The sequence below is a fragment of the Lynx canadensis genome, chromosome F1 (genome assembly GCF_007474595.2).
Source record: "Lynx canadensis isolate LIC74 chromosome F1, mLynCan4.pri.v2, whole genome shotgun sequence".
In the NCBI taxonomy this organism is placed as follows: domain Eukaryota; kingdom Metazoa; phylum Chordata; class Mammalia; order Carnivora; family Felidae; genus Lynx; species Lynx canadensis.
Window position 1 is genome coordinate 12607100 of NC_044319.2, and position 72089 is coordinate 12679188.

A 72089-nucleotide genomic window follows, 5' to 3' on the forward strand; every position below is an offset into this window, starting at 1 on the left:
GCCACCAGGCGTCCCCCAATGGCTCTCTATTCTTGAGGAAAGAGTGAACATGTGACCTTTTTAACTTGGCTTAGTCTGAAAATCAAAGCCATTGCCTTTTGCCCGGGGAGCTCATAGGATACTTTGGGAACAACTTCAATAACAAAATAAAACACATGTTTACGAAGCCAAACACTGTAATAGTCACTTCACGTATATCATTACACTTAATCCTCACAAGAATATTGCAGTGTAGACTTTATTGTTGAGTAAACTGATACTCAGACATTAAATAACTTGCCCAAGGTTACAGTCAGTAAATGACATTGCCAGGCTTGGATCTAAGTCTGTTTAGTTCTAAAAGCTCATTTACTTTCCATAGTAGGTCACATTTTTCTTCTTCATTTAGCTTCAGTGGTCACCCCCTTAGTAATTACTGCGTTGTTACCATTTCCCCCGACCACCCAGGTGTCCATCCGGTGAAGTAGCCAGGGGGGGTGGGGCCGTACAAGCCCTGACGGCCTTCCCACCCAGCTCCCCAAATCCCCATTCCCCCCCAGCTGTCCGGTGAGCTGTACTTGACTTCCCTTCCCTTCTCGGTTGTCTGGAGCAATCCAGAAGGCGAGCGTTCACGGAGGGCACAGACAGAAGGTCCATTAGTCCAGCAGAGACGACTCAGGCAATCCTAATTGGAGACAGTCTTGCATTCAAATAGGGCACGTGGGAGGAGAGTCCCAGCTGAGTAAGGGCTGTGGGTGCGGTGGTGGCATCTGTGTGTGGGTCTTTGTGTCTGCGTGGGAGTGAGGCTGCAAGCACACGTGTTGTCTGCTGCCCGAGGCATCTGTGGCTGCCGTGGTTCTGGCTACCACTGGGCGTTTTCGTTGTCTGCCTGGCCACGTGCTCCTGGGCGCACATGTGGCCTCCGCGGGGTGCGCCGCTTGTGTCTGCGGAGGGGTGTCTGGGCACGTATGTGGGAGTGCTAAAGGAAGAGCTAACTTCTCAGCAGAGCTTCCAGATTTCCATCCAGGGCCTGAGCATCCAAATGAAAACGATGGCAGAAGCATAAATGACATTTGCTACTGATACCTGAACCAGGAGGCCAGAGAGGGGCATTGACGATGCATTATGGCCCCTTTCTTCTTCTCTTTCCAGCCTTCAAAGAATCTGCTCCCCGTCCGTTCCCCATCCGCACCTCATCCCTTCTCTGTCCTGGTGAATTATTGGCCACTCTGCCTGGGCGTCATCAAACTGAACGATCGTTCCGGGTTTCTCCTCAAACAGGCGGGGAAGGCTGTGAGGTCTGGAGGAGGCTGGCGGGAGAAACGTCTAGACGGGAGGGCACAGGAAGCCAGTGCCTGGGCTGTCACGTCGAATCAGCACATTGCTTGCCAGGCACTGTGTTATAATAGAGTCACACCCCTTCCTCAATGTCCCCAAGTGGCAGGCCGACACCCTAGAGGAGATCTAAGGTAAAATAGTAATTGGAATTATGATAGAACATGAAACAAATCAATCAATGCAAGTTGTTTGTGCCGTATCAAAGTACAATTTGCAAAAGTTTTGGCTTTGATGAACAATTTACGAAAAAATGCAGAGAAAAAATCCATGAAAACCATCTAACGCAAAGCTCCTACTAATACTCGAATCAGACTTTACCCACCTCCAAATATTTTATTTATAATCTCTGCTTCGGCTGGTGACTCTTATACTTAGAAATGAAAAATTCTTATTTTTACACTTTTTGATTTGTGGAGAGCTAGAGGAAGTATATTTGAGAGAGAGAGAGCGAGAGAGAGAGAGAGAGAGAGAGCGAGAGCGAGAGAAGACAGAAGAAAACAAAAGGCAGAAGAGACGGAGGGAGTTAACAGGCCTGGCAGATATTGAGAGATTTTTATTTTTCTGTTGAATAACAGCAGTACAATCAAGACAGCAATGAGATGCTTCCTCCTAAATTGGAAATAGGGGAAATAAGTTTTGCCATCTGTGGGAGTAAGTCTGGAGACTGTCTGTAAATATGTTCCTGAAGTGTTTGGGAACACACAAAACTCCAGTTAAGGTCACCTGGGTGTAATTTCAAGCAGGCAGTTCTAGAATGTGATTTTAATTTAGTAATTGGAACCCAATTGTGTTGTACTTTCTACGGAGAAAGAGTTGAGTACAGAGAAGACAGTTCTGCCTGGACCAATGGGAAAGGGCGCTACAACTGGGCAGTCTGGACACAGGGACCTGGGAGACCCAGAGGCTCGGTCAGTGCAGGTGCTGTGGGGCAAAGCCTCTTCACCCTCAGCCCCGTCTCTAGCACGCAGGTGAAGCTTTGCTTAAGGTCATACATATTTCCAATTGCTTCTATTCTCTGCTTTGCTGAGTTGCGTTTTTATTATGGACTGTTCTGCTCATGAGAAGGTGGTATGATGGGTGGGGAAGGATCATGATTCCAAACCCTGGAAGGAGGGTTCATTCCAAAATAAGTGGAGGAAGAGGCAGTCAATTGGGTTGATCAACATCAATCTACCAGGAGTTCGATTAGTTTGAGACAGGCTTCCCAGGACTGAGGACAATGGAAAGACACCGACAAGGTAAGGGCCAGATCCAGAACTGTGTCCCCTGTGTGGACTGTTAGCGGCCAGAAAGCTGGCTTTCTTCTGGAAAGCACTTTGCTACTGACTACGTTGACTACTTAATACTGCTGGGTCATCCTTTAGCAACAGTACCTATAGAATGGGATAAAGCTTGTGGGTAAATGCAAACTTCCAATCTTCTTCCCTGACCCTGAGAAGTGCTCTAGCGTGGCCTACTTCGGGCTTTTTCTTTTCCCCACCAGGCAGCCGCAGTCCTGATTTGCTTGAATCTTTTTTGTTTTTGTTTTTAAAGAGTTTGTGATGAAGGATTGAGAGGAAAATGTTGGGGGTAGAAAGGTAAGAAGACCAGTGCGTCAAGGAGACTCACGGTGGTCTGTGCGAGAAGTGGACTGAAGAGAGAAAGAAGTGGTCTTGAAGGACTGTGTGTCAACTTCCTGGAGTTGGAGGAGACAAAAGTCAAATTCTTGTTATTCTGAAATTATTTTGGGGGAGTGAAATGGAATGAATGACTTCTTTTCTTTCTTTTTTTCTTTTCTTTTTTTGTGAGCTTTACACCCACTGTGGGGCTCAAATGCATAACCCCAAAACCAAGAGTCACATGTTCTACTGACTGAGCCAGCCAGATGCCCTAGAACACATTCCTTTTTAAAAAAAAAATTTTTTTTTAATGTTTATTTTTGAGAGAGAGAGACACAGAGAGAGAGGGAGAGAGCAGGGGAGGGGCAGAGTAAGAGGGAGACACAGAATCTGAATCAGGCTCCAGGCTCTGAGCTGTCAGTACAAAGCCTGACATGGGGCTCGAACCCACAGACCATGAAATCGCGACCTGAAATGAAGTCGGACACTTAACCGACTTAAGCCACACAGGTGGAACGCATTCTTTTAAGTTCAACACCTGTATGGATCAAAACAAGTAAGCTGTAGTTTTAGGAAGATTCCACATAAATTCTGGGCTGCTTATTTTTCGAGAAGTTTGCTCATTGATGTTTTGATTTTCAAGCCCAGGGAAGCCACCCTCTGCTATTGCTTAAGATGCCACGTGTTAAACCAGACTGTGCTCTGATGCTCCAGGCTTTATATCCGGCTACCTATTGGACATTTTCATTGGGATCTCCCGTCAGCAGCATTTCGAAGCCTTCTCCTGGCATGATTCTTCTCTCAGTGAATGGTACGATTTTGTGCCCAGATTTCTAAACCAAACCTCAGGAGTCTATCTTAGCCTTTCCCTCTCTGATATCAACCTCCAGTTTGTCTATTTTAATTCCTAAATATTTCTAAAATTTGCCCACTCGTTCCATTCCGCTGCCATGACTTTGGATCTGACCAACATTATCTCTCGCCTGAACAGCTGAAATAGGTTCCCAACTGGTTTTCCGGTCTCCAGCCCTTCTCTGACCCAGAACTCCAGATGGAAATCGTGCCATTATTTAGTTGTGTTCCTGTTTGAACTCTGCCTTTCCTATAGGGTTCTCTTTAAATATCAATCCCGAGTTTCCTTCTTTCCTTTGTGTATATGTGTTTTATATTGACCATATTCTTGAGTTTTTCCAATTACTGCATCTTAAAGTCTATCCTATTTATTTTTTACCACCTTTTTAAAAAAGGCAGCAAATCAACACCATTCACTCTTTTTTTTTTACCCCCGCAGAGACCTCTTTCAGGGAATTTTTGTCTAGCTGTCTGGACTGGTTAGACCTATCACCTGGGGCTTTTTAAAACTTATTTGTTTGTTTTATTTTTGTTGCTTTTATTTTGTTTATTTTTTATTTAGGTTTTTATTTATTTATTTTGAGAGAGACAGTATGCACATGAGTGGGGGAGAGGCAGGAAAAGAGAGAGGGAGTGAGAGAATCCTAAGCGGGCTCTGTGCTGTCAGTACAGAGCCTGATGTAGGGCTCGATCTCAAGCACCATGAGATCATGACCTGAGTGGAAATCAAGAGGGGGACGCTCAACCAACCGAACCACCCAGGTGCCCCTGAGGCTTTTTTTTTTTTTTTTTGTCTTCCCACATTGGACACACAATTTGCTGGATCCCATGCCTTCCTTGTTTTTTGGTTTATTCCTGCAAGTGATAGCCTATGAAAGGGTAAATGTGAGTAAATTTTGTAGTCTTTTCCTATCTTAAAATAGGTTTATTCTGTTCATATATTGATTGATAGTTTGGTTATAAGATTCTAGGCTGGGGGGCACCTGGGTGGCTCATTTGTTTAAGTAACTGACTCTCGATTTTGGCTCAGGTCATGATTTCACGGTTCTTGAGGTCAAGCCCCACGTTGGGCTCTGCTCCGACAGTATGGAGTCCGCTGAGGATTCTCTCTCCCTCTCTCTCTGCCCCTACCCCACTCACTTACACGTGGGTGCGCGCTCTCTCTCTCCAAAATAATAAACAAACACTTAAAAAACATTCTAGGCTGAATTACTCACGATAGCCAAGACTTGGAGACAATCTAAAGTGTTTGTCAATGGATGAATGGATAAAGAAAATGTGCACATACACACAATGGAAAATTATTCATCCACGAAAAAAAAAAAGGAAATTCTGCCTTTTGTGACAACATGGGTGGGCCTGAGGGATTTTGCTAAATGAATAAGTCAGACGGGGAAAGACAAATACTTCACGTCCTTCCTTACATGTGGAAGTTAAAAAAAGCTGAACTCATAGAAACAGAATAGTGGCTTCCATCCTAACCCTAACCCTAACCAAAAGTGGGAGAAATAGGGAAATGTTGATCAAAAGGTACAAACTTCCAGCTCTAAGATTAATAAGTTCTGGGGGTCTAAAGTACAGCATGGGGACTTTGATTAACAGTACTGTATTACATACTTGAAAGTTGTTTAGAGAGTAGATCTTAAATGTTATCACCACACGCACATAAAAGGAGGCTATGTGAAGGGATGGAGGTGTTAATTAACCTTTACTCTGGTAATCGTTTTGCAATATATCTATATCAAGTCATGAAAAACATAAATAAAATAAATAAAATTATAGGCTGAACGAAAGTTCTAGGCCTTGAACTTGAAGATATTGTTCTCTCTCATATGGTTTTACTGACAAGAAGTCTGCTCTTCTCCCTGGAGACTTCCCCCTCCTCCCCCCCCCCCCCACCGCCCCACAGCTGTATTGAGATATAATTAACATACAACATTGTATAAGTTGAAGGTATACACAGTGTTGATTTGATACACACATATATATATTGCAAAATGATTGCCTGGAGGCATTTATGGTCTGCTTTTTTTCATTTTTTACTATTTTCAAGGATTTTCCTAAATGTGCTTCTTTTCTCATCTACATTACTTGGCATTGGGGGAACCATCCATTTTGAATTTCCCTTCCAGTTTGAAAAATAAGTTTTATTTCTCTGATTATTTCTTCTTTCCCTCTATTTATTCTCTCATATCAAAACTCTTACTACTTGATGTTCGATCTTCGGGATTCGTCTCTTAGGTCTCTTATCTTTTCCCATGTTTTCCATTTCTTTTCCTTTTTACTCCAGGAGTAAAGTAAGATCCAGGCAACAAACCAGCCTATGTCTTTCTATTCTTCTAGTGAAGTTTTATTCTGGAAATTTGATTTGTAACTCAACTTGATACACTCTTACATCATATGTCAATGAAACTAGAGGCCCTGTTACAACCCTGGATTCTTCCAAAATGCTCCCACTGTGCCTTTTCTACTTGGCTCTCTCGGGCTCTCTTGGCTTTCTCTCCAACTCACAGTCCTGTTTTTCACCTTTGCTTTTGGCACGGGGTGTTCCAGAACAATATTTTGTAAGCTGCTATGAGACATCTCTTTAGACCTCAAAGGGGCTTTAGACCTCATGTGGACTTCCATAAGCACTGCTCTCTCAGGCTCAGCTTATTGTCAGCTGACCACAGCCTGGAAGAATCCCCTGTATTATCACTGCTACCGTTGTGTGTGTGTGTGTATGTGTGTGTGTTAAAGGGACTCCTCTTATAGACTGAAGAACCCTCTTGTAATCAAATCACCTATCCTCACTTTTCTTTTCACCATAGATAACAAAATGTCTCAAATCGGGCTCGGTCGAAACGATGGGGTACTTCTATTACGTAAGGTGCGAACGGTAAGAAAAAGTAACAGAAAATTTCATGGCCACTTTCTTTCTGACCCCAGTTAACAATGGATGGTTTACAGAAGAGGCAGTTGTTCATGATGCCAAAACCCTGCTGGAGCAGGATACTGTCTCTGAGCACAAGGTTGGGTGGCTTGTTTTTTAATTCCAGGCTGGGTTAAAGCAATTAGAATGAAACTGATGATATTGGCTGCACTGAGAGAAAAGGGCTGCCTTTTGTGTTGTAGACATACCTGGTGGAAGTGAAAACAGATACAGGGAAGTCTAGCCAGAGGTTAGACTATCCTAGTTTTGCGTGGTCCCGCCTCTCTACCTCTCCATATCCTCCTATACTGTAGGCTGCCCAAATTAACCTCCCTTCTCTTTGCCATTTCAAAGCATTAGCATTAGAGCATGGTGGTTAAGAGCCTGAGCTCCAAAGCCAAGCAACTGTGGATTTGAATCCTCGCTCCATCGCTTCGTGACCTTGATTCCACTTAGCAGCCTGCTCTGTCACTGTGACATTAGAAAGGTGGCTGTGCCCATCATGGTCCATTCTCCACCCTCCCCACCTGTTCTCTTCCCTAGTAGTCTGCCCTCTGTGGATTTATCCACAGGATCCCTCGATCCAGGGCTTCCGGCTGGTTTTCACTACATGGGAGCCTGAGGGGATATCTATGCCCCGTTTCCCTGGATTTTCCTCAGGCCAGCTGCTTCCCTCCCCAAAGGGGTGTCCTGTCAGGTGGTCCTCCCCACTTAGTTCTCTTTCTGGCTTCTGGTAATCACTGCCTCCTGCCCCAGGTTTGGGGGTGGCAAGGGCCCCAACACGACTTGCATCAGGGCGCTATGTGATCCCTTACGAATGCCTTCTACCCTGCCTATACTTTGGCAGACAGTGTTTTTATTAAAACCTCCTCCAATGAACCTATTTTTGAGGGCTCCATCTGTTTGCTGCCGAAGCCACAAACATATCTGAGACTCAGTTTATTTGTATGTAAAATCAGTATAAGAATCTTTTTTGCTCCATGGATTTGCTGTGAGGATTGAATGAGGCACTAGACCTTAAGTCAGGTGTCACGCGTCATACACAGAAAGCTTTTGATAAGTTTTAGCGATTACTATTAGTTGTAGCGATATCATTAATCTTAAAATAAGATAGGGGCACTTGGGTGGCTCGTTGGTTGGGCATCTGACTCTTGATTTCGGCTCAGGTCATGATCCCAGGGTGGTGGGATAGAGCCCTGTGCTGAGCACGGAGCCTGTTTGGGACTCTTTCTCCCTCTCTCTCCGCCCTCCCCTGTTCTCTCTCAAACTCTCTCTCTCTCCCTCAAATTTAGATAAATAAATAAATAAATAAATAAACACTTCCAAGTTCTGTCTTTCTAATACTTATGGATATTGGTTTTTTCCTACATTATCCTGTTGTAAGAAATGTGTATTTCCCACTTTCCTTTCTCTTCTCTCTCATGTTTTGTCCCTTTAACCAACTAATTAGTTTCTTTAAAAATTTTTTTTTCAACGTTTATTTATTTTTGGGACAGAGAGAGACAGAGCATGAACGGGGGAGGGGCAGAGAGAGAGGGAGACACAGAATCGGAAACAGGCTCCAGGCTCTGAGCCATCAGCCCAGAGCCTGATGCGGGGCTCGAACTCCCGGACCGCGAGATTGGACCTGGTTGAAGTCGGACGCTTAACCGACTGCGCCACCCAGGTGCCCCAAGTTTCTTAAGAGATAACTAGTAGGTAATTCAAAAGGATCATTTATTAAATAAACAGGCCGAAAGAGATTATGGTTATCAACAGAGGCACAAGTTCCTATTGCTAAGCGACAGTTATGGACAAACAAGTAAAAATAAAAATGAGTTCCTACTGAGGGCAGGTACCCTGAAACCTGCTTGTAGGTTTCAGCTCATAGCTTAGTGAGTGAGTTAATCTATTCTCCATACATGGAGTTAAGAACAGAAAATCTCTCTACAAATAGAAGAAATCCAACCCTGCTTAGAATGGTGAAGTTCTGGCAAAAGTTAGCAGGACGAACTGGTTGACCTTCGCTTTCCTAATCTTCAGTTCTGTGATTGATCTTGACAGAAAGAGAGAGCAACAGAGAAGCTTCCCAGGAGCAGGCTTAGTCACTAGTACCTAATACCATCTAGTTTTAGTCTTTGTTCATCCAAATGCAGAGCATTGCTTTGTACAAGGAAGAGTTGAAAAACATCTCGGGAACAGATGTAAGAAAGCACTCTTTTCTTTTTAGCAAAAATGTGGTTACTGTAGGCCACCATTGTCAGAACAGAGGACACCATGCTGACTAACAGAAACCAGATGCTCTGGTAAAGGAAGCCATGGATAAATATGAATTATTTTCAGCTGAATGACCTTCAATTATCTCCCTGAATGTGGAGCCCTGGTTTTCTGCCATAATCTTCCTTTGGGTACCTGTAGAAGAGAACAACAAAAGAGCTCCTTTATAGAGTGATTTACGGAGGACATGCACAAGGGTCATCTACGGCGTATGAGGAAGGCAAGGAGAAAGAACCAGAAAGCGAGAGTAAGAGCGTGTGTGAGAGCCTGAGAATTAACTCAAGGTCAAAAATGAAAGCACAAGAAATATAGTTTTGTGGGTAGAGTCCTGGCTAGGAACCAGGAGTCCCGGGTTCCAGTCCTCATTTTGGTACTGACTCATTGAAACATATGGGACCCATTCAAAATATATTTACAGTGAATGAAATCTCTTAGCCTCATTATGCTAAGATTCTTCCACCACTGCAAAATAGGGTTAGTCTCTGTAGATATCCTAATCTGGGGATGCTATGAGATGGGATAGTAAGATGATCCACTTTCCTCTATAAACCTAGTGTTCTTTCCTTTATCTCCTGTACCGTCCTAGGCCCGTTGTTAAGCATCTCGAAGATGCCAAGACTGAATAGTCATTCTCCTTCTCACTAACTGCAACTTGTTCTGCACCAGCTTCCCTTTACCAAACCCCTTTTTTCATCTCATTATTATTTTTATAACTATTACACCTTTTTAAAGAAGGGGAGGGGTGGTGTGGTGGCAGGGATTTTTTCATAGTAAGAAAAGTGTTCATTGAAAATAAAACCTTTGAGGGAAGATTCACTTGTAAGGCTCCATCTCTTTCATTGGGTTTCGCTAAATTGTTCTCGACGGTTGCGACACCCACAAGAACATCGCTACCTACGTAGCTTATGGAGCTCCAAGTTCTCACTGACAAAGTTAAATTCATCCTATTTTTTTTTTCTTGGCTCTCCTCAGTTCTGTCTCTCTGTCTCTTTCCTGCCACTTAAAGACAATTTCTCTCTCTCTCTTTTTAAATCTATTTCTGTTAACAGATCCACTGTTTTTCCAGAAGTCTGGTTTAGTAGAGCCTCCTCCTTTCCCTAATTAAGTTTACTGATTCTGGTTCAATAACCATCAAGAAATCAGAAATTTATTTTTGGGTCCTTGACCGAGGCCCAAGACTAAGAGGAGCTCTGGGATGAATGACGAAGACCAGATCCCATCCAATTTCACCTTCTCAACAACAATCTCTCCATCAGTGTTCTCCTCTGACTCCTAGATAGTAATTCTCTCTGCCCCCCTTCATGGATACTTCCTGAAAACTATGAACATGCCATTATTTCTTCCATCTTAAAAACTACCCCCTCGGGGTACCTGGGTGGCTCAGTCGGTTGAGTGTCCGACTTCCGCTCAGGTCATCAACTCGCAGTTCTTGAGTTTGAGCCCCGCATGGGGCTCTGTGCTGATGGCTCGGAGCCTGAGGCCTGCTTGGGATTCTGTGTCTCCCCCTCTCTCTGCCCTTTCCCCGCTCATGCTCTGTCTCTCTTTATCTCTCAAAAATGAATAAAACGTTAAAAAAATAAAAAAAAAACTACCCCCTCACACAGTAAGACAAAAACAAAACCACCCCAAACAGAAATAACTGTATGGGTTTCCTAGAGTCACCACAACACAATGCCACAGACTGGGTGGTTGAAACAACAGAAAAATACTTCTCACAGTTCTGGAGTCTAGACGTCCAAGATCAAGGAGTCGGCAGGTCTGGTTTCTCCTGAGGTCTGTCTCCTTGGCTTGCAGATGGCTTCCTGCTCCCTGCGGTCCTCATATGTGCCCATATCCCTGCTGTCTCTGTGTGTCTTTCTCTCTTCTTCTTATAAGGGCGCTACTCATGTTGGATTAGGGACCATACTAACAACCTCATTTTAACTTAATTCCCTCTTTAAGGGCCTTATTTCCAAGTATAGTCATTTTCTTAGATCCTGGGGATTAGGGCTCCAGTATATACATTTTGGGGAAACAAAAATTTCAGGCTATAACACAAACCACCACCAACAGAATAACGAAGACCAGATCCCATCCAATTTCACCTTCTCAACAACAATCTCTCCATCAATGCTCTCCTCTGACTCCTAGATAATAATGCTCCCCGCTCCCCTTCGTGGATACTTCCCAAAAGCTACGAACATGCTATTATTTCTTCCATCTTGAAAACTATCCCCTCGGGGCACCTTCAGACCACCAGCAAAACACCTTCTTTTTACCCCACTTCTCTCTCTTACTATCACCTCATTTTCTGTTCCCCTGTCCGAAAGAACTTCTTGAGAAAGTTGTATATGCTTGCTGTCTCCAGCTTTCTCTTCCCACTCCCTCTTAACTCACTCCACTCAGCTTTTTGCTTTCACCAAAGCTACTCTAGGCAGGGCCCCTAACAACCTTGATGAAAATCCAGTGGTCTTTCTCAGTGTTCATTTTCCCTGCTAGAGCACCAGCCTCTGACACAGTTGAGTGACACTCGTCCTTGATATCCTCTACTCACTTGGCTTCCAGAACACAGCACTATCTTGGTTTTCCTCCTGCCCTCTTGGTTATGCTGTCTTGGTCTCTTTTCCCGATTCCTCCTCTTCTTCCAGAACTATTAGTGTTGTAACCTCCCGGATTCTCCTCCCTATTGACATTCGTTCCCTTGGTGAACTTACTCAGTTTCATAATTTTAAACACCACCAAGACCCTAGACTCCCAAATTTATATCTCCAGCCTTCACTACTGAATTTCGAATGCTCATGTATCATTTCCATATGTACATAATATGTACAAAATCAAATTCCTAATCACCCTCCCCAAACCTGCCCCATCTGTTATCTTTTCACCTCAGTTTTTTGGCAGCTCTTTTTAGTGGCTCAGATGAACAATATTGAAAAATTCTTGACTCATCTCTCTTTCCATATTTTACTCACCATGAAATCCTGTTGGCTCTACTATCAAAACGTATTTAGAATCAAATCACTTCTCACTACCTCTGTTATCACTAGTCTGTGCCAAGACATGATCTTCCCTTACGTGGATTACTGTCATTGCCCCCTGAATGGTCTCCCTGAGTTGACTCCCTAAAGTCTATTCTCGGTAAAGCAGCCAGAGTGATGCTTTGAAAATGCAAGTCTGATCTTGTCAAATCCTAGAGCTAGAATCCTGCAAGGCTTCACACGTCATTCATTGGAAAAGCCAGTCTTTGTGACGGCCCAAAGACCCTTCACGATCTGCCCTGTCTCCCATATTTGATCTCATCTTTCAGGATTTCCCCCTCACTTGCTGTTCCAGTCACATTGGTCTCACCTTTTCTGGCACACAACGAGAACATTCCTGCCTCAAGGCCTCTGAGCTAGCAGTTTCATCTGGATCATTCTTCTCCCAGATACCCCCGTGGATAACTCACTCTTCTCCCTCAAGCTTTGCTCAAATTATAGCTTTTCAATCAGGCCTGCCCTGACCACTTTTTTAAGATTGTAAGTTTCCTCAAACCCATCTCCCACCCTTGTGATCCCTCTGGCTCTATTCTATTTTTTAATCTATTTGATCTATGAATCTATTCATTAGAACCTATCACCTTGTAATGTACTATATAATTTGCTCAATTATTATGTTTAATGTCTTCATCTACTATAATGTCAGCTCCAGAAGGGTAGCAGTTTCCTTTTAAATCTGTTCATAGAGATATTTCCTTTTCTGGTATGTTTTAGCTTTGACTTCAAATTAGATATCATGCTTTAAGCTATTTGATAATGTATGTAAATTAGTGAAGGTTTCAAATTACTATTTATTCATGTGTGCATTCATTGGTTCATGTATTTTTTTTGATGCAGAAATACACATTCTGTTTATAGCCCTTATCTTTGCATTCATACTTATTTTTCCATACAGTTGTGAAAGTTCAAATGGAAATGCTTAAAGAATAGAATGTGTTTTGACTCTTCTAGCAATCAGTAGTACTAAAAACCAAACATCTTGGATGATCCAGGATGGTCCTATTTTCAAACATCCTCTCCTCGTGTAAGAACAAATTTTGACTTCAGATATTATGGTTGGTGTGGCACACATTTCCTATGCTTGGATCCTTTCTTGTTCTTAGGTGCTTGGGATTCTGTGTGAGAAGAGGAAAGGTTTTATATCACAAGAAAACAAAAATAGTAATTAGTTCTACTGGCATACATTCTTTTTGGTAGTATTATCTTTCCATTTGGAGAAAAGTAACTGAGAATCGACTAACTGACCAGCATTTATTGAGCAGCTGCTCTGTGCCGTTACAAGAGCTTCTATTAGAAAGACCTTGAGGGAAGGGATAGAGATGCATTCATCTTTGCAATAACTTTCTCCAGTCCAACATGGCCAAGTTTAATCTACTCATTAAGAAATGTATGAACCCTTTGCTACGTGCCGGTCAGAGTGCTAGACGCTGAGTAATTGATGACAGATATGTTTGGTATCTGATTTCAGGAGCTTGCAATAAAGAAGGAGAAACAGACCAAGAAGAAAAATTGATACAATATAGTGTGACAGGTTCTGTGTTGGGCATTTCTTCAGGATGAAATAGAAGCACCTAGAATGATTAGCTCAAGTATCGTTGTTTTTTGGAAGCTTTTCCTAGGACTTAAGAAGGGTTGGTAGGAACTCAATTTGTGTTTAACAAAGCCATTGCTATGAAAAGTTAACCACAACACAAGGCCGAATATAGTAAAATGGCCAGTGAATGGGAGAGGTAGTGAGTGCCGAAGGAATTTGCAGGGATGGGTGGTTTATACGGACTGGGACTGAATGCCCAGACCCAGTCCAACTGATGATCCCCCAAATTTTATTAAGATTAAATCTTTGGTCTGATGTCCTGTAAGTACGGACTCACAGGTCAGTTTACGCTGATGAACATTCTGGTACCCACTTTGGAGTTAAAACAAGGATAGCTGAGTGGATTAATTTTGGGGTGTGTCACATCCTGATCCCCTGAACAGAGATTATATTGACATCCTGTGCAGAGCTATGCTCTGAACTTTCCCTTGCTACTCTTTGTGGGACCTTGGGAAATAAATCCTAAATGAGTGTGACAAGTAAGTCTGTAAAATGATCTGCCTATGCTTATTGAAAGGTAGTGAAGTCTCTCTAACCAAAGATGAGTTCTTTACATCTGGGAAGGAGAGAGTTGGATTCTATTCTGCGTCATCTATCATAAGCTTCTAGCTGCGGTCCAACAGTTGAATATTTATTACAAGCAATGATGGAAGAGGCAAGAGGAGGCCAGTTTGATTTTCCAGATCTAAAGCTGTGTTTCGAGCCGCCACTTGAAAAAATGCTTTGACTTAAACACTGAGCCAACTTGATTTGGAACTGTCACCACCAAGAGAGAAAATGTCTGGAATCCTCGCGGTGTCATTTCTGGGTAAGCCTGTCTTTTGTGACTTGTTGTGCATTACTAAGGAGAGACAAGTGAATCCCGTGTAGGACTGGGGACTACATGAAACCATTAGTGCTGTCGTAGCAGGCAGAAACAAGACCACCAGGCAGCACAGAAGACCACCCAACACAAAACATGAGCTCCCATTAGCCACATCATCCAGATTATACGCTCTTGACATTTGCATTTCAGAATGTTGAGCCACCAAGCGTGCTCTCGGATAATTATTGCTTTGTGATGATATTTAGCAACTCTCACAATGTGGACCACCAATTCTGGTTTGGGTTTCTTCTTTTTATTAGCACCATCTGAGAATGTCTGTGGTAGAGACATTGGTGAATTTTGTCTGTCCTGTGGCCAAAGGAATGAAAGGAAAAGCAACTTAGTTTGTTAATATGGAATAGTTCAGCGACAAAAAGCCCATGACACATGTCTGAAAAAGACTTCATTGAGGGCTTTTTAACTTTTTTTTTCCCCTTCAAATAAAGCAGAGCAGAATGTTTACTATTGCTTCTTAAAGTATGCTCTGTGTGCAAAGATCCTTGTACTAATTTCAGAGCTTTGGTGGGATCTTTTACCCAACCAAGTTTTCTGGTCACTATTTTTACTTCAGACAGACCCAGCTGTTTCTTAGTTTAAAAAAAAAAAAAAAAAAACAACACAAACTGAAACAAAATAAAACACTTTTTCCCCCCTAGAGGAAGTCAATATGGTTGTCCAAGATATGTTATTTCTTTTACTTTTTTGTAAAGGAAAAGTCGGTCCAATTTCTCTTCTTTTCTCTCTCTCTGCTTAGACTATTCCGTGCCTTTGTTTAATTTTATTCCATCCCTTATACTAAGTGTCTCGGTCAGATTTTTTTTTTAATGTTTATTTATTTTTGAGAAAGAAAGACAGTGTGAGCAGGGGAAGAGCAGAGAGAGAGGGAGACACAGAATCCAAAGCAGGCTCCAGGCTCTGAGCTGTCAGCACAGAGCCCGACGCAGGGCTCGAACTCACGGACCATGAGATCATGACCTGAGCCAAGTCGGTCGCTTAACCGACTGAGCCACCCAGGTGCCCCTAAGTGTCTTGATCAGATTTTAAAGTCTGAATTTGCCAATACGATTCTTGTCTGATTCACTTATTTCCTGATGACACTTTTGTTATTTAGCTTTTTTTTATTGTCTTGTATTCTTCTCTTGCATTCTCATTTACTAACTTAACATTCTGTGCAAGGTTATTTACAGATTTCCCTAGATATTTACAATCCCTTACCCAACTACATCTCTCTCTCATCTTTATGATTTTAAGCCTTTTAAATTAAACTTTTTTTCAAGACAGTTTCCATTTTCTTTGAGCAGTTTGGATTCAATGAGAGTGAATTACCTAATCCTTAAATTAATTACTCATCATCTTCACTTTCTTGTTGGAACTTACTACCCTGAAGGTCTTGCTGTGAAATTGATTTGACATGCTCTTGTCATTTTTCATAAAATCGCCCTTTGGTGGAAGTAACGATGAAGTGCCTCGGTACTATTATAGAGAGAGGTTAAATTTGATATCTAATGCATAAATCTCTTGATTCAAGCCCTTTGACAAAAGTCAGTCAAAATGGATTTCCACTGAAGTCAACCTCTAGAGCAATGGAATGGGCTCTTTTTTTAAAAATTTTTTTTTTTTAACATTTTATTTATTTTTGAGACAGAGAGAGACAGAGCATGAACGGGGGAGGGGCAGAGAGAGAGGGAGACACAGAATCGGAAACAGGCTCCAGGCTCTGAGCCATCAGCCCAGAGCCCGACGCGGGGCTCGAACTCGCGGACCGCGAGATCGTGACCTGGCTGAAGTCGGACGCTTAACCAACTGCGCCACCCAGGCGCCCCTGGAATGGGCTCTTTACCAGTTCAGTCTATCGCTTGAATAAGGGGGGGAAAAAAGGCAAGACTGTAAAAGGGCTAGACCTTGAAGAAAATATTCACGAAGGTCATGGATTTGACAGTTTAGATCCCTGTTTCACCTCTGCGTATGCATAATTTGTTTTTGAGTTCACTGTATATGCCATGATTTCCAGTAACTAATCCCAAATTGAATTCCATCCTGGAATGTTGAGGTTTCCAAATGCTAAATTATTTACCAGTTATGGAATGGTCCAGATTTCTCAGCGATTTGCCCAAGTTTCTTCTGACCATCATTTCTTTGGTATTCTTACAAGAAACCCTGAGTTTCTCAAATCGGTGGATAAAATCTTTGGGTTTACTTGTGTGTTTATCTTCCTTCTCACCCAGGAGACTGCTCTACTTTCCCATGCCCTGCATCATTCTCTAATCTCCAGGGGCTGATCTGTCCGTTTCCTGTGGGGTAGATGCTTAGCTCAAACGTATGTAATTATGAAGTTTCCCCGCCGGGTTCTAGGAAGGTAGGAGGAGGAGGTCGTTCTTGGTGCCCGGTGTAGAGAGTTTGCATCTCGGGAGCGGAATCACAGGCAACAATTAACCAAGCATTTGTCAAAAATACTGGCACGTGCACAGGTCTCTTGGCTCCCCAAAGATTTGCCTTCTGCTTTGCTAACCTCAGGATGCTGGCCAGCCACATGGAAAGACAGCCAAGCACATCCAGCTCGTGGAGCCAGAGGCTGCGCCACTTGACGATCTGGAAATCATTCCTTCACTCGGGAGGTTCTGGGGCCTCTTTATTTCCTCAGAAATGAGGCCCACCCAAATGATTTCAAGAGCACACTGCAGCACAGTCTCCACAGGCAGACAAGCTGTGAAAGTTGGAAATCTGTAGCTCTTCTCCTCCCCCCTTCGGTGCGGGACATTCTTTTCCCAACCACGTAGGTTTACAGCCTCCCAGGACCTTTCTCATGAGAGGCAATAGAACCCCGTGTCAGGTTTAGTTAAGATGAGTGATTCGGAAAGTCTGTAGCTACTGAGAACGAGGTTCCCAGTTGAGTATCAGCAGTGACCACAGGAGGTGAGGGTTTGCCTCCCTTCCACCTGTTGTCAGGAATAACAGAAAGAAGCAGAGGGCTCTGGTTTCCTTCTCGAGTCCCCAGCTTCATTTCTCAGGACGGCCTGGGTAGAGGATGAGGTTCCCAGTCCATTTCCCTTTCCTCGGTGGGCCGGCCACGTTGAGAAGGAAACTAGAAGGGAGATCACCTGAATGTCAAGGTCCTATCCAGGTCGGTATGTAAGCAGATCTCTTTCACCTGCAGTACTGCTCCGAGACGTCTCCAAGCCAAAGACACCACTGTGACGACAAACCCATCCTCCATGCTTATTTCCCCTTCTCCTGATCTCGGGTCAAAAAGGGCCTTTCTTTGCCAGATACAATAAACCTAGGAGAACAGGACCAATAAAAAAATGGGAATTTAGTGGAAATAAACTTAGGCTCTACTGTTCTTTTCTCCTCCTTCCATTACTTCCTTTCCATTCTCTAAATTAGAAGCAAGCTTCGATAACAGTCTTTCCGGTTTCTGTATCTAGTGACATCACTCTCCACCTTTGAAACCTCCAATGGCTTGCCGCCATCTGTGGAACGTAGTCAATGGCCTTCAGCATGATGCCGCACACCTGAGCTCAAGCCTCGCTGAATTATCCCAGCTCCCCAGATCTTCAGGCCCTTTCGAGTCCAATCTCTGTGAGCAGGCCACTCTTTTGACCTGGGGTGCCTTCTTCCACCAGCCTGCTTCCGAACTGCTTCTTCAGAACGCAGCTCGGATATCGCCCCCATTCGCGAGCCCTCTCCAGCCCTCCCTTCCCCACCGGCAGAGCCCTGCCTGCCATCTTTGCACGGTACTTCTTGCTAACAGGCCGTATTTTGTCATTGTTGTTATTGTCGCTCACGCCCCTCCCTTGCGCGTCTTCTTCCCCGGGGGACTGTGATTTCCTTTGGAGCAGTTTTGTGCTATTATCACCTCCACCCCAGGAGTTCTAAATGCCTGCCTTATTGGGTTCATTACAGTGTTGCTGAATGGATGGATGGAAATTTAAAAGATAAAAAAGCCATATGTGTGTGTGTGTGTGTGTGTGTGTGTGTATCCCATTTCCTAAATTCACACACCTTGAAGACGCTTTCTCTTCCCTTTTTTACATCCTATAGGAGTAGCACAGTCCTTCATCTCTTTCCCTTCTTCTTGTCTTTATTTCTTGATTTCATCTCTTTGGAGAAGGTGTTTTGCACAGCCTCCCTCTCCCCACCATTATGACCATCGTTGCCTTCTTCTAGCAGAGCCCCAAAGACCTCAGCTCTTGCCAAGCAGCCCTCTCTCCTGGCTGCAGCACTCACTGGGGTCCACTGTCCCTCCCCTGCCCTTTGGGCCTGGGGTAGAAATCATTTCCCACTATGGCCAGCCCATGGGTTCTTCTTCCAGGCCTCCGTCTCTGTAAATCCTTCATTAATCCTTCATTAATCCTCTGTAAATCCTTCATAATACTTTTTGCCCTTTGAGTGTGCTGTTTCCCACCTGCATCCTCACTGTACTGTGCTCAAATTATTGACTTACTGGTTAGTAATCCTTAATTTTATTATTTTTTTTAAAAATGGGTTTTTTTGTTTTAATTTTTCTTTTTTTTTTATGTTTATTTATTTTTGAGACAATGTGAGAGACAGAGTGCAAGCAGTGGAGGGGCAGATGGAGGGAGACACAGAATCCGAAGCAGGCTCCAGGCTCTGAGCTGTCAGCCCAGGGCCCGACACGGGGCTCGAACTCACGAACCGTGAGATCATGACCTGAGCTGAAGTCAGACACTTAACTGACTGAGCCACTCAGGCACCCCGCCCCCCAAATGTTAACGTCTATTTTTGAGAGAGAGAGAGACAGAGACAGAGTGCGAGGGGGGGGGAGGGGGGGCAGAGAGTGGGGGAGGGGCAGAGAGAGAGAGGGAGACACGGAATCCGAAACAGGCTCCAGGCTCTGAGCTGTCAGTGCAGGGCCCAATGTGGGGCTCGAACCCATAGACCACGAGATCATGACCTGAGCCGAAGTCGGACGCTTAACTGACTGAGCCACCCAGGCGCCCCACTAATCCTTTAATTTATAAACTAAGAATACGAATTTCTTCCACTTATTTACGTCACACCAATCACCATGGGTGTCAGGAGCCAATGCCTTGACAACGCTTAGTGATTCGTGAGAAATAGCCTGAATCGAAGTTGAAATTTGTATCTTCAATCTCTGTTTCCTGTTCCCCATCTGTTTCCTATTCCATCAGCAAACATTTATTGAGCCCTACTTGCTCTTTATTCTTATCTTTGATTTGAGATCTTATCTTTCCCCTTTTCATGGGAAAATTCTTAGACCGTAAATCAGAGACCATCGATTACGGGCCATGTAATTGTCAGGCAAGAGCTAAGCCCTGGTTTCCTTATGGATGAAACGGGAGGGCCAACGCCCCTCTCACAGAGCACACAGGGCTGTTGAGTGAATCAAATAGGGCAATTTCATGAGTAACTTACGACAATCGTATTTACTACTTGTATGGTTTCTGCTGTTTTCATGTTTACACTGTCAGTATCTTCCGTCCATAGTGTGTCTTTCTTTTTCTTAATGTTTATTTTGGGGGGGGATGGGGGGGGCAGAAAGAGAAAGGGACAGGGGATCTGAAGTGAGCTCTGCACAGACAGCCGAGAACCCAGCGTGGGGCCTGAACTCATGAACCATGCGATCATGACCCGAGTCGAAGCCGGATACTCAACTGAGCCACCCAGGTGCCCCCATAGTGCATGTCTGTTAACAACATGTTTCTTTCCTGCTTCTTAAGTTTCCTTCTCTTTCCATGATATTCTTTCCATGCTCCTCTTCTGCACGTGCCACACATTTCACTGGCCTCTTCAAAATGCTTCCTTGCAAACATCTTAAAGAATGGTTTTGTTTTTTTTCCCTTTGAGAAAAACATGAAAATTCAGCAGGAATTTAAAACGCGTGCCTGGAATCAAACAGATGCGTCATTTACCTTTCAGAGGATTGAGATTTTTGACAATAAAATCCATAACGACCAGCAGAAAGCTTCTAGGGTTCAACTGGCCGGGGCCTGAATATTCTCTTCTTGTGCTACTGTTATAATTAATGGTCTAATAACATGGCTCAAGTGTTGTCCCTTTCCTGTTTCCACTTATTCTCAGTTCTTCTTAATTTTATTTGTTTAATGATTTATTTGTTCAGTTTTGAGCACCAGACATTTGCTTGGTGCTGTGTTTTTGTGAAAGGCGTGCTCCTCCCTCCCAGGGAGCAAGCAGTCACATGGGGATAAAAAGGAACATTAACAGAGGAGCATCTGGTAATTACAAGACATGTTAGGGAGAACACATGACTGGCTTTTGGTCTGATTTGTTCCCTGATGTATTCACAGCATCGAAAGCTGTGCCTTGGATATAGTAGGTGCTCAATAAATATTTGTTGAATTTATGAATGAATTTTAACATAAAAAGTGTTGAATGTGAGTTAGTCGGTTACAGGGAATGGAGTGAGGGGTTGGAACAAAGGGAAAAGCATATGCAATGGCCCAGTGGAAACAGAAAGCATATTAACTATGAGGAACGGAGGTTTCTGTTCGGTGAGGGCTTAGAGTGGGGGACGGGTATGATGAGAGTTGACCCAATAAATCAAGGGACCCCTTAGTAATGAACGCCAGCTACTCTGTACCTCCCACGGATCAGGGACTTTACATACATTATCTTAAAACCTTAAAATAATGCCATGAGAAAGAGTACTATTCAGACTTCTTTGTTCGTTTCAACCCGATTTCACCTAAATACAAACGGTGATGTTATTCGAGAACCGTAGCGTACCTGGTCCACATACTCCCCTGATGACAGGCAAGGTGACCAGACTCCTGCACTTGAATTCAGCTGCCTCTGCAAAGAAGAACGCAGGTTTAGGACTGTTCTTTCAGCTGCTCTCGGATTCTCATTCTTCAGGAACACATTTGAGAGGACCCTCGATAATAAATGATCTGGAGCTTTCAATTGTGGTGCAAGGTTTCACTGAGCAGTTGGATGCCAAATTTCAGTAAAATGTGGAATGAGTAAACTAGAGGAAGTTGAACTGGAGCATAATTCTCCTCAGAACAAAGAATCCTGGGAAAACACTGTGTTCCCTGGCTAACCCATCAAAAGGTGTGAGTTTTGGAGTGGGCTATACCCAAACAGCAGGAATTATGACTATTTTAAATGCTAAAAGCTTTCAAATTAGTGGTTGGAAATTTACACTAGGGGTTAGCATTATGAGGTTCCAAGAATCCTAGGCTTTTTGTGTTGGAAGGGATCTTACAAATGTTGTAGTCGAACTCCCTTGTTTTGTAGATGCGGACACTGAGGTCAGAGAAGTTCCACATCTCACAGCCATACCTGGAGGTCTGTGTTATCTCCACAGCTCCATATTATCTCCTGCTAATTTTTAGGTGCTACTTTTCTGTTATGAAAGGCTCTCTTTTTATTTGATTTTTAAAAGTCTATCGGAGAGAGAGAGAGTGAGCAGAGGAGAAGGACAGAGAGAGAGAGAGGGAGAGAGAGAGAGAGAGAGAGAGAGAGAGAGAGAATACCAAGCAGGCTCCGTGCCCAGTGCAGAGCCCAATGTGGGGCTTGATCTCATGACCCTGGGATCACGACCTGGGCTGAAATCAAGAGCCAACGCTCTTGGCCGACTGAGCCACCCAGGTGCCCCTGAAATGCTCTCTTTAATTAACTAATAGTGTGCGCAGAATTATATTACCCTTGTTTAATGGTCTACTTGCCAGGCAGCTGTCCATTTAAGAAACTATGAATTCTTTCCTCCTTTAAGGATGTGGAAAAACTTCGTGGAAGGAAGAAGTGAACTCAGCACAGTATTCGTTCATCGTGGCTTTATTGCCATTTGTTATTTTTACTATTTTTACTTAATAATTCATACAATTCTTTTCATCTAAGGAGCTCAAAATACTTTGCATATGTATATGTGTGTGTGTATGTGTGTGTATACACACACACACACGCATATATATATATATATATATACCACACACATATATATATATATATATATATATACCTTAATTGTTCCACAGCATGTAGCAAGTATTATTAATAAAATATTAGTTTGAGAAACCAAAGGTCAGAGTGATTGAGTTACTGGCTTCCCTTCAGGTCAAAGAGGAATCACAACCAGAATCCAGTTCTGAAGAATCCCAATTAACCTCAAAGGTCATTGTTACCCAGAGCTTTTGCTGGGAGGGGCCTGTGTGCAATGAAAAGGCAGATTATAAGGGCCTCAAAGAATGCCCGGAGAATCCCTGTAAAGCTTTGCCATCATCCCTCCCTAATTAAAGATTGAGCTTTTTTTTTTTTTTTTTTTTTTTTTTTTTACACGAGAACTTCACGGACCCACTGATGTGGCGGTTGATGCAGGGCTTTTTTTTTCTGTCATCACTGATGGTGAAGCTATAGTAGGAAAAGCAAACACATAAAAACACCTGGTTTGATGGAAGCCAATGTGGAAGCATCTGATACAGTAACTAGTGGGGAGGGATGCTCATTAAATGTTTGTTGATAGAAAGAAAGAAAGGGAAGGAGGGAGAGTGGAAAGGCGGAAGGATTTTTAAAAAAGCTTTCCAAACAGAAAAGAATGGACCCCGAATTCAAGTAGCTTAGTATCCCCACGAGAATGTAGATGCGATATTTACACCTCTTCAAAATACTCTATCTGGGGGCGCCTGGGTGGCTCAGTCCGTTACGCCTGCGACTTCAGCTCAGGTCACGATCTCGCGGTCCGTGAGTTCGAGCCCCGCGTCGGGCTCTGGGCTGACGGCTCAGAGCCTGGAGCCTGCTTCCGATTCTGTGTCTCCCTCTCTCTCTGCCCCTCCCCCGTTCATGCTCTGTCTCTCTCTGTCTCAAAAATAAATAAAACGTTAAAAACAAAAAACAAAATACTCTATCTGTTGCAGAATTTGTGACTAAAACTTGGAGTCAAGTTTTGAGTCGAATTTCCAGGGATATTTGTAAAAAAAAAAAGCTATTTTGTTGAGATCTCTTGTCATAGGTTTGCATAATTGAAATAGCTTGGCCTTTTGACCCAAACTGTTGCATAAGAAATATTTTGTATGTAGTTACACAGATCCAAGTGCTAGCACTATATTAATTGAGTATATGGAGCTATGGAAAAGAGACTCTTCCTGAAAGAGAAATCTCAGTTGACAAATCCTTTTTGTTATAAAAATTATTGAGCTTAATTATAACATGCTCTAAAAAACCTTTCCTAGGGGCGCCTGGGTGGCTCAGTCGGTTGGGCGTCCGACTTCGGCTCAGGTCATGATCTCACGGTCTGTGGGTTCGAGCCCCTCGACAGGCTCTGTGCTGACAGCTCAGAGCCTGGAGCCTGTTTCAGATTCTGTGCCTCCCTCTTTCTCTGACCCTCCCCTGTTCATGCTCTGTCTCTCTCTGTCTCAAAAATAAATAAATGTTAAAAAAAACTAAAAAAAAAAACCTTTGCTAAAAGTACTCTGTAACCATAAGACTCATAACACGTAATCTTAGAGGAACAGGTTTTGTTAAGATATTTTGTTAATTTTTAAAGATTTTGTGTTTTTAAAACACGTGCTGGAGACAACGAGAGATGATAGAAATACCTTTCTGTGTTGGGTGGGGAAGGAAGGGTTAGTTATGTGCCAGGATATTCTGAGTCACTTTCTAGAACACACCTCTAATCCAAAATTCTAGCACCGGTTTGTTCCCAAAGAGGTCCAGTTTCTTCACGAAATAAAAATGCAAACTCCTGTGGCCAAGTCTATCTGAGGCCCTCCCCTGATTGCCCTTTCTACCTTTGGAAACATCTCCCCACCAAAGAAAGCCGTTGCTGCCTGTTTCCCAAGCACCTCTTCTGTCATGCCTTGTCTTGTCTTGTCATTCTTGTCTATCTTGAGTCCTCTCTGCTCCGCCCCACTTGCCTGCCACCCACACCGTACCAATCTCCACCATTAAGACAAGAAAAAAAAATCCCAGTTGTAATTCGAATTCTACTTCTTTTATAAAGGAAATAAATTCGAAATGCTACTTCCTTTATAAAGAGCGCCCCATCCATCTTACTAGGCGATTCACTTCTTTTTCCGAAATCTCTGACTTTATAGTCAGTGCCACACCAGAGGGGAAAACGCTCCATCCTGTAGTGTCCTTCTTGAAGCATACTTTTCTTCTCTCGTCTACCGGGGTGTAAAGGCAAAGACCTGGATTTGTCTGTTCCTGAATTATCTACAGTCTTAACACAATGCCTGCTCTATTGTAAGCGCTCAGTGACTATTATAGTCTGAAAAAGCCTCTCACGGGACATCACAGGAACTGATTACTTTCTTTCTTGAATAATGATGAGTAAAATTAAATAGCAGGAGCACCTGCGTGGCTCAGTCAGTTGAGCATCTGACTCTTGATCCCAGCGCAGGTCTTGATCTCAAGGTCATTAGATCAAGCCCCTCACTGGGTTCCGTGCTGGATGTGAAGCCTACTTAAAAAAAAAAAAAAAAGTATTAGAAGCTGACATTCACTGAGGATTTACCATGTGCCAGAGAGTGTTATATAAGTACTTCCCATCTGTTCCTTGCCTGGACAATCCTATGACTGGGATATTCTTACTGTTTTCATTTCATTGATGAGGGAGCTGAGGCAAAGAGGTTAGGGGATTTGCTCAAGTTACACAGCATGGCCTGGGAAGGCACCAGGATTAAAATCCATGCAATCTGACTCTGGCGGTCTTGCATCTTTCTTTCTTTCTTTCTTTCTTTCTTTCTTTCTTTCTTTCTTTCTAAATTTTATTTGAGAGAGAGAGAGAGAGAGAGAGAGAGAGAGAGAGAGAGAATACCAAGCAGGCTCCGTGCTGTCAATGCAGAGCCTGACATGGGCTTGATCCCAGGACCCTGGGATCATGACCTGAGTTGAAATCAAGAGCCCGACGCTCAACCGACTGAGCCACCCGGGCGCCCCTCACTCTTAATTTCTTTGCAAACATCTCACCACGTTCAGCCTTGCTCGAGTCTCCCGAATAAATCTCGTGCGGGCACCTTCTTTCCCAGCTCATAAAACTCCGCAGGTCCTCTCTTGAAAAGACCACATGTGGTGCGGTTACCAGCAGTGAGCGAGACTTGGGCCATCCTCAGAGAGCCACAGTGTCTGCTTGATAAAAGTCGTCATTTTCCTGACCTGCTCCGAGCTTGGCCCCCTCGAAGAATATGCAGGCAGACATGTGGCAGCTAGGCGCTCCCAGACTCCAGTGCAGGGCTGTGTTAGTGTTGGCAGTGGGGGACGGTGTGCTTCCTCCCCATTTCATGAACTGTCACATCAGCCTCTTTGATCCTCCCAGGGTCTCGAATGTGCCAGAATCGTTACTCCGCATTCTTGCTCTGTTTCAGATGACTGCCGGGGAAAACGCTAAGGTCAGTAATGACTAAGGCAGGGAAATGTCGCTCCCTGCCCGGTATACCGTTTATATACTGCGTCCTCAGAAAGGCTCCGGAGTGGAGGCGTTGCTTATTTTTACTGCCCTGAAGCCATGAAAGGGGAAAAAAAGGGAACGAGCAGAAATTGATACATCTGGAACAAGAGCCAGGCATGATTTACTCACATTTTTACCTGACCTGAAATTGCTTATTTAGAAAAAAGAAACATTATAAAGCCTCAGGAAAATGTCATGAATCAGAGCCAGCGCGATTTCACATTGGGGCTCCATAAACTGTTTTCGGTGGAGAAACTGTCCAGGAAAATCAAATGAGCCAAAGGTAGGCCTGCCACCCGACCGTCTCCATAGCAACCGTTTCATAGAGAGCTGCCTCCGGTGGTGCAGCGGAGGGGGACTCAAACACTCGGGGTTGGATCAGATGGAGACCTGCTGGGTCACCTGAGGTTGTCCTCACTAGGGCACAGGGTGAGCGCCGGTTTGGGAAAGTAACAGACAAGAGACTTTCACCAAAACACTGCTTCGTTGCCTTTAAAAAATTGTTTTGAGCTAACCACCCACTACATCCCTGAAACGTACAACTCCAGGAAGTTGGCAGGAAAAAAAAAAAACAAACAAAAAACAACAACCCAGTTGATTAAAGCCTTCCAGCCTGTTCTAATGGTTCCCTTACCCCGTGTGCTCTTGGCACTTTGTAAGCAATGTGAGCACAGTTATGAAGCAATTAAATAATAAATGTTATTCTTATAGCTACCAGCTGGAAGAGACTTTAGAGACCATCAATTTTTTTTTTTTTTTAATTAACTAAACTCCAGACTTTATTTGAATTTCATCCGTTTTCCCATTAAAGTCCTGTTTCTGTTCTGGGATTCAATCCAGAATAGCACATTGCATTTCGTTGTCCTGTCTCCCCAGTCTCCTCTGATTTGTGACAGTTTCTCAGTCTTTTTTTTTTTTAATTGAAGTGTAGCTGACACACGATGTTACATCAGTTTCAGTGAGTCTTTCGTTTTTTGTTTGTTTAATGATCTTGACGGTCCTTGGGAGTACCGGCAAGGAATCCCGTAGAAAGTCCTCCCCTCTGAGTTTATCTGATGTCTTTCCCGTGAATAGACTGAGGGTTATGTGTCTTGGGGAAGAAGACAGGGGCAAAGTGCCCTTCTTATCATATTGTATGATGAGTACGTGGTAACCACATGACATTACTGTGATATGAACCTACAATCCGGGGTCAATGTCGGATCTGCCAGGTTTCTCCTGTGTCAAGTTACTTTTCCCTTTTCCCTATTCAATTCTGTTCTTTGGAAGTGAATCACTGAGCCTCGATCCTTCTCCGGGTGTGTCTGGGTGGGGAGGGGAGTCAGTCTTCATGTCTTGGAGGGGGAGCATCTAGCTACATTATTTGAGATTTTTCTGTAACCAAGATTTGACTCTTCTTCCCCATATTTTTTATTCAATCATTTATCTTACCAATAGGTACTCATCAATAAATATACTCATGTATATTTATTTTATACTTGGGGTTAGAATCCAATACTATTATTTATTTTGCTGATTAAATTGCTCCCACTTTAACCTTTGGGAGCTCCTTTAGGTTGGTGTCTGTGTCCTTTCGACCTGTCCCCATCTGTTTGTTTGTCGAGCGCTTCCTTTTTGGGACTGTGAGATGCTCCAAGCTCATCTTCTGTCTTACCTGCCCCAGCTCTCTAGCGTCCGTCATTTCTCCAAGGAGCCTTGGTTTCTCTTACTCAAAAATGGTATTTAGAAATCAAGGAGATGGTCAACTTTTAACTCCTTTATTGGTAAGACAAGGAAGATGGGATGCATAAGAGGGACTAAATTACCCAGAATCTGTCACTGAGCTAGTGGCATGCAGGGATTAGAATCTGGGTCCGACCCCTGGTTCGATAGTCTTTACTCCAGTCTTTGTCATACTTCAGTGCCTTCTCAGCGAACTTGTGTCCTCTTTGAAGGTAGGAAGGGCATTTTCTATTCTTGGTGAGATCTCTAGGGTGCCTCCTATAGAGTCAAGTACAGAGCAGTCAAGAAATGCACCAATCAACCTTCTGCAGCGTCCCCATTCAGCCTCACTCCTGTCTGCCGAGGTCAGAACCTCAATAGCACTTGCCCTAGACCACTGCCATTGCCACCAATACAGTGGTTTCCTTTTTCTCTAATCCATTCTACTCACTGTTGCAAGATCAAGCACAGAAGGGCAGCGTTTTCGTCATCTCTTACCCCACGCCAGTGTATGGAATAAAATTAAGCTTCACAACATTCTAACCCATTCTCTTGTGCATTTCGCACAAATCTTGAACAGTCCCCTAAGAACCTCTTTGCAAATATTATTGCACGACATACCGCCCGGAGAAGAGGGTCCCTCCAATACAGCCTTTCTCAGGCTTTCAGCTTTACTATTGACAGTGCTGTCTCTTTCTTTCCCCGACTTTACAGTTTCCTTCCCTGTCCCGGAATAAACCCCTCCTTCTCTCATGGCTTTTAACCAGTGCTCCCGGGTCTGATTTTTCTGGAATAATGCTCCATTGATTATCATCTTTGAGATTTAGGTTTCTAGTCTCTCCTTTTCTACTGGCTCGTTCCATTGAACGTGTTTATAGGCTAAATTCATTCCCATCCTAAAATAATTTTACAAACCTTCCCCTGCCCTTTCTTCTTTACACCATGCTATTTTTTCCCTGCCATTCACTCCCATATTAATCAAGAGAGAAGTCTCCACTCATAGCTTTGACATTTCTACCTACTCTTGGCTGATTGACTTCTCCTACCTGGATCCAGATTCCCCACTCTAACCACACACAGTATTCCTGCACCATCAAGAATGGTCTCTTTACAGAGTTTGATTATTCCTTCAGTCATGGTCACAGGAGGAAACAGCACATTGGGGACTTTAATTTTAAGGAAGTCAATTTTAGTGAAGCGCAGTAACCCTATGGGGAGGCTGAGGGAGCCAGCAGTGGGTGGTGAGGCAGCCAGGAACTAGGCAGAGCAGGAAGGCAAGGCCTAGAGCCATAAGCGAGAGGAGCGTTATCCGAAACAGACAAACGCTGTAGCAATCTGCTAGGAACTGGGGCCTCAGTAGAGGAAAATCAGCCTCTGCCGAAGCCATTGGTCAGAAGGGAGGGAGAAGAGAAGAAATTCCTTACTTTCCTCTTCTCTCACCTTTTGATGTCCTGTATGTGTCTCCCGTCGGTTAACCCACACCTCGCCCAAACAGAGGGCAAGAAGGCCCAAGTAATGCAGTTTGTAGAGGTCAGTTTTCTAGGGGGTAGAGAGCAGGGCAGAGAAAAGTGGATAATGGATTTGGGGGTGGAGGAAGCAAAAGGAATAACCAGCACAGTTACATTGGGGAAGATTTTTCTGCTCGCTTCTTCAAAGTTTTTCCACTGAGATCTATAATGCTGTCTCCTGGTTTCTTTCAATGATGCGTTTATTTGAGAGAATAATGTGCACCTGCTATGTCGAGAGCACCGTGCTAGATACTGGAGATCCGGTGGTGAAAAGGCCGGTGTTGTCCCTTCCTTCAGGAATCTTATGTTCTCACCATCCCTTTTCAATCTACTCCACCAGCTCGCTCTTCCCCTTCTCCCTGTCGTGTAATGGTGGCGTTCCTCAAAATCTTCTCCTGGGGTCTCCTCTCTCTCTGGAGTGAGATTCACCCCAGGCTTTTGGTTCTCTTGCGTATGCATGCAAGGAGTTACCAATCTATATTCTAAATTCAGCCCTTTTGGCTTATTAACAAAGAATTCTAGGCCTTTTCTGTACTGGCTGCAACCTTTGTATTCATGTCCTAGCTTTCTCTTACACTCTCTATGCTCCTCCCACCCACGAAGGGATCCCAGTGTTTTTGTTCTGATTTGACTTAATCTATTTTGTTTGCTGACGTATCTCAAGTGCCCATTGTAGCATCTGATACATAATAGGCACCCAAAAAATAGTTATTGAATAGCGACTGAACTTCTTCCACGAAATCAGATTACTCTCAACTCCCCAAACATACGACCTTGCTTATTTCTATACCTTGGTTCACATAAGCTTTCTTGCCTCATCTCTACCTTTTGTAAGTCAATCTTTCTTCAAGACCCAATTCACATACCATTTCTTCTCTGATCCCCCCTAGATACCACCTGATGAGAATTAACCCTTTCATCTTCTCTCCTTCCATTTCCTCTTGTGTATGTTTCGGTTTCGGCACTACTGTTATGCCATACATTTTAGTTAGATGTATACATTTCTTTTTTTCCCTACTTTATTGAGGTATAATTGCCACATAAAAATTGTCTATATTGGAGGTGTCCAAGGTGATGTTTTGATATGTATATACATTGTAAAATGATTACACGATCAAGGTAATTAACATAGCCATCACCTTACAGAGTTGTGATTTTTTTTTTTAATAGCAAGGGCACTTAAGATCACCTCTTAGCAAATTTCAAGCACACAATACAATATTAACTACAGTCCCCGCACTGTACATTAGACCTTCAGAATGTATTTATCTTGCATAACTGAAACTTTGAACGCTTTGATCAATAGATGTGTGTATTTCTTATCTCCTCCCCCAACATCACTAAAGTTACCTAGGATACTTATTCCTTCTCCATCTTTCCACAAAGCCTGTCGAAAGCGTTTTGTTAAATGTAAGAAGGTAAGAATTAAGCTTTTGCCCAAATATATAAATGAGCCTCTCTCAGTCATTGAAAAGATTTAATATCTGTCTCTATGCATTGTTAATGTGTGTAAAAATTCCTACGCATTGCTAATGTGTGTAAAAATTCCAGGGGCCTCCTTTGCAGGAAAAGGAGGGCAGAATGCATCTTTCTTTTGCAAAGAGTCATCAGAAGGTACAGCTGAGGAGCAAATGTCAGGCAGCACCAACGGGAGGTGCAGCTGATCAGACCTCAGCTAGAATGGCCTTCTGAATCTTCAACACTGTGATGCCATAAAAGCCTATCTGTGCTCTGAAATTTACATGACCCAGCCCCAGCAAACTCAGTTCTGTTGATGGAAGCCACACTGATCCAGCTCCATATTATTATGAAAACTGACTTTTGCAGGGAAAAAAAAAATGATCCGAGAGTAGTTATATACAGAGATCCTCATTAAAGTTCTGATTCATTTAAAAGTAGTACACGGGGCGCCTGGGTGGCGCAGTCGGTTAAGCGTCTGACTTCAGCTCAGGTCACCATCTCGCGGTCCGGGAGTTCGAGCCCCGCGTCAGGCTCTGGGCTGATGGCTCAGAGCCTGGAGCCTGTTTCCGATTCTGTGTTTCCCTCTCTCTCTGCCCCTGCCCCGTTCATGCTCTGTCTCTCTGTCCCAAAAATAAATAAACGTTGAAAAAAAAATTTTTTTTTTAAAAAGTAGTACAAGTGATCAGCTCAGTCTATCTGGAGATAATTGAGGTTGGTTTGTAATGATTCAACTGGCCCTGTTTTTGACTCTCTCTATCACACCCCAAATGTTGGAGATCTACTGTCAGATCAGGCTGGGCTTGGGGAACCCCTTCTGGCTTCTTTCTTTACTTCTCTGCTAACGTGGTAAGGATCACGCTTCCATTTCTCTCTCTGATTTTTGCTCTTGGCTCCTGATCTACGGTGGGTGACTGTAAAGGCTAGGACACAAGTGTAGCTATAAGGAACATCCGCAGGCAAATTAACTCCTCTGACTTCTACAGTGTGAAGATCCCCTACCTCCGTCAGCTTGCAATAAGCTAGAAATGAGAACCGTAACCTCCCACGAACAACTGTAAACTTCCAGTTGACAAAATTGGTCGATAAAGAAGCGAAGATAGTGTGATTTAACACTGGCCAGCTGTTTGCCAAGCCCGCTCACTTTTCTTCCTGGGCGGGCAGTTGGAGTACGTTTTCCAGCCTCTGCTAAATCTGGGACTTACGACTGGCTTTTAACCAGTGGATTCTGAGCGGAAGTAATGTATACTATTTCAGTGTCTGGCAATCAAAATTTCCCATGCTTCCACCTCCATGATTTTTTTCCTTGCACAGCTTGACGGAGATGAACATGGAAACTTGGGAACCACATGTGAAAGACAACAGAGCCATAAAACAAAAGGATTCTGGGTCTTTGAATCCCCCTTTTTTGAGACTTTCCACAGTAAGTTTCTATCTCTGCTGGGGTTAGAGAAACGATGTTATCTTAACTAAAAAGAACTAAAGTCAAGGAAGGTGTTAAGATAAAGGAGGGTGGAATGAATGGTGTAGAGACTATACTACAGGGTGATATATATTGAATCTTATTCTGCATTAGTTGACATGGTTGGAGTAGCTGCTCATGCTAAATTCCTCCAGAATGCAAAACAGCTTACTGGTAATAAAGTATAAGTCAATTCTTTATTAATTTGCTTTAGGCTTGATCACTCTTGGCCAGCAACGTAGGAAGGACAATTCAACAGCATAAACACACAGCCATGAGCCTAAAGCCTAGGCAATGTAATCTAAATACACATCCAGGAAAGAAATGTTCCTCTAAAGAAAACAATTTCCAGAAATACTTTGCGGTCTCCATTAATTTCAATCTTTTTCAATGTGAAAATCAGTTTAACTCCTTAAAATCATTTTGATTCAAACATGTCCATTCCAGGAAAGGTATTTTCTCTTCATTTGCTTAAGTAAATCTTTTTTTTTTTTTTGGGAAAAGTTATCCCAGGTCAAAGCGTTACATTGCCTCAAACTTTAAGTCAAGCCCCTTTCCAGGAGGCAGAAAAATTCTTAAAATTTTCAGATAATAGATTTTTCCAGACTCTATGCAGGAAGGATGTCCAAAATTTACGGTGGATCTGAGTCACATATTGTACACAGCATTCTTTTAGTTGAATTCTTTTTTTCAAAAATGATGCGATTTCATTTTGGACATGATACTCATTTGAGTTATCATTCTTCCCTTCACAAAGACATCTAGAACTCACTATTGCAAAAAACTGGCAGAGAAATATTCTAGTTGCATTATAATATGTGACATAAAAGTGGGAACTTTACCGAGTAGTTTCAGATGAAATCTACTGAAATCAATTTCCTCCATGAGATAAAATGTGAAAATAAATATGGATTATTGGCCAAAATTTTTGATCTCGCCTTCTGGGATAGTGGGTCCATTTGCTGAGTTATGCTGAGTAGCCTGGCATGCACAATACTGGTTTATAATCTTGCCACTGTCAGAATCAGCTCCAGACCACTAGACAAAGCTACTCGCCAAGGCTTTCATGTGAACAATTCCCAAGTGTGCTGTATATAGCATGGCCAAGAAAATGTGGTGACCACTCTCCGGAGGACTGGCCTAATTCCTTCATGAAAGGCCTTCCTTATGATCAAATCATCAAATAGTGATTAGTTTTGAGTAGCTCAAATGTATTTACTAACTTCCTCCTTTATACCTAATTGAAAATACAGACCAATTGGGCAACAAATCGACATTTGTGCCAACGTGTGTTGTAATAAAAGGAAGGAAACTGACATGTGCTCACGGAGTGCTAGGTGCCATTCTCAATGTTCACCCCTTATGTTAATTAATTTGAACAATAAAGAGAAAATTCTAGGGTCACATGTGCAATGATTTAGGGTTTTAGCTTAGCTTTAGAAAGGATGCTAAAGCAAGTACTTTAATCTTATTCCTTACTAGGGCCGCCAGGATTTCTATAAAAATGTGTAGAAAATTTGGTGCCATGAAAGAACTGTTTTTGCAACAGATATTAATTGGTTCTTCAGGATCATCTGGAATTTGCTGACCAAATACTGCTTCTATATTATTCTTATTATTCTTATTCTTATTCTTATTCTTATTCTTATTCTTATTCTTTTATTCTTATTTATTCTTATTCTTATTCTTATTCTTATTCTTATTCTTATTCATGGTAGTGGTAGTATCACTTACTTTTACTCAGTGCTTTCTGTAACCAGCCACTGGACTAAGTGCATTGCTTTCTTGTTTCATTTATCTCTTTCAACAGCCTTTCGGGGTAGATCTGATTTTTGTTCCTATATACTAAGTTACTTGTCCAAGATTATATGACTTCTAAGTGGGAGGTCTTAAAATCCAATCTAGGCAGCCTTGGGGTATCAACATAGCGTGAGATTCGGTGACTATTTGATCTTCTAGAAAGTATCTTCATACTGGTAAAATCAGAGCTTTGGAAATTCTTTTCACAGTAGGAAATTAAGTAGCTTAGCGATGTCTGGTTGACTTTTATGAAAAATAAATATGGTCAGATGCAAGTAGTCCAGGGAAGTTTGATTCTTTTGCTTTGTTTTATAAAAAACACAAAATGGAATTTCTTTTCTTTTCTTTTTCTTTTCTTTTCTTTTCTTAAGATATATAGATTTAAAATATTAAATAATTTACAGTTCTAGTAAATTGATGGACAGTATAATCTGTAAATGTGTCTAATACAAAAATATAGAAAGGCTCGATAAAATATAGCATATTTCAAATGTTCTTTTGAAGTCATAGCTGAGAATGGACAATCCACAGGTGTCAGAATCAGAGGGAAGACTGAAGACCGTTGGGGGGTCGGGGGGAGAAACAGTAGAATGTGTGTGTATAGAGTGTGTCTCTAATTATACTAGGGACATACTTTTAAGTTTATTTATTTATTTGAGAGAGAGCACGCAAGCACGGGAGGGGCAGAGAGAGAGGGAGAGAGAGAATCCCAAGCAGGCTCTGCACTGTCAACATGGAGCCCCACACGGGGCTTAATCTCAGGAACCATGAGATCGTGACATGAGCTGAAACCGACTGAGCCACCCCAGGCGCCCCAGGACATGATTTCTATTGGCCTTACAGAGATGGATGCTGATGCCTTGGAACCACATAAAATGGGAGTTAAAACAAAGACCATCTGAACAGATCTAGAATCTAAAAAGGCTTGCATCTTTAATTAAGGGATAGAATGAAAAAAAAGTTATCATAGATGTACAGACATGGTAAGGAAGCTTACCAGAGAATAGAGTCTCTCCTGATAATTTGTAAATACGTTACTTTCTCTGGCAGGTGGTTGAGATTTGAACTTGTATGACCTACTTGATCTAGAAAACCCTAGTCCTAGAAAATAAGAGTAAAATTGGTCTATGGGTGGTGACATTCCCTGATCACTTGGCAGATGCAAACATAAAAGTTCTCTGGAATTTCATCCACGGGTACAAAGGGTTCTCATAGAAACGAAAACCTATCCCATGTAAGGATGCATTCCTACTAAAAACTACAAAACAGTTGGGGCGCCTGGGTGGCTCGGTCGGTTGAGCGTCCGACTTTGGCTCAGGTCATGATCTCGCGGTCTGTGAGTTCGAGCCCTGTGTCGGGCTCTGTGCTGACAGCTCGGAGCCTGGAGTCTGCTTCGGATTCTGTGTCTCCCTCTCTCTCTGCCCCTCACCCGCTCATGCTCTGTCTCTCTCTCTGTCAAAAATAAATAAACATTAAAAAAAAATTTAAGAAAAAACTACAAAACAAAGAAGCAGTCTGACATGAGCAAAAGTTAGCAACTATGACAAAGAGCAAGCTTGGAATACCTGAAAATTTGAGGTAAGTGGATAATATGACTTATAAAATGACTATGCTAAAAGCATGCAAAAATGAGTAAAACTCAAATAAATGAATAAAACATGAAAGAAGCTGACATTTGGAAAAAGTCACGAAAAAATTTTTAAAAGTTATTGAAGTTCAAAACTCGGCAGGCAGTTTAAACAGTAGACAAGGAGTATCTGAAGAGAAATTAGTAACATGAGAAATAATTTTTCCAAAATGTAGCACAGATCGATGATAAATGACACACACACAAAAAAATATATATGTAAAAGAAATGGATAGACATAAAGATAGAATGAGAAGGCCTAGCATTTATTTGATTGCAGTGCTGGAGGACCAAGAGAATGGTGGAAAGTAAACATAAAGACAGAGTATTTCAAAATTTTCTAGAATAAATGAACATAAATAATCCTCACATCTGAGTTTCACAACTTTCAACAGAGAAATAAAAATAAATCATACCTGCACATGTTGTAATGAATGTGCAGAGCATCAAAGACAAAGACCAAATCTTTGAGGCAAGCAGAGAGCAAAGGCAGATCACCTACGAAGCAACAGCGACAGAGGTGAGAAAAGTCTATTCCATGGCAACTCTAGAGGTTGAAAGAAAATGCAGCAAGATTTTTAAAGCGCCCAACTAAAAGTCTATAAAGTAGCTAAATTATTCACAACTAAAAGCAAAATAAAACATTTTCAGTAAGAAACAGAGGATTTATCATTCAGAGACTATCACTAAAAAAATGTCTAAGACATTGCGGTCATGGCACAGAACTGACAAAGGGGGAGTGGAGTAACTCAGAGATGTGTCCAAGCACTTACGGAGACTTGACATGGATCAGAGGTGGCTGTCCAGAGCAGTGGGGGAAAAGTTAAACTATTCCGTCAATAGAAGTTATAAAATTGGTCGCCTCTGTATAAAATTAAAACTAAAATAGTATCTCTCTCTATACCTTATATACTTGTATATAAAGTACATATACCTTCTATCATACACAAAAATAGATTCCAAAACGTGATTTTTTTTTAATTTTTGAAATTTAACTTAATTTGGGGGTGCCTGGGTGGCTCAGTTTGTTGAGCCTCCAACTCTTGGTTTTGGATCAGGTCATGATCCCACTGGATTCAAGCCCTGTGTCAGGCTCTGCTCTGAGCAGGGAGCCTGCTTAAGATTCTCTCTCTCTCTCTCTCTCTCTCTCTCTTTCTCTCTCTCTCCCTCTGCCCCTTTGCCCTGCTTGCACATGCTCTCTCTCTCTCAAAATAAATAAATACATATATTAAAAAAATTATTTTATTTTATTTTATTTTGAGACAGTGAGAGCATAAGCAGGGAAGAGGGGCAGAGGGTGAGAGAGAGAATCTCAAGCAGGTTCCATGCTCAGCATAGAGCCCAATGTGGGGTTCGATCCCCACCACCCTGGGATCATGACCTGAGCTGAAATCAAGAGTCGGATGTGCAGGGGCACCTGGGTGGCTCAGTTGGTTAAGCGTCTGACCTCAGCCTAGGTTATGATCTCACTGTTCTCAAATTTGAAACCCGTGTCGGGCTCCGTGCTGACAGCCCAGAGCCTGGAGCCTGTTTCAGATTCTGTGTCTCCCTCTGTCTCTCTGCTTCTCCACCAGTTGCGCTCTGTCTCTGTTTCTTTCAAAAATAAAGAAACATTAAAAAATATTTAAAAAACAAAGTTGGACGTTCAACCAACTAAGCCACCCAGACACCCCAAAACATGAAATCTTTAAAACTTTTCAGATGAAACTATGACTTTGACGAGAAAAAACACTTACAAAACAAGATTTTAAAAGGGAAAAATCATAAAGGAAAAGATGGATAGACTTAACTACATTAAAGTGAAAAGATCAAATATGATACAGTTGGAGAGAAGTTATTGGCAACGTATATAATGAATTCCGTACTCAGGATAGGCTAGGTGATGATACAACAATAGTTCCAAAATTCCAGTGGCTTAAAACAATAAAGGTTTATCTCTCGGTCATCTTGCCTGTACACTATCAGTCAGCAAGGAATGCTACTCACTGTAGTTACACAGACACCCAGGCCGCAGGAGCACCCGCATCTTGACCGTTGCCAAGAACCATGCCAGAGAGAGAGAGAGAGAAATTTCTGGAAGTTTATACTGGCAGTTAAATGCTCTAACCTAGAAGTGACCCATACGACTTCTATTTGGAATTCATTTAGCAGAACTAGTTGGATGGTTCCACCCAATTCCAAGGAGGCCAGGAAATTCAATTTTCCGTGTGCCCAGAAAGGAGCAGAACTATTTATCAGTAAGTAGCACTATTGATTATAACATTGATGAAGGATTTGTATGCAGTATATATAAACAGTGAATGTAGATATAAAAGGGAGGATGACTCCCTTTTTTTTTTTTTTTTTTTTTTTGGAAAGAGAGTGTGTGAATCGGGGACAGGGGCAGAGGAAGAGAGAGGGAAAATCTTAAGCATGGTCCACGCTGAGCGTGGAGCCTGACACGGGGCTCGATCCCATGATCCTGGGATCGTGATTTGAGCCAAAATCAAGAGTCGGACACTCAACCGACTGAGCCACCCAGGTGCCCCAGGAAAGATAAAAAAAGAAAAATGAGTGACGAGTATGAACGAACAGTTCACCAGAGAAAGAAACTCAGATGGCCGTTAAACAGATGAAAAAATGACCAACATGAGTGGGAATGAGAAAAATTCCAAACTACAAAGAAGCAGATAATGTTTAACGCCCACTAGAATGACAAAATGTAATATCTGATAACACCAAGCGATGGCAAATATGTGGAGAACTTGAAACCCCTGCACACAGCTGTGGGACTCTACCAGAGTTCAATGACTGTGGAATAATTGCAACATTTAAGTTAAACATGTCAATACTCAGGAAGCCTACTTCTTGAAGTCCATCCTTGAGAAGCTCACACATGTAAGTGCAAGGAGACATGCTCAGGGATGGATGTCTCAGCTCAATTTGTAAATCAACATAGTGAAAACAACCTAACAGTCCTACATTAGGGAAATCTGAGCGATGAAACTCACATGTGCCACCGAATCTAAAAACTCGAGTCCCAATAAGATAGAGTTTTACACTTATGTAGAAGAATTCATTCAGACAAAATTATAAACATGGGAACACATTGGGATATCTATGTGAAACACACGGGGACGGGGACGTATCTATTTATGTGTAAGAACATCTGTTACATACACGTATCTTACACATACAGGAATGATAAGTGTCATGTGTGAAACAATTGTTACTTTGGAAGAAGAAGAAGAGGGAAAGATGAAGGGATTTCAACATCATCTGGAATGGTTTACATTTTTAAAAATAAAAGAGTTATCTGAGGCAAATACCACAAAATATTAACACGTTTTGTATTACCAATAGTGTATAGGTGAATACAGTGTTTTCTGAACCTTCAGTGTATTTCTTAAGTGTCTCATAACTAGAAACTAAAAAAAAGAAAAAATAAATAAATGCATTTCCAATCAAGGTGGAGATTTAAAGTCACACTGTAAGCTTCTCCTCTACCCCAAAGATTTAGCGACAATAGATTTGTGTATGTATACATTTAAAAGGCACAGCTCTTCTTAAAACAATATAACAATGTCAAAATATATTTATGTATTATGTATTTCACATATTTCTATATTATACTTATTTATATATTATATATTTAATTTATATATTATGTATTTATACAACATATATATGTATGCAATATATTATATATTAATATTATCTGTATATTATATAAATTACATATACATAAATATATTTAACAAATGTTAAATAGATTTGCTGAGAGGTGATAAGAAGCCAAACCACAATTAGGGGAGGAAAGCAAGGACTGGGACACCTGGGTGGTTCAGTTGGCTAAGCGTCAGGTCACAATCTCACGGTTCGTGGGTTCGAGCCCCGCGTCGGGCTCTGTGCTGACGGCTCGGAGCCTGGAGCCTGCTTCGGATTCTGTGTCTCCCTCTCTCTCTGCCCCTCCCCTGCTCATGCTCTCTCTTAAAAATAAACACACATTACCAAAAAAAAAAATTAATAAAAATAAAAGAAAGAAGGCAAGGGCCTGCCAGACTCTGGAACTAGAAGCAGCTCCCCCCAAATGTGACTGCTGTGAACAAGTGTCCCACACACGTCAAAGGATAAGGGCTAGGCTCACCGTGAGAAACAAGAGACTGACTTCCAGCTAAGATCAGCTTACAAACTAAAATTCTAAAGCATGTGAAAAAAGCCCTAATATTCAACAGCCAGCGTATTCAGTATTCATGTGATGACTTCATGCTCAACTAAATGGATAGAGCAATCTACAGATGACTTTGAAATAACATATTTAAGATTCTCAGATACAAAACAAAAAAGAAGTCATAATCTTGTAAGGCAGAACAATTTATCATGAGATAAAGACCAACAGATAGGACTCAAGGGTAGATGGATAGAAAAGAGAAGAAAAGTGAATTTTTGGAATTGAGACTATAATAGAACAAATACCAGAACCATGAGTGAGTCTCTGACATGAAGGCATAAAAGAAAACTAGTAAAAGGGAAGACAGTACTCAGGAGATCCTCTGAATGTGGCACAAGGATGTCAGGAGACAAAATTTGAAAGAGAAGTTAGGATAAATAAAGGATAGATTCAGATGCTTCCTTAAGAAAACTTCCGAAAGTAGATAGTAGAGAAAATCTGGAGAAACTGTATTTAAAGTGATACTTGTTGAGAATTCTTTAGCTTCGATAAAAACAGAGGGGTCCCCAGACTTGAAGTGAACACCGAATGCTGCCTAAGAGAAACAGAAATAAATTCACCCCTAGGCACGCTGTCGTCAAACTTCAGACCATCAAAAAATAAAAGAATTCTAACAGAGCGGAGGGACAATTTATCTACAGAGAGACGAATGCAAATCTAATAAGTTTCTCATTTGCAACACTCCCCACCCCAGCCCCAGGCAACCACTAATCTGCCGTCTCTAGTCTGAGCATTTCTCCTAAGTGTATCCAAACTCTATGTGGTCTTTGCTGATTGGCTTCCTTCACTTAGCACAATGTTTTTAAGGTTCATCAACATTGTACTGTGTGTCAACACTTCCTTTGCTTTTATTGCTGAATAATATTCCACTGTATGGATATGCCACATTTTGTTTATCCATTCATTCATTGGGTGATGGACACTTATGGTATTTCCACTCTTTAGCCATCACAAGTCACACTGCTATAGACAATCATGTTCGAGCTTCTGTATGTACATACATTTTCATTTTTCTAGGGTATATACCTAGGGATGAAATTGCTGGGTCAAATGGTAATTAATATTTTGAGGAACTGAACACAGTTCTCCCAAGTGGCTGCACCGTTTTACACCCCTCCCATTCCCCTTAGCACACCCTTGCCCAAACCATACTCAGAGGAAGCTTGAGCCCAAGTATCAAGGTCTCAAGTCCCAGCGATTCAGACCTTAAACTGAAAAGCCAGCCCCCCCCCCCCCAGGGTGCTTAGACCTTCAGGCCTGCTGTCAATGGGAGTGTGGAGAACAGAGAACCAATCTGTAAGGACAGCATGGAACGGGGCATTGTGGAGTGGAATCCTGGTCCTACCTATTCCCTAGCTCGGGCAAGACATTTGATTCCTCCCTTGTCCAATGGTAAGAGAGTCATTTACCATTTAAGATTCCACTTATGATTACATGACCTACTTTCAAGGGCTCAATATTATATATAGCACTTATTCGGTACTCAATAGCTATTTTGGCTCCCTCTGGAGAGGAAGGAGGGAAATTGGAGAGATAGGAAAATGGGGACAAGGAGGAAAGCAATGAAGGGGAAGAGGGAAAGAGAGAGCAAAGGGAAGCTGGGTGCTCAGGTGGATGACGCCAGGGAGCTGAGCTGAAAGCGAACAAAGAAGAAGATTTGACATCAACACTCTCTTTTAAAAAGTGCATTGTTGGGGCGCCTGGGTGGCTCAGTCGGTTAGGAGTCCGACTTCGGCTCAGGTCACGATCTCACGGTCCGTGAGTTCGAGCCCCGCGTCGGGCTCTGGGCTGATGGCTCAGAGCCTGGAGCCTGCTTCTGATTCTGTGTCTCCCTCTCTCTCTGCCCCTCCCCTGTTCATGCTCTGTCTCTCTCTGTCTCAAAAATAAATAAAAAACATTTAAAAAATTTTTTTTTTAAAGTGCATTGTCTCCCTCCTGCTTCCGACCCTGCTTCAAATCCGAAGCGTACAACATTGAGTGAGAAAAAGTCAGGGGATGTAAAGAGTAAAAGATACGAGTCAGTGAGCAGGGGAAAATATGAAGAAAGAGGAAGAAAGAAAAGACATAAGTAGGAAAGTGTAGAGGAAAATGAGGGACAATAAATAAAAGAACAGAAACAGCATTAAATATCTTGGTAGTAATTCAGGCTAGCAGGCAAAGGACCACCAACCATCTCGATTAATTTCAAAAGCAAGCAGCTCTTAGTCCTGTTCGTTTTGACCTTTAAGTTTTGTTGGTTTCGTTCTTTCTTTCTTTCTTTCTTTCTTTTTTTTTTAGTTTTATGAGTAGGCTGAATCATGACAAATGCCTAATTTAAAATTGATTTAACTGCCAATCGCCTCTCCTGTGAGAATCAGCTGCCAACTCAGCTCTAAAATAAAAATACCTTGGACTAATCCATTCAGCAAACAAAAAATATATCTCCTTCTTTCTGGTACATTGGAGGCAAAATCAGTGAGTTCTGTTAAAGAGAAAAGAGCGTACAAAGGGAGAAGCCTCTGGTAAGAGATGGCGGTGTTGGGGTGTCCACTGTCAGAGGCACAGAGGGGACTCGAGGTGGCGATTCTTGATTGAAAACAGGGTTCAAGCATTCAGCCAAGTAGGCTTTTTAGGGGTCACATGTCTTTGACACTATTCCACATCAAACATTTTATTTTCAGGACACAGTGACCGGAAAGGTTTCTCATTCCAATCAGTGTAAGAACAACATGGCGTACCCCTGCCCTACTCCCACGCTAGCAACCTCCTGGGAACAACTTACAAGATAAGACATCTTTGCAACAAAGCGCGATCAGCTCTCTCCTTTTGGTCACTTCATTCTTCCCGCTTCAGTCAGGCTCTTCAGAGGAGAGCAAATGCCTTATTAGGAGAGACCTTGACCCCATGCGTAGCAAGTACAAAAAGGCAAAGTTATTTTAAAAAACTCCGTGAGTCAGTGTTTTCTTCAGCCCACTCTCTTTGTGCCTAATTGTTGGCAGGCCAGTAAAGCTTAGAGCCCGTGGCATAGGAAGAAAGAGGTTTAGGAAGCCTGTGAGTTTACGCTATCTGGGAGGGACGTCTGGACAGGGAAACATGGATTCCTGGCTCCAAAGGATTTGAATCCCCTGGCTGCTTTGGGAAAGTGTCCTGTTTGTGTTGGGGATGTCCCAGGGCAGGCTTTCTTCACAGAAACTGAGAGCTGTTGCCTTAGGCTTCAGTGCCTTTCCCAGGCTTGTTAAGTGCCATTCACTCAAGCCTTCATTCAGTAGGTATGTCTGAAACACTTCTGATGTGGAGCTGGGGAAAATGTGGGTTAAGGGCAGGCAGCATCCCAGGAGTTGTCCTGGGAGATGAAAAGGTCACTGACTCCGACCTTAAATGGGCAGAATTGTGCTACTGGGGTTGGTAACAGAGATATTAAGTAGACTCAGGAAGTTTGGGGTCTGTGTCCCCTATCTTCCCTTTTGTCATATGACCTTGGGCACCTTTGTAACTTCTCTGAGTTTCAGGTGCGGATAATGGTACTGACCTCACAAGGCTATTATGAGCCTTCAAAAAGATGTTTTACCTAGCATATGATTGCCTCCTTGCTCATTATAACTGTTACGAATGTTTTAAGAGTCTAATGCTAAGGCACAGCCCTTCCTTCCTTCAGATCCATAAATTAAAATAAAGAAACACAGCCATTATCGTAGGAGATCATTCCATATATACCAAATATCTCCAGAGACCCTTGGGGTGATGGAGTAGAGCCCAAGTCACCTTGGCCAAAAGGTCTCAGTCTTTGAGGGCCTAAAAGTGACTTATGTTCATCAAAAACCCCTTTGCCCCCGCTGGATTGCCAAGAGCTTTGTGAATACAGACTGATCCCAAGAGACACTGACGTCCATTATCTGTGAGAGGAGCCCTCTGTCTCCACCCAGCCCGTCCTGCCAAATCCAAGACCTTTCCAGGCTCGCTGAGGGCTGAGCTTTGCCATGCCTCAGAGTTGAAAGGAGCTTCGGAGGTCATCGATCTCAGCCTTGCTCCGTCCCATGAGCCAAACCATGCAGCTGAGTAAGACGCTTAGGTCAGCTCATAATATTTCCTCCCCAAGTCTCGTGTTTGTTTGTTGATTCAGAGTTTCAGGGCCCCAGGCTTTCACGGAATGGGCCAGGCGACTTTTGAAGGGCCAACTGTGAATGATCATTCAGTCAAGGGAAAGCCCCGTGGCTGCATCTGGGGGCTCCCTGCTGTTGGAAGTGGCCGAGCATCTCTGAGTCGGCTCCGGGTTGCCATGAGAGAGTCAAGCATCGACCACCCGGGCGGTACCCACTGCGTTTACCACCCGGGCGGTATTAAGACGTGTGCCTTTGCTTTGCGTGCAGTCTTTGGAGGTGCAGTGCTACGCAGAAGTCCGGGCGGAGTGGTAGCGGGCACAGCAACCAAAAGTCCAGTGTGGGGTGACCGGAGGTCGAGGAGCGAGGCCTCCAGACCCTCCCCAAAGTCGGGACGCAGAAGGGTGAAGGGCCTTTCCACATACTAACAAGGATAGTAATCATAACCAGCTACCCCCAGAAGTAAAGGGTTAAGCAGTGTTGTTCATTGTCACATGATGCTGGGAAAGAGTTGAGCAGCAACCTCAGGGGTGGGGAGGAGGGAGGAGGCACATCTTGCCTGCACATGTGGCCTCCACCACCAACACTTCAAAGTGCCTCCTCAGACCGACATAACATTCTGACGCCGACTGTAAATGCCCTTGACACGCAGAGTGGAAAATATCAAACACTCCACCAGTCCCCCAAATGCAGTGTCTCTGCACTGGGAAAGGCCTTAATGAGCCGGCAGTGAAGGGGGGAGGTTGGGAGGGAGGACTCCAAGCCAGGGAGAGGGGAAGGGGGTGTAACGGGTGGTTCTGATTTAAGGCTTGTACTGATGCACGCTGGCGGGTGCACTTGGGCTCAGACCACTGCGTATCTAAATGCCCTAGGACCTTGCAGAACAGCCCCGAACATCAATTCCAGGCCTTGCTGAGTCAAGACCCTACTAAGACTGTTTCCCCTTGCACATTCCAGAGCATCTGACTCTTAAGGCGAAGAATTTCCCGGCCCACAGAGCTGTGATTTTTCTGCAAAGGAATGTCCACACATTTCCCCTCCACTCTCCTTGGCGATATTTTGTGCTGCCGTCCTCTCCCTGGTACGTTTTCCTTATGAGAAAAGTCAGCAGCTAAAAGGTCTCTTTCAAGGGCACCTGCATTTCTGTGAACAGAGGGTCTTTCCCTGGGGATCTGTGATTATCCGTTCCCAGGAAGCCCTCTGCAAAACAAGTCAGTCAGCCGAAGAGTCCAGACAATGTGGAGGAAAAGGCTGGAGACCTCCTTAATATCTCATCTTCTCTTAGATGTATCGTGGGACGCTTGTGCTGGAATGGTTCATCCATTCATCCTTTAATTCACTCGCGATTTTTGAAACATCGGAGTACATAAAATATGTAAAACGTGTTTCCTACCCTTTGAAGGTGTCACCGCGTCAGAGGGGAAAAAGTAATCACAAATGAGTGCGCAGGGTGCTACCACGGAGACCTGTTACACAGTATCCGAGAACACAGGGCGGAAAGTGACAATGTCAGCTTTAGGCATTCGGAAGCCTTCCCTGAGGGGACAGGATATAAGCTGGGCTTTGACAGATGGGTGGGATTTCACCAGGCCAAAGAGATAGCCAGTGCAAAAACACGGGAGGGAGCGACTCTTGGTGAACTTGGGGAAGGACAAGTTCAATGTGGTTGGATGCAGGGTGGCAGCCGTGGTGGATTGGCCGGGAAGCTTCAATGTTAAGGGCTCTTGGGCCAGGCTGGTGCCTTCCTTACAAGCCTGACGGATTCTATGCAGAGCCCTGACGCTATCACAGCCGCGTTGTCAAAGGGCTGATCCGGGGGGGGGGGAAGAGATGAGCTGGAAATGAGGAAGACAGCAGTCTCGCCTGTGTGCGACATGCTCTGTCCGTCTTAAGAGCGTCGTTTGCTCATCAGGGGCGCCAGGGTGGCTCAGTTGGTTGAGCGTTCAGAGGACCCTCCCAGGTCGGCCAAACTCTATTCTTCCCAGGTCTGCTGAGCTCTCTTGGCTCTGCTGCTCCCAACTCCTTGGAGGCTTAGCATTGAAAAGGCCAGGGCTCTCAAGACATTCTTCTCCTGGCTTTTGCCCCTGCGTTAGTCTTTCCAGATCATGCGTTCCAGGAGCGAGAACTTCGGGAAGTCATCAAAACCACTGGTCCATTATAGCGCTACACCCCAGAGGAAATATGGAGGATGAAGTCCTGTCCCCTGGAGAGAGCAAACACATTCTTGTATAAACACGGAGCAAATGTGAAACTTTAGCCAGAAAAATAGACTCACTTAAAATATATTCTGTGACTAAGCTTGTATCAAACAGGCCCAAAGGGACTTGTCAGGAGTTTTCTTGCAAATTACATTTACATGGTTTTAGATGGTGTTTGGGTGGTTAAAATTCTTCTAGTATAATAACATGGGAACGTAAGATAAGTGAATAATAAAAAAGGTAACCGAATCTCCTGTGTTAAGTCCTAAAGTTTTTACAGGTATAGTCTTCGGGGAACGAGGAGGATTTACCGCATGAACAGGAAGCGTTCTGGAAAGATAGAGGCAGTGGTCAGTGGTTTCTTGCAAAGCTTTAATTATCACCACTGGAGACAAGAGCCCAGAATGAACTGATTTGCCTCATGAACACATCAGATTTTATATATTTAAAAAACAACTGGTGGGAACCGCTGTAAAAATAGTTATGTCTTGTTTCTACCCTCACAGAAAGACTGGATGGCCAAAGTCATTGCTTTGTTTGGAATATTGGCTCCGATGAACAGTTTTTAGTTAAGACTCTGTAATTTATTACTGGGAACTCGTATAGCCTGGCCTGGCCTGGATGCCCTGGCCGAACCGACACGCTCTTTTGCTCTATCCGTCTGTCTCACCAGTGGCATCTCTCATGGACTGGTTTTCCAGGGGCTTGCGAACACCGGGCAGTGCACAGTGACCTTTTCCTGCGTCGTGTCACTTTATTTCATCTGACAGTAATGCCACGAGATAAATCCTACTATTAGCCTTGTTTTGCGTGTGAGGAAACCGAAGGCTCCGGGAGATCAAGTTAACCTGGAGCTCCCAAGGAGCGGAAATGAGATTTCCATCCAGACCTGACTTGCTATGCTCCGTAGCACACCGCTATCGCTCAGGGAGGCTAAAAACTGTTACCGGAGTCTGGCGGCAGGGACGGCGAATCGGTGCAGGTTTAACACAATCAGGTGGCCCCGGATGAATGAGGGACAGGCTCACAGGGGTTCCAAAATAGTAACTGCCTTCTCTTTGGGGTGGGCTTCGCTTCTGAGCCTCTGGGGTGCCAGAGGAAGGGGGGCACGGCTCTCCCCGGACCCAGAGTTGAGTCTCCACAAATGGGGCGTGCCGTAGGGCCAAACACAAAAACCAACTCAGCAAGGCCAAGGCCTGAAAGCAATTACGCCGGGCCTAAAACTCAATGGGCTGCAAGTAAAACAGAATTTAATGGTGTGTATTTAATTTCTAAAGCCCCCCTGCTTTTACGACAAGAGCTAGCTTATGTATATACGTTTATATAAATCCTGCGTTTGCGCAAGGGAGTTGTATTACCAAGATGTTATTCCTCCAAGAGGCCACTTCTCTGTGAGTTAGTCACACAGGCAAGCTGTGCCCAAGCACGTGGCACCTTTCTTATTTCACATGGTCCACGCGGACCCACGGAGCTCCTTAAGGCCTAGCTTGCTCCCCGCCAACGAGACTAGGGAAGATCCACTGCCCTTCCGCTCTCCCACCTGCCACTTCTGACCCGAGCGGGAGGAAAATAAATCAGACGCTGGATTTTGGTGCGCATCCAGCCCTGAGAGGATCCCAAGCAAATGTCGTGCTTCTTCTAGTACCTTCGCTAGACGGTACCTCTGGTACTGGTTTCAAAGCCAGCAGGAAATAATGCCCAGTCTGCAAGGAAAGAAAGGTGGCAGGAGATCTTGTTCCTCACACTGTTCCAACAGAGACGCTGAGTCCCGCAGGTCCCTTGAAATGGCGTGACACTGGTGTTTTAGATTGGAACAGGAGATTGGGACATAAGACGAGATTCTCTGGATGCCTTCGAGGTACCTCCCCGGTCCCTGCATGTGCGTCCCCTGCGCCTATGTCCTCTGCCAGTGAGTGTTCCCACCACACACCCAGGCACCCACGTTAGGATCCCGGATTCTCCTTGCTGCCTCCTCTCCGCGGAAGCCCTGGTGTTCTCCTCCTCGTTGTCTCAGTTCTTGGGCTTCTTCTTTTCACAGCCGTTGTCGACTAGCCAAATCCTCTTTACTAATCTTGTCCCCTCCCATCCATCCTCCACACTGCTGCCACGGCGATGCTTGTAAGCAAGGAATACGAATAATTATCAGCAGGGCCCCTGGCTGGCTCAGTCGGTAGAGTGTGCCACTCTTGATCTTAGCGTTGTGAAGTTCAAGCCCCATGTTGGGCGTAGAGGTTGCTTAGAAGTAAAATCTTTGGGCACCTGGGTGGCTCCACTGGTTAAGCGGCTGACTTCAGTTCAGGACGTGGTCTTGCGGTCCGTGAGTTCGAGCCCCGCGTCGGGCTCTGTGCTGACAGCTCAGAGCCTGGAACCTGCTTCGGATTCTGGGTCTCCCTCCCTCTCTGCCCCCCTCCACCCCACTCACACTCTGTCTCTCTCTCTCAAAAATAAATCAAACATTTTTTAAAAAGTAAATCTTAAAGAAAAGAACACCACAAAAATCAAATTTAGAGAAAAGAATTATCATCGTAACATTTTAATTAATTATTTTTAGTTTTTTTTTTTTTTAATGCTTATTTATTTTTGAGAGAGAGAGAGAGACAGAGCATGAGCAGGGGAGGGGCAGAGAGAGAGGGAGACACAGAATCCGGAAAAAGGCTCCAGGCTCTGAGCTGTCAGCACAGGGCCCGATGGGGGTGGGGCTCGAACCCACGAACTGTGAGATCATGACCTGAGCCGAAGTCGGACGCTTAACCGACCGAGCCACCGGGGTGCCCCGTCATCATCACATTTTAATGTGTGCTCGCTAGCACCAGGCACTGTGCTAACAGCTCTGCCTGCATCCTTTTCTTTGCTCTCATAACATTGTGTCCCTGCTCCGAGGTCTTTGATCATTTCCATTACCAACTGGATAAACTTGTAACTCTTTCATGGGTGTCATGATCCGACCCCCTCCCCACGTGACTCACCTGCTGCCACTGTGACCCCTCTCGCTTGAGCCTACTGGGGCCCCCCTAATTGCCTCCCCCGTGCTCTTGTATCTTCTTGCTTCCAGCCGTGCTGCCCCTTCTTCCACATTACCCCCCCACACTGTTAACTTCTTGTACCTCACGAACTGGATCACTTTCTTAGACGATATCGTTTTTCTGTGCCCCTTCGCTTCCTCATACCCAAACCTATGTGCACCTCGGGGAACAGTAAGGTAAGCATCCTACGAGCCAACACATGGCAACGGAACTTTCTCGTTACTATCTCTCAGTGCCTTCAGCAGACTGTGGACTCCATATTCAAACAATGGATGTCAAAACAAATGCTTTAGATCAACCATTCCAAAACCCAGAGCACAACTTTTGTCACCGGTCATCAGTATTGAACTGACCCAGCCTAAGAAGTCTGTATAAAAGAAAACACAGTCCCTCTGCTGACACTGTTCAGCCAGATTCTCTTGTGAGCCAGGATCTTTCAATGGTTTGTCCCTTGTTTCTTCCCAGTTTCTAGAACAGAGCCTGGCATATTTTAGACACTGGAATAGTTGTTGGAAAATTTTATTGGTACAAAGAGACAGTTTTATGGCTGCGATCAAACATTTGGATGTGTACACTTTTTCCCGAGGTACAGTTTTCCTCTTCCATGATAATGAGAGCATGAACATTTCCGAAAAGCCATCTGACGATACGTACCAAGAACTCTAAAAGAATTCATCCTCTTTTGGCTGTGGCTGTAAGCCAACTGTCCACTACCCAGTATTTTTCTGCATCTTACTAACTGAAATCCTTTATTGCTGAGATGGAAACGTGTCCAGCTAACCCTCGACATCTCCAGGCCTTCTTCGAAACGAAGTGTGGCCATGTGACCAATTTCTTATCACTAACGAGATGTAAGTGAAATTTTCCACGTGGGGTTTCTGGGGAGCCTTGGAATTGGGGCAGAACACTGGCTACATCGCTTTTGGTGTCCTCTCCTTCCCAGAGCCTAAAACTCAGATGGGATGGCTGCCTGGACTCGTTCAACCAGAAAGGATTTATTACAGGGTATTGGAAGCCTACGGAATTTCTAAGAGAGCCAAGGAAGCGAACTTGGGGGTACTAGCCAAGGACAGTCCATCCAGGAGAAATGATATTTGGGGGGCATGCCTCTCTGCCATTGCCTTACTGCTCAGCACTTGACCCCTGTGACAGCACAATGGAGCTCCCCCCGAGAACCCACGCCCCCCCCCACCATGCTCCCCAGAAGATGCCATCTTTCTCCGCCTGCCACCCTGGCTCATTTCCGTCTCCAAGTCTTGCATTGGTTTTCTCCTTGCTGGAACTCAGATCACCTTGGAAACCGGACCTCTAAGGGGGTCTGGAAAATATCGCTCTATTTCCCATTTCCCCCAGCCTCTGAAGTACAGGAAGACACATGAAAAGGGGGCTGGAGTGGGTGTTGAGAGAACCCGTATGAAGTAGGTGTCATTCTGTCGGCTCAGTTTCACCTGTGGCTGTTTGTGTCAGGGCTGTCATTGTACACAATTAGCAGGGACATGGTGCCGTGGGATGTGTACTGGGCTGTGTTTCATGTGTGCGATGCTGAGGAAGAAAAATCTATAGAGTGTAGGAAATAGAGGTTACAGATCAATCATTAGCATTTAGGGGATCTCAAAAATAACCGCAAACACCCGCAAACTATAGTCGATTCACTAGCTCTGGGTAATCCCCGCAGCCTCCTGACTGGCTTCAGGCTGTCGCCCCGTCCCTTTCAGCCTCCATCTACATGATGGCCAAAGTAACCCTGTTAAAGCCTAAGGCACATCAGTAACAACAACAACAACAAAAACAAAACTAATGGGGAGTTTTGATCCTTCTTTCTCAATCCCCATGCAAGTTGCTTAAACATTCTGGGGACACGTGGGTGGCTCAATCCATTAAGCGTCCAACTTCTGCTTAGGTCGTGATCTCGCGGTTCATGAGTTTGAGCCCCGTATCGGACTCTGTGCTGTCAGCGCAGACCCTTCTCCGGATCCTCTGTCTCCTTCTCTCTCTGTCCCTCCCCTGCTCTCTCTCCCTCTCTCAAAAATAAATAAAACATGAAAAAAATAAACCTTCCATTAAACAAAAAGTCCCTTAAGGCACGTCAAGGGGCTCTTCTGCTCAAAACTTCCCGATGACACCCCCCATGAGATGAGGAGCCACAATCCCTCTGTCAGTCACTCTGCCCCTTTGTTCCCCCAGTGGCCCAGGCACACACTACCTCAGGTCTTGCTCCGCTGCTGTCTTCGCCTGGCATGCTGTGTGCTCAGGTAGCCGTGTGGCCTCTCCCCAGATGTCATCTTCCCGGCGAGGCCTTCACCAGCTACCCTACTCGGAATCACAGATCGCAATTACCCTTCTGTCAACTTCCCGTCACTCTTCCTCTTTCTTTTCTCCTTGATGCTTCTTTCCGATGTGCCGTATTTTCAACAAAATTTATCTTGTTTATAGACTGTCCTTTCCCGCCGCCTAAAGCGTCAGCTTTTTTCTTCATGTCTGTCTTCACAGAAACCAGAGCAGTGCCTGGCACATGATAGGAGCTTCAGAAACATTGGTTAACCAACTACATGAATGAATGAACTGATTAAGTGAAGGAATTATCAGATGGATGAAAAAACAAAGGAACTTTCTCATGGAGGGATGGAATGCAACAGGACTTCCAAGGAGACAGAAAAGGGAACTTTCCAAAGCCCCTTTCCTTCCAGGTTCCCTTGGGCTCAGAGGCACTCTCTTCCAGCCACCCCTCTGTGGAGAAGCCCCGGGGCGGACAGTTGTGGCGGGGAAGGAACCCTGGCCTGGGAGCCTGGCAGCAGGCTCCAACCCTGCCCCCGCCTCCAGCTCTGGGACTTTGGAGAAACCCTTCCCACTCATTTGTCCCCTTGATTTTTTTTTTTTAAGTTTATTTATTTATTTTGAGAGAAATAGAGAGACAGAGACAGCGTGGGGGGGGGAGCATAGAGAGGGAGAGAGAGAATCCCAAGCAGGCTCCCACTGTCAGCCCCAAGAGCCCCACTGACGAGGGGCTCGAACCCACAAACCACGAGATCATGACCTGAGCCGAAATCAAGAGTTAGAAGCTCGGTTGGTTACACTCGATTTTACCAGCGTCTCCACTTAGGCTGCTGGGCCCTGACTTTCTTCCGTGAGGGGTTGGCGATGAAGGGACAATTCATTCACAGGGCATTTAAACTCTGTGGGTGTAACTCCAAGGGCACAGGAGCTATATTTTCAGCCTCTGAATTTCCTCCAGAAGGGCTTGTAGCAACAGACATTCCCCCCGCTCCGCTCCGTGGAGCAGGTCCACTGGGCTCTGGCCTGTGTCGGCTCATGTTAACACTCAGAGCTCGTGCGGGTGTCTGCACCCGCCTCTGTGGGACCCCGTGTCCCATCTGCCACAGCAATCTTGTGTTTCAGTCTTCAGTTCTACTCTAAATATACAAGCTCTCTCTGAACATTTCACGGGAGTGTCTTGAAGGAATCCAGGGACATTTTTCTTCAACCTGCCTGAAATTTGTTTTGGCAGAAGTTCTGAAGGCTGCTGTCTTGAGAGATCGGGCTTTTGTTAAGTTATAGGTGTAATTTCAGGGAGGTTGAATAACTCGGGCCAAAGTTGGAATGTCCTCCCATCAACTCTGCCCTTGAATCTCTACCCTTCCTGCAAGGTCCTACTCCAGTGCCATCTTGTCCGTGAAGCCTTCCCACATCATCACCCCAAAAGGGGGCTCTCTTCCTCCCAAGGCTGTATGGTGGCAGAACCGGCCAGGGGGATCCAGACAGATAAGGATTTGAACGCCGGACTTTGCTCATGGGTCACCCTGACCCAGTTCTCTAAACTCCTTGAGCCTTAGATTCCTCAACTATAAGTGGTGGGAGTGAAAATAATGGTAGCTAACATTTACTGCGTGCTTGCTGCTGGGTACCATGTTTCATAATTTGCATTACCTGTTTTATTCAATCTTCTTAAGACCCCTGTGGGACAAGGCATTTTACTACCTGCTGTCTTTATATATAAGGAAATGGAAGGTCAAGTAGAATGATACTTTATACCTCACTGGGTAAGAAAGATGAAATTTAGGGGTGCCTGGGTAGCTCAGTCGGTTAAAAGGGTCCAACACGTGATTTTGGCTCAGGTCATGATCTCATGGTTCATGAGATGGAGTCCTGTGTGGGGCTGTGCACTGATATCACGGGTCCTGATTGAGATTCTCTCTCCCTCTCTCCCAACCCTTCCCCTGCTCATGCATTCTCTGTCTCTCTGTCTCTCTTTCTCAATAAATAAATAAATACTTTAAAAATAAATACTTAAAAAAATAAATATATGGATTGTGGCATTCAGCAAGCACTTACTAAATGCAAATTCTTTCTCCATCGTACCCATTAAACAGCTTGAGTGTGTCAATTCTCATAGCACTTACAACGCGTCGCCTTCTATAGAAGTGGTGAGATCGTCCCCTGCAGGAAATGAGGGCTGGTTTATAGAATGAGCCAGGCTGGGGCTCATGCCCTTGGACATGTTAGTTAATCTTTACGAACCTTGCTCTTCTCAACTATAAAACGAGAGTAACAATGTCCTCAAGAATTCACTGAACCTGTATACAAATACAGTCTAAAATAATTCCTGGCACATAATAGCTATTACTATTATCATTTATCATTGATATTCAAATCTATGTTTCTCTGTAGTTTGAAGTTTCCTGAGGAGTCAAACAGGCCTTTTTTCATCTTTGTACGTGTTTGTGGCCTCATCCTATACCTTGTAAGCAAGAAACATTGCTTCTTAAAGCGCATCCAACAAGCCACCTGCTCTAGAAGACCCTGAAATCTTGTCAAAGGGAAGGTGCCGGAGCACTTCCCCAAACTGAATGGATCCTGATCTCTGGCAGTGGCCCAGGATTTGTGTCTCAACGAGCTGCTCAGGTGAGTTTCGTGGACACTGAGGTTCCAGGACCACTCTGGTAGGGGCACCAAATGTCTACAAGTGTAATAAACAGATGGGTGGATGATGAAACCAGTTTACGGAAGTGTGCATTTTTAAAAAGTAATGGAAAGGAAAAAAATACCAGTAGTGCTAATAATTTTAGGTTCAGAAGACGCTGGTCTTCCTCTTTGGCATAGGGTTTTGAATCTCAGTGGCTCATTTGGCTTGTCTTTGCCCCGAGTGCTGCTTCAGTCCATTTCTTTGTAGGTGGGGTTAGTCATCTATTTAGGCAAGGGAACTCACTGGGCTTTGGGCATTTCCTGAGAATGAGCTGTCTCCAGCGGACTCATCAACAACATACACTCCTACACACCCTGGGTGCCTGCCCGTTAGTATCGTCCCAAAGCTCTACTGAGATGAGCTAGGTTCATGGAATCCATAAGACATGCAAATAGCTACAAACTTCAAAAAATACTCTAATAGTTTTTCATTGGGATATAAATCTTTTTTGGCTTCAACATTTTACCAAAGAAAAAAGATGTTGAGTCACATGAATCACATAGAGAGATATTTTGGATTTCTTTTCATACCAACTAGCTCCCTTTTTTTTAAGAGCATTTCTGGGGCGCCTGGGTGGCTCGGTCGGTTAAGCGTCCGACTTCGTCTCAGGTCATGAACTCGTGGTTCCTGGGTTCAAGCCCCATGTCGGGCTCGGTGCTGACATCTCAGAGCCTGGAGCCTGCTTTGGATTCTCCCTGTCTCTCTGCTCCTGCCCTGCTCATACTCTGTCTTTCTCTTTCTAAAAAATAAATGTAAAACATTAAAAAAAAAAAAAGGAACATTTCTGAAGTCACCCTTAAACAAAAGATGGTTTTTCTTAAAGACTTGTCACACCAACGTTTCAGTAGAAATGCTACCCCTTTAAAACAAAAGGGAGGAAAGACATAATCGTGATGTGGTCAGCCGAGCAATAAATTAAATTCACCTGGCAGAGTTGGTCTTCAAGTCTGAGGAATGTAAAAGAACACGTTTCTAGTGAATGAAGAAAAAAAAAAAATCCGCAGAAAGACAGAGACCAGTTCTGAAACATGAAAAGAGAGGTTGGAGTTCCAAACCCTGACTCCAGCGTAATGCGCATGTCCGGGTTAAGAGTCATACTCCCTGGGTAATTTCCATACTAAAAGTGCAGCCTTTTACAAGCCAAAACAAAAGCTGTCAAGCCCAACAAAACCTAAGCTAGTTTAATACCCCCCCCCCCCCCGCCTCCCGCAACAGAAAAGGAAGATTATAACAACCTAGAATCGAATCCGGTTTTCATTAAAAGTTACTGAATTTTAAATTTTGGGGGGAGTCGGGTTGTGTCACTAGACACTAAAATGGCTTCTTCTAGGACGTAATAAATTGCAATTTGCCAAAAAGCTCAAAGCCCACAGTTCTATAGGGTTTGTGTGGTCTCAGCTCTAGCACATTTCTTATCCCTCTAGGCGTCAATTTCTTCATCGGTAAAACTAGAAACCGAACCCTGCCTCTTTCCAAGGGGTGAGGGTGAGGATTCTATGTTATTAGTGTCCGTAAAGTGCCTGGCTTACTAAAATGCCAGTTATTATAATGGCACACGCTTCAGCTTGGGGACTAAGATTTCTACCTCTATTGGAATGGAGAAGTGACGCTCCCGACTTCGATTATAATGAGATGTTACATTGTGTCGCCCTGGCAGGGGAGCCAAAGCCAAAGGAGAAACTGAAGAACGTGGAAGTAAAGCCAGTTAGCTGAACAGCAGGGAGTGTTTGATGTACATGAGCTGGGTAAATCTTAAGGGAGAGGGTACTTTTAGACATGCCTCATGTCATCAAGACGTTTCTACACCAATAATAAATCATTGTCATGTACTTAGGCAATAGCACCAAGTGCAACACCAGACTTCTCTGGGCGCTGGTTTTTAGGAATAAAGGCCATCTGTTAGCTGCTTTCCCTCGGAGGAATACCCAACACTGGGTCTGAGTTTTTATGTTTGTGCAGATGACATTGTGATAGTGAGAGAGTGCGCGTACTAATTTCTGCTTTCTGTTTGGCAGAAAGACCCCCGAGAAGATAAAACTGCTGTCATAAAGACACGCGATTGAAAAAGAGCCCTCCACCTCTCCACGCTGAACTTCAAACTCTGTTCAGAAGGGCACACACGCTTCGCCTTGGCTTCGAGGACACGGTAGCCCTACTTCCCTTTGGTTGCATTTGCAAGAGTAATAATTCATAAATTTCAACCAATTCCATGGTTTTTCCTATCACTGACTCTCTGGATATGGTTCGGGGTGTTTTACTTTTCGACTTCGATGTAAATGTGTTGCGGGTGTGAAGTCTCCTGCTGGGCGGGATTACAAAGCAGGGCGGCCATGAAGGTTCTGGGGAACCACGCCTATGGTTTTCCATTACAAGCAGGCGAACCAAGCGGGGACCAAATCTGAGATCTGAGAGAGAAGAGCCTGTGCTCCAGGAAGCTGCCCCAGCATCCGAGAAGGATGCATCGGGGGTAGTTGGGGAAGCTTGGGGATCAGAGAGATGTCTGCCCTGAAAGGAGCCCAGTCCATGGGGAAAGTTTTATGTAAGGAGAATGAGTGGGGGGTGGGGGGGGGGTTTGACATAATGACTAGTCAGGATGAGAGAGCTGAGCTGGAAGAGTCTTCTGGAAGCTGAGAGGTCATCGACACCATGCTCATTCTTAAAAAAATTTTTTTAAACTTTGTTTTAGAGAGAGAAAGAGCACAAGCAGGGGAGAGAGGCAGACAGAGAGAGACGGAGAGAGATAGAGAGAGAGAGAGAGAGAATCCCAAACAATCTCCATGCTCATTGTGGAACCCGACAAGGGGCTTCATCCCATGACCCTGGGATCATGACCTGAGCTGACATCAAGAGTCTGATGCTCAACTGACTGAGCCACCCAGCAACCCCCCACCCCCATGCCCATTATTTTAAAACAAACAAAAAGAGAGCTCATAAAGAAATGGTGGCCCTATAACACATGGACAGAAAGTAAATGAAATAAAAGAAAAATAAGCTTTGGGGCTCCAGTTTTAGTCATCAAGTTTCCTTTTCTCAGAAATGATGGATATGTTTCTAGAAAAACATACATTAGGGAAATGATCAGAAATGCTTCTAACAGAAGATGCTCCTCACTGTGTTGCTCCTATTAGTAAAATAACAGAAGCACATTAAACAGTGAACAATGGCAGAATTTTAAGTAGTTTAGCACATATTGATATAATGAAATTTTAGACATCTATTAAATAACAAGTTTCTAAAGAATGTTACATGGCATACAAATATCGTCATGTTGTACAATATTGTATGTAAGTGAAAAAGTAAGACATAAAACTGTGTATACAATTGGCTTTCATTGTGTGAAAGAAACACAGGGTATAAAAAGAAAAAAAAAATGGTTGGAAGTAAATACACCATAAAAGAAACGATGATACCCTATCTCGGGGTGATACGCTTATGAAAGATTTTTATTCTTTGTTTACATTTTTAAAAAAAATACTTGAAAAGACAATGAACACATATCCTTTCAGGAACCTGAGAAGCAGGACTTGAAGAAAGACGATGTGACAGACCCACATAGAAAGATAGCCTTTGGGTGCGGAAACCAATTTTCCTGCTCAAAACTACTTATACACACTACACCTGGACAACAATTCCAATTTAGCCTCCTGCAGCACGGCCACCGTGACCACCTCGATTCAACCTTACAGGAATCCCCCAAGCCCGCACCCCTCAGCTTGCCTCAGGAATGCACATGTCTGAGCCATTTCCCTCTGGCCATGTGGGGAACATCATTCGCGTATACCCAGAGTTGTAAGCAGTCCAAATCCTGACATTTTCTGTGGGTAAAAAGGAAGGGAAGGAGCTACGTGATGGCATGCATAGAATCACATATCCTCTCTTGTGCCATTACATTTTACCCACTTTCTGAAGGCCCAAGCCCTTCAACACATTGCTCCTTTCTTCCTCTCAAGAATTCGCCCCAAATCTGATACGTGTAGAAGATATCTCTCTGGCTCCCTTCCTTCAGCGGTCTCCCCTTCAGCATTCGGATATGTGGCAGGACAAGAAAATTGGTTTGCTTTACCACTTTTCTTTTCATTCTCTGCATTAAACTGTCTCTGGTTATTGTTTATCTGGCTCTGAGATGTTCTTCTGCCCGAAAATGAACTTTTGCCCAAACTGCAGATAGGAATACGAATTGGTACAATTTGGGGGATCACAAACAAACACGTATACACTCTTTTTTAGAAAAGAGTTGTTTATTTATTATGACAGCAAGAGAATGGGGGAGGGGCAGAGAGGGAGAGAGAGAATCCCGAGCAAGCTCCACACTCGTGGAGCCTGACGCAGGGCTCATTCTCACGACCATGAGATCACAACCTGAGCCAGTAGCAAGAGTTGGTCATTCAACCAACTGAGCCACCCAGGCGCCCCCATATACACTCTTAATTGTAAACACATATTCGCATGGGCACATATAGATTTACCTACCATATGTCAAGACTCTTGAGCTCATACTCTTTAACTTCAAAACTTCTGGGAATTTATTTAAACTAATCAGTCATGATTCATGAATAATAGTTTTTATCAGATTATTATTTATCATTGAGGAAAAGCCAGGAAGAACCTACACGTTTAAAAATTAGAGATTAGTTAAATGAATAATAGAGTCACAAAACGGTAGACTATGCAATTGTTAACAATAAGAATATTTAGCGCCCTGAAAATACTTATGATGTATTCGTAAGTACAGAAGCCAGAGTAGAGAATATTGTGACCTCAGTTTTGTAGAAAGAAAAGACAAGACAAAAAAGAGCAACAAAAAACCTATACAACAACCTGCAACTGTAGTGTCTCTGCTGACATTTCTGTGCCCTTTTACACTTTCCTAATTTTCCAAATGTTACACACAGAACATAGTATTACTTTTATAATCAGACAAAAAGAAGCTATTCAATATTTCTTCCCATTTAAATACTATTGTTGTCACATGAAACTTGGTTTAAGTAACCACGTTGAACATCATCCTTGATGATGTTGAACAATGTTGAACGATGTCCTTGGCGTTTTTTGGGTCAAACTCCAAAGCTTGGAGAAAAGGCAAGGAAACCAACATTTGTTGAGAATATACTATCTGCCAGACATCTTCCCAAGATTATTTTATTTAATTCTCCAAATGAGTCATCTGAAATTGATGGTGGACAGTCTCCCTTTAATCCCCCTTCATACCGTAATCTCTTTATATTGGAATATAATTCATCCAGAACATTTTCTCACAAGGTTCTTGTACAAAGTGATTGAAACCATGCTTGTAGTCTTCAGAATGGTGATCAAAATGATGATAATCGATGAGGTTGGGACCGGAAACCATTCTATGATGGTTGGGGTGTGATTCTTTGAAGGCATGGCAAGCAGCAGCCCCGCAAGGAAGTGCAAATGTTTCTGGGAAGGAACTCATTCAGGACACCAGGGATTGGTGTCTAAGACATCGATAACTTTCATCCAGCCTGGCCTCTGCAAGTTGTAAGCAGACATGTCGATGAAGAAACAGAAGCTGTCTTAAGGGAATCATGTCCCTTCTCCTTCCTTTTGGATCTAATCATTGCACCAAACTACTTGAGAAAATGCACCAAATTACGAAAGAAACATACATTCTTCTCTAATGCGTTAAATGACCAGAAAGCTTATGAGATGGGAGAAATGGGCACTAATTCTACTTTCCCCAAGAGCAGGAAATTTACTTATTTATTTTTTTCTGATTCTTTTTATTTTTTTTTAAGTTTTATTTAAATTCCAGTACAGTTAACATACAGAGTGATATGATTTTCAGGTGTACAATACAGTGATTCAACACTTCCATACATCACCCGGTGCTCATTACCACACATACATGCCTTAATCTGCCCACTGACCTCCCCTATGGTAACCATCAGATTGTTCTCTATAGTTAAGAGTGGCTCGCCTGTCTCTCTTTGTCTCTTTGCTGTTGGTTTTGTTTCCTAAATTCCACATATGTGTGAAATCTTATGGTATTTGTCTTTCTCTGCCTGACTTATTTCACTTAGCATAATTCTCTCTAGGTCCATCTATGGTGTTGCAAATGGCAAGATTTCATTCTTTTTGATTGCCGAGTAATGCTCCATTATATATATATATATATATGTATGTATATATATATATCACTTCTTCTTTATCCATTCATCCATTGATGGACATTTGAGCTCTTTCCATACTTTGGCTGTTGTTGATAGAGCTGTTATAAACATTGGGCTGCATGTATCCCTTCGAATTAGTATTTTTGTATTCTTTGGGTAAATACCTAGTAGTGTAATTGCTAGATTGTAGGGCGGTTCTATTTTTCACTTTTTGAGGAAACTCTGTACTGTTTTCCAGAGTTGCTGCACTAGTTTGCATTCCCACAAAACAGTGCAAGAGTGTTTCTCTTTCCCCACATCCTCATCAACACCTGTTGTTGACTTTAGCCATTCTGATGGGGTGAGGTGATACCTCATTGTAGTTCTGATTTGCATTTCTGTGGTGATCAGTGATATTGAACATCTTCTCATGTGTCTGTTGGCCATCTGTATGTCATTGGAAAAATGTCTATTCATGTCATCTGCCCATTTGTTTCTTGGGTGTTGAGTTTTATAAGTTCTTTATATATTTCAGATACTAACCTTTATAGGATTTCATCTTTTTGAAGAGTTGATAGTTTAGTTTTGACTTGTAAAATCCTTTGCTCCTCCTAAAGCTGGGTTTTACAAGGAAAGGAAGACTTGATTGTTTTTAAAAAAAATTTTTTTTAATGTTTATTTATTTTTGATGGAGAGAGAGTGTGAGCAGGTGAGGGGCAGAGAGAGGGAGACACAGAATCCGAAGCACAGAGTCTGACGAGGGGCACGAACTCACGAACCGAGAGATCATGACCTGAGTCAAAGTCAGGCGCTTAATCGACTGAACCACCCAGGCGCCCCAGAAGACCTGGTTTTTATAAATTACTTCCTCCATCAATTCAAAAACCTGGATTCTTCCCAGCAGTTGAGTTAAAAGGAAGTTTTCATATAGAATTCTTTCTTCTAGTGACCATAGAAGTGGAGTTTAATATTCAGGGACTGTGTACCTCATTTTCTGGGGAGTTTCATTTATTAGGAATGCATCATTAGTCAGCTTATTGGGGAATGTTTCCAAGACAGTGTGGCCGAATAATATCTTACCCCCAGCTGGACGGGAGTAAAACAGTCTTTACAATTATATGGTGGAAAAGTAATGCAAGCTTTATTTAGGCACACTTGGGCCTTGACAACTTGCAGAATTAAGGGACCCAGGGAAGGTCTGGAACTTCTGTACGTGAACATGGAGGCCATCATTAGAATTGACACCTGGGTTTGGTATCCAAACGCCTCAAGGAAAGAACGATTACAGACCACAATAGGACAAGATGGATTCTCTCTGCATACCGCTCTTCACCCAACACTTTTATCATTGCCAAGAAGAGAATTATAAATCACTCCTGATCATTCTTCATATGTTCCCCAGATTGTAGTTCATTTTCCTGAGCCTCAACTTACTGCACTTTGCTGGACCGTAAGCCCAGAGTGGGATATTGAAACCAGGCCCGTCTCTTTCAGAGCTCAACGCTGTGTAGTCCAACTCCGTGGCTGTGCCGGGGGGCCAGGTCTGTGCATGGGCCCTTTCACCAAAACTCATCCTCAAAACTCCCTGGATCCTGAAGCGAGATGATATCCTGTGTGGCCCCTGCGTGGCTCATGATCAGTTTAGGGGAACCCTCAAGACATCCACTCACCCCTGCCTCGTTCTGCCTACTTCAGAATCCACACACGCAGTGGCTATGTGACGGGGGTATCCTAAAGCTGGGTGGGACCAGGAAAATCTGTTGTCCTGACAACCTAAGGATGCTTTTACCTCTTAGCGCAAGTGCAAAAGGGTAATGCAGGTGGCTGAGTAGACGTGGACCATTAGCTTCTTTCTTCCGAGGACAAGCGATCACTAGTTGTGGTCTTTTGTCCACAGTGAACTTGAATGATAGGCGGTAGGGGCCCTTCGAAGAATAAAAGCATTTTTAGGCCTGGAGAAGACAAGAGTGGGAAAAAGGTAATATTTTAAAAGTCTCTTGAGTTTGAAGTGGAGACACAAGGGAGACAGGATCAAGGAGGTCCTTCTATGACCCTGGTGATGCCTATTATTGGTGATAATTCAAATGCTTGATCGCCTCACTCTATTAAAAGAAGGCTGCAGTTCGGTTGTGTCTCCAGAAATTACAGATATAAAACAAAGTTGGAGCGTTGCAAACGGACCTGACTTTGTAAGAGGCAGCAACAGCATTTGAAATTTAAACAGCAGTCATGGCAATTATTTCACAAAAATAATTTGTCAGGGGAAGCAGAAAGAAATCTAACTGAAAAAGAATAAGGTGCCACATAGTTTTTTTACAAAACACATTTAAGAATGCCTTTCGGGATATCATAATAAGCATCAGGAATATAATACAGGGACTGGGCATGATAGGCAGAAGCAGGAAAATAAGTAAACAATTATTCAATGGGCCAGATTCTATGGCGGTGGGGGGGTGGTGAATAGGGAAGAGCCAACTGATAGTGTTCACAGAGAGACCTCCATGTTCTTGAAATTTCTTGCCTCCCCCAAAAAACCATATCCATTTGGGGGTAGATTTCAACCAGGACCCAGTCTTTGTATGACCCTTACTTCAGGCAGGAAGTTCTGAAATGCACCTCCTATCAAACCTTGCACGCTTCACTTCCCGAACTTTCTCCTGTTTATCTTCGTTCCTGGCTGCCAGGGCCAGATAAAGTTTCGCACCGCTGAGGGCAGGTGCCAATCTTGATATAGCATGTATAGATCAAGTATGGGTCATTAAGTCAGAAGTTGCTAACTGTCACTGATGCATTAGCAAACCAACAAAAACATTTACCAAGCACCCTCTGCATGTAAGGCTTAATACCATAAATATACAAATGAATTTAAGGCACTATCAAGGAATCAAGGAAACGATGAGCTCTATGTAGAGCCGACACTGAACATTAGCTCTTGGTAGGTGTTGTTAACTTTTCATGGAGATAAACATAAATGTCAGGATCAGGAAGAACCACCAAGTTCAGTAAAGGGGCACTAAATCACCAGGGACTAGAGTGGTCACTGCACCTTCAGGAAATATGGAGATGTGAGGGAGGAAGGGACCTAACAAACACACATCGATTGGTAACATATTATGGGTCTCAGGCTCCTTGCGTTTATTCTCTCATTTTTAATCCTGTCACCAATTATCCGAGGTAGACTCTGTCCTTAAGTGTACGGATGAGAGCACGAAAGCCTGAAGCTGCTTAAAAATTTGCAAAGGTCACAAAACTAGTGCACGGAAGAGACGGATTTTGAACCCACAGCCAGTTGAGTTCATAATCTTATACTCTTCGCTTCACTGGGAAGGATATCTGGATTTGATAGGCTGAGAAGAGGCCAGAGAACAAGTTCCACCCAGTTTGGCCTGTATTTTCGAAATATGTGCCGGCATAGATAGTTGAAGTTAGTTCTGAGGTTGTTCTGAGCCCTCTTAGTAAAGTGGTGCAGAGAGAAATACGGCAGCGAAACACATAGAGGTGAATGCCACCATTGGGTTTTCGTTAACATTTGATTTTACATTCCCCCAGAAGCAGACCCAGAGACAAAGATTCAAATGCAAAGAGTGTATAAGGGCAAGCAGGAGATACTGATGGAAAAGTGCGGGAATAAGGCAAGGAAGAGAATGCACATAATGGGCGGGCATATTAAGCCAGAACACCACCATGGATGACTGGAACTTAATCTCGTGGGGTATCATCGTTTTAAAAAATTGTTTTAATGTTTATTTACTTTTGACAGAGAGAGAGAGAGAGAGAGAGAGAGAGAGAAAGAGAGCATGAGCAGGGGAGGGGCAGAGAAAGAGAGAGACATAGAATCCAAAGCAGGCTCCAGTCTCTGAGCTGTCAGCACAGAGCCCGATGCGGGGTTCGAACTCACGGACCGCGAGATCATGACCTGAGCCAAAGTCGGACGCTCAACCGACTGAGCCACCCAGGCGCCCCTCGTGGGGTATCATCTGAAAAACAGCACATAACACAAATCTCAGAAGCATCTACCCAAGGAGTCAGAGGGCTGGAGGATTTAGACACCTGTTTCGACCAGTCACTGGCTAAGAGCTGTGGCAGAGGGGTGGCAGAGTGGGGGTAGTTAATTCCATGGTACTTCTTGTCTACTATGTGCACAAACAGAGCCCCATCTGAGGCTTGGGGGGGAGCCCCAAGGGAAAGTCACACAAACACAAGAAACTGGCTGTCTTGAGGGACCTAGGTAAGGCCCGAGGGATATGGACAGAGCACGGAGAGCACATGCTATAAATATCAGCATCTTTGATGTAGGGTTTGTGATATTCTTTATTAGCCCACCCCTTTTGATGTGTATGATTACGTAGACCATTGTCTCTCAAACTTCAAAGTGCATGAGAATCACTTGAGCGGTTTGTCAACCGAGCAGGTTCCGGGACCTCCCCCATTGAAATTAAGATCCATGGTTCAGAGATGGAGTCCAGAAATTTGTGTCATTAGTAAGTATCCTTGGTGATTCTGACAAACATGGTCTGTGGATCACACAGTGAGAAACAGTGCTGGAATCTCCATGCACTACATGGAAAACAGATAAGCAAGGGGGAGGCCATGTGATACAGTGAAAAGAGGTTGGTATTCGGATCAAGATATCCTTGGGTATAAATGCTGGTTCCATTACTTAGTGACCTTAGAAGAATAATCTCATCTATTTGTTTCTTTTTACCTCTAGGATGAAGAGAAAAACACCCACCTAGACTGTTTCCTATGAGAGTTAAATGAGCTAACCTCATTATGAGCTAGCCTCAATATGTGGCTTATGTTAAGGACTCAGCGTTAATTCTCTTTCTTTTGCGTGTTTGTTTCTCAGAAGATTGAAATCTGTTGACGAAGTGATGCCAGTGGCGTTTAATAATTAATGCTGTTTGATGAATCATACTTGATGAGGAGAAAACGTGATGATAAAGTAATGCAGACTTTGGCTTTAAATTTTCCCCAAACTTTCTCATCGCACCTAAGTTGGGTTACTTGTTGCGTTGGAATGGCATCACATAATGAGTACCATGGGGCTAGAAAGAGAAGTGTCCACATGCCAAGAAACAGATCAGGTTGTTCTTCCTCCAGACTCTCATCCTTAGACACTGACTTTCCATACTTAGAAACTATTTGGTTGATTGGCTCTTTGTGTTCCTAGAGAAGATATTTTCAATATATGAGGAAAAAAAAGGGAAGGTGCCAAGGGAAAGATTAGGGACAAAATAGACTATGATTTTGAAGAGATCATACTTATTTATTTCACGATGTCATCATGCCCAAACTGAGCGACAATGAGGATGCATTTGGGACTGTAATGGTAAGACCACAACATAACTCGCAAGAGATGAGGATCGGAGCACAAGGCAACATGCTTCGTACTTAATAGGTCCTTGAGTGTTCACTGAATTCAATGACATCATTCATGACAGAGTCACCTTTGTGCTTCTCCGGGTTCTCTGGGGAGTTCACTCCCTGGGCCTCATCTTTCTCTTAGTCACCTAGTTTGGCTTAAACGGTAACCAAATCTGTCTGGCTTCGGGTAAATGGCTTCTCCCTGGTCCTTAGAAATATAAAGGACAGTGTACCAATGCATGAAGATTTGTTAGCTGCTCCGCAGGTCAACTGACTTAATCTCATAAACAAGACATGCCCAGGATAAGAGTGAAGATTTTGAAAGAAAAACTTTCTTATAGATGTGAGTCCTGATATGGACCACAGAGGTCTTTTACCGTAGAGTGCGCCACTGCTCACGAACATGGCGCAAGAGCACGTGTTTCTTCAAGCTCAGAAACGTGAGATACGCAGTCCACCATCTTAACATGACCAGAGGAACTGACGCTGCTGGGCATGCGGCCTACAGCACAAGCCACCCTAGTACACTGCACTCCCAAAGCAGTCACTTGCCCCCTGCTTACACAGGAAAGCTAGAGTGGTCTGTTGGTAGAAGGATGGGATGGAGGGCCGAAGCCTGGTTTTAGTCCGTGTCTGTCCTCCTCTTGCTAAGGGACCAAGGTCAAGCCACATCTCTACACTGTCATTTTCTCTAATGTCAGAGGAAGGAGTTGGATTAAATGATCGTTAATCTCTCCTCCTCCCCGGAGGTGATTTTGCGAACGAAAAAAATCAGGGTAACCAGTAATAAGTACACCTGACTCTCATTATTTGCATTAGGTATGTCCTCTAAGTAGCTGGGAACATTGAATTAGCAAATGGCGATCCACGGACCCCGGGGAAATATAGGGTTAGGTTCCGCTGAGCCCCCTGATCATCATTTTTATCAACTGATCAATAGGTAACCTGGTTTTATGTGTTTTCTATTTAAAGACACGTAGATATCGTTGATTTATTAACATTGAGGTCACAGCCAACGGCACCGTTCAAGCACGGTAACTGGTGCTTGAACAAAACTTTTCTAACGTGTGTGTCTTGTCCGTAAGGTGCCTCACAGGGTTCTTGTGCTGAAGAGCAGCACCCAGCATCTCAGCACTTCATTCGGGGGCCGACTGCAAATAGATGAAATCACCAGCAAGAAAGTACAAAGTGCTTAAAAACATGGCACTGAAAAGCCCGTGGAAAGGACACTTATTTCCAGTATAAGAGCTGAAACGGGACGGCACAGCACCGCCTTGCCTGACCTCAGCTGGGACTATGGGCATAAGGCTAGTCAAATTTTTTGCTGCTCTGCACATGTCTGGAAATGACAATGAAAAGCACCACAGATGCACATTTGGAAGTTACAAAGAAATTTTAGTGAGTGTCCCAAATTTGTAAACGCAGAATCCATGAATAATGAGAATCAACTGTACGTGAAAAAATAAAAGCAAATTATTTTTGTTATTTCATAGTCTCTTGCTTCTAAAAACAGCAGACTTTCTTCAAACCCTTAACTTAAAGCAGTGTCACAATCCCCCGCGTGTTGGGTAAAATTACAAGTCTATCTCCCAGATGGGGCAATGTGGGCGCGAAGCAGCTCCCCAAATGTCCGGAGCAATTCTACCAAGCCAGGATAATTCAGGAGTGTGAAACTAATCCTGCGTTGGGCGCACTGGGGCTGTCCTGTTCCTGCTCAGTGACGGACAGAAGTGATGCTCCCCCTTTCAGTACCTGCTAGCTAAGTCCTGGACTGAGGCTCTGTAGTGCGTGCGTAAAAATTGTTCTGGGACACACCTTCTGGAATTCTAGCAAGCGACTCTAACTACCGCCCTGTCACTTTGGCCTGGAAGAGTTTTACCTGAGGATTAACCGGTCATTCTTTCACCATAATTTGTTTCTTCCGGAAATGGCATCACTGACATTTTACCCCTCCCCAGTACACAGCCTCAGCTCCCTAGCCTCATACCGAGGACTTTCTGGCCTCACCCAGGAATGATACCATTCGTTTTCCGGAGGGCAAGTATAACTTTCTATGCATCGTTCTATGCATCGTTTTATTTTTTATTTTTTTTTCAACATTTATTTATTTTTGGGACAGAGAGAGACAGAGCATGAACGGGGGAGGGGCAGAGAGAGAGGGAGACACAGAATCGGAACCAGGCTCCAGGCTCCGAGCCATCAGCCCAGAGCCCAACGCGGGGCTCGAACTCCCGGACCGCGAGATCGTGACCTGGCTGAAGTCGGACGCTTAACCGACTGCGCCACCCAGGCGCCCCCTATGCATCGTTTTAAATGTCTTATTTATTTTTGAGAGAGCACAAGCACAAGCGGAGAGAGAAAGGGGCAGAGGATCTGAAGCGGACTCTGTGCCGACAGCAGCAAGCCCCATGCGGGGCTTGAACTCACGAACTGCAAGCTCAGGACCTGAGTCTGGACAATCAACTGACTGAGCCACCCGGCTGCCCCCTTCTATTCATTTTTAAAAATTCTGCTCTCTGCCTCACAGTGTGTGTAGCAGTGCCTGGTGCATAGAGCTCGCTGTGAACACACAGGTGAAATGGAATTCTACTCCACGGTGAAAATTTCCCCAACGTTTCCAACCGCTTGTAATTGGAGGGAAACAACCCTGTGGAGTCTCTTCGGACCTGCTAAGCACTTGCTATTACCCCATCTCCCTTAATCCTCAACGGCCCTGCAAAAGTATTCTTCGTCCCACGTTATAAAAGGAGAAACAGGTCCAAATGAATTCATGTAACTTGTCTAAAGTTACAAAGCTAGTAAATGCAGATTTACTATGACCGCAGTTGAAAGCCTGTTTTTCCCTGCGAGCGATGGCTTTGTTTATTTGTATCACTAATGTCTTATATCTCCCCAGCTGAAGCTTCACAGATAATTTCAGTTGAAAAAGAAATTCTGCTGCTGATTGCCGAGGACTTGAGCGGTGGACAAAAAGAACTGTGGGAGATCATAGGGATCGGGCAGTATTCGGGTTAAAAAGAACGGCCACTTACCAGCTGCTCTATGAGATTGACATAAAAGTTTCTCTGCCAAGAAGCAAGAATGTAGTCATGCACTGGGAGAACAATTTGCTGATGTTTATCTTTTAAGAAAACGGAGGTTAACGAAAAGAATGTATCACAGGTTGAAGACAAACTACCATCTCAGAAAAGCTGAAACATAATTCACAAAATGACCTTTATTTCACATTCATCAGCTTTGAACTAACTACACACCTTCTCTATTATCTCACAAGAAGATAAATAATTGGCCGCCTCTTCTCTCCATTAGAAGCTGTTGGACACTGTTGGTCTGTCTGGAATTGAGCAGATAATACCACCCCCATTGTATAGATGATGTTCAAAACATATTAAGTTTTTCTCCAAAAGATTCTTGTGCACCAATTATGGGCCGAACATTGCAACTAGCAGTTAACCCTGGATTTGGTGACTTCTTAAGATCCCTCTCAATCAATAGTCTATTCTTTTCTGTGACTAGTCTAAAGACGATCAGATTCTCCCAAAATTTATGAACCCATCTAAGGTCATTGGAAGAATCTATAAACCCATGAAGGAGAGACTTTTTTCTTTCGTTTGACCTCTGCTAAAACTATATTTCCAGCATTGTTGGGGCTAAGATTCTTCCCTTTAAGATCTACTTGTAACAGCATATTGATTGAGCATTATGAAACCCTTATAAGGGGTTTAGGAGCTCATTTTACCCATTCCTAGTCCTCTTTCTAACACCCATACTTAGATTTAACACCTCCAGTGATGAGGATTGCTCCTCTGCCTGTGCCATTTTAAGAAACTCTTCCTGGTATTTATTTAAAAACCGTCTTCCAGTGACCTTTACCTATAAGTCATAACCCTTTGTTATTGAACCTGGAAGTATAGGTCCAGATAGTTTTGAAAAATGACTCTATGGTATAATCATAAGCCCAGGGCAATACTAGTTTATAAGCATTTCTCTGGTTTCCAATCTGGTTTAGGACGTGTCCCAGACTTTTCATTGTATGATGAGATTTTACTAGAACAGTTGCCTTAGAATAATTTGTGATTAGTTGGGTGGGCTTCCTCCCTCTTTGTTCTTCCAGCTCTACCACGGTCTCATCTAGCCGTGGGTAAGGATGTACTCGCCGTGCACAGGGCTCTTATTCTCATCTGTGGCTAAATCTGAAAGATGACCAGTGATAAGTCGTCTCTTCTCCTGATCCTTAGCACCTCCCTTTCAGAAACAGCTTGCTGATGAAATGAAGCCTGCTCAGACACGGGCCCTTGGGTGCTGCTGTCTCCTTCCAGTCTCAGATAGTTCTGGGAACAGTCAACACTCTACTGGTGCACAACTCAGTTGTACCGTGACGGGTGGCTGCAAAATACATGAAACCACCAGGTCACAGTCAGCAGGGGGACTGTGCATGAGAAACATGGTAATTTATAGTTTAGGTACATGTGGAATAAATGAAGGGAATAGAGGCAGAACAACCCTGTCTGCGAAGCAGGACGAGAGTGGTTTGAACAGTTTAGGTACTGTTGTTTTATCATTTATTGTACAGTGTAAAATCTACAACTGTTTATTTTATTGCGTGACAATGTTCTTTTATTTTGCAATAAAGACTTTTAGCAGCAATACATTTTTTAAAAAAGGAAGCCTGTGTGTAGTTGAAGGATAAGAAGCGAATTTTGATGGCTCAAGAAAGTTAACGATGAACTTGTGCAAAATGTGTCTTACTTAACATTTACCCTCCGCCATGGGGCCTCAGGGGTGTAGCTGACTGCATGGAAACCAGAAGGCCAAGTCTGCTGGAGAGGCATCAGCAGTTACTTCAAAAGGTAGTATATAGTTTATAAAGACTGTGCTCTCTTTACAACCACAGAAAGTCCCCTTCGTATCACTCCAAGAGATACAACTTTTCATTTAGATCCAATGGCTATTCTATGTCACTTTCACTCTATTTTTTTTTTTTTTTTTGAGAGAGAGAGCACAAGCAAGGGAGCGGCAGAGGGAGAGGGAGAGAGAATCTCAATCAGGCTCCATGCCCAGTGAGGAGCTCAACACAGGGCTTGATTTCACGACCCCGAGCTCATGACCTGAGCTGAAATCAAGAGTTGGACACTTAACCGACTGAGTCACCCAAGCACCCCGACTCGTGTTTTATTCCGAGATTTTTTTGTTCCTGAATTCATACTCAAGCAACAGCTGTTAGCGTGTGGCATCGTGAACAACAGAAGAAATTCACAGTAAAATGTGGGGTATTGTGCCAGTGTCATCAGATTCTACAAATAAAAAATTAGCTCATCCCAATTATGCTTCTTTTTCCCTCGGTTCAATGTAATCAAAGCCAACCTTGTAGAAATTCATTCTTTTGACAGTGTAACATTTGACATTATTGTGAATGTCAGAGAGTTAGCTAAAATGTTTGACATTGAAGATAAAATTACGTTTTGACAATGAGTACACAGCACAAATTTTGGTGAACCACAATGTTCTTAATAAATTAAGAAGCTCGTGAAGCAGAGAATTGGATATGATGTACAACATACCTCATAATTACATCCAAATAAGCTGTGATATTCTACCAAATGATATAGAAACTGTAGGGTCAGGGGTGCCTGGGTCACTCAGTTGGTTAAGTGCCTGACTCTTGGTTTTGGCTCAGGTCTTGATCTCACGGTTCACGAGTTCAAGCCCTGCATCGTGCTTGGAGTCTGCATGGGATTCTCTCTTCCTCTCTCTCTCTGCCCCTCCCATGCTCTCTCTCTCTCTCTCTCTCAAAATAAATAAATAAACTTTAAAAAAGTCTGTTAAAAAAAAAAAGAAACTGTAGTGGTGAAACTGTAAAACTGTGTTTTTAAGTATACAGAGTAACTAAATTCCATAATTTTTTGACAACGCTGATTTTAAATTTTAAGGAGGTACTGTGGCATGGCAATATGTGTTTTCTTTCTTTGCTATTTGAAATCAGCTTTTAAAAATGAGCTTTTGAAGAACTACTTTGTAAAGTAACCCAAGTGTCCTGCAGTAAAAAAAAAATACATATATATATATACATATATATGTAAGATTATTATATATATATTATATATATATATAAGATTTCTATAAACTGGAATTGAACTTTTCAAAATAAGTTGGAAATATTTAAGTCAAGTATTTGATGAATGGAACAGAAAAGTTCCATATACAAAGCATTTGAAGCTTTGTATATATTGTATTTACTGAACCGCTTTGAATATTTATGTTGAATATATTGAAAACAAACTTGCGAAGAGAAAGGCATTGACATGTATCCCTACAAAAACAAACAAGAAACTGATTGAATTAAATGGTGAGCGTTCAAGTAGTTTACGTAATAATTTTTTAGATCCGCAGGCACTAAAAACATTAATGGTAGTCAGCAAGGATTTGCTTCGTGCCAGCTACTGAGCAAAGCACGTCATACGCTTTGTCTTTAATATTCCCAAGTATGAAGGAACAGTAATAGTAAAAAGGAACAGTAATAACAATGTTATTATCCTGGGTTTTTTTTTTTTTTTTTGATGTGATTTTTGTTTGCTTTTTGTCTTTGTTTTTAGATGAAGAGTCTGAGCTGAAAAGAAAAGAGCCACGTGAATTTATCCCAGATTACGGAGCCGCCGGCAAAGCCAAGGAGCTGATGCATTTCTCTGTCCGGCAAAGCCAAGGAGCTGATGCATTTCTCTGTGACTCCAGATCTGTGTCACAGCCATAACACCGCAGCGTAGCTCCGCCAGCCAGTAATTGCTCA